General features: G+C 39.6%; 5 protein-coding genes across 5 annotated transcripts; 4 read left to right on the plus strand and 1 right to left on the minus strand.

Annotated features, from left to right (window-relative positions):
- The first annotated feature begins 3,937 nt into the window (after window positions 1–3,937).
- LOC149022077 (uncharacterized) lies at window positions 3,938–27,256 on the plus strand. The gene is given in 10 exon segments (XM_089147540.1): window positions 3,938–4,128; window positions 4,130–4,204; window positions 4,206–5,001; window positions 5,004–5,642; window positions 5,645–5,940; window positions 6,644–8,464; window positions 20,559–21,257; window positions 21,259–23,477; window positions 26,970–27,030; window positions 27,134–27,256. Coding segments are annotated over 10 exon segments (6,888 nt in total). The 5' UTR covers window positions 3,938–3,969.
- A 689-nt stretch (window positions 27,257–27,945) lies between these two features.
- Window positions 27,946–31,412, plus strand: LOC149022078 (putative disease resistance protein At1g50180). The gene has a single exon (XM_089150258.1). It carries the CDS (start codon window positions 28,100–28,102, stop codon window positions 30,965–30,967), a length of 2,868 nt encoding a protein of 955 aa, XP_089006384.1. The 5' UTR covers window positions 27,946–28,099; the 3' UTR covers window positions 30,968–31,412.
- An 18,046-nt stretch (window positions 31,413–49,458) lies between these two features.
- LOC149022079 (uncharacterized) lies at window positions 49,459–49,887 on the minus strand. The gene has a single exon (XM_089147542.1). The coding sequence runs from the start codon at window positions 49,885–49,887 to the stop codon at window positions 49,459–49,461; it is 429 nt and encodes a 142-aa protein (XP_089003668.1).
- Window positions 49,888–57,157: 7,270 nt separating this feature from the next.
- LOC149022080 (uncharacterized) lies at window positions 57,158–57,616 on the plus strand. Its single transcript, XM_089147543.1, has one exon. It carries the CDS (start codon window positions 57,158–57,160, stop codon window positions 57,614–57,616), a length of 459 nt encoding a protein of 152 aa, XP_089003669.1.
- Window positions 57,617–63,029: 5,413 nt separating this feature from the next.
- Window positions 63,030–65,879, plus strand: LOC149022081 (putative disease resistance protein At1g50180). Its single transcript, XM_089147237.1, has one exon. The coding sequence runs from the start codon at window positions 63,051–63,053 to the stop codon at window positions 65,877–65,879; it is 2,829 nt and encodes a 942-aa protein (XP_089003363.1). The 5' UTR covers window positions 63,030–63,050.
- Window positions 65,880–72,089: the final 6,210 nt, after the last annotated feature.

Genomic DNA, 72,089 nt, shown 5'->3' on the forward strand with positions numbered 1-72,089 from the left:
AGTTTGTTTTATCCATAACACTTGTGCACTAAACTTCCAAGTCTCTATGCATTCCACCTTGATCATGGAAAGTGCCACACAATTTTGCTTCTTACTAACTACGAGACTTGGAATGACCCAAGCAAGTGACATGTTCTACTTTTTCTTTTCCATTTAAGATGACATTTGACAAAATTGGTATCGAAAAAACTTAATAAGTCAAATTCTTGACCTTTAGTTTTGATGTGTCTTTCAAAAGTTTGAAAATTCCTTTTATGACACAAGCGTGGAATTGTTTAGGATCGGCTTAGTATCTTGCACAAACAGAATTACTAAACATACTCTCCAATCTACTAGCCATCAAGTATAGGAGGCTTCCGACCATACCCCTATACTTTATGGCATCAAAAGGCTTTGTATCCTCATCCTTGATAATTTTGAAAAAGTACTCTAGACTTTTGACTTTTTGAGATGATACATTAAACTTTTTTATGAGTTCTTTTATGTACTTAGTTTGACCTTAGGAGAAGTGCAATGCAACAATTGTGAGAGGAGTTCTCGCCTTTCTTGCTATGGAAGATTTGCAAAGAGATTTTTCTAAAAAAGGTACGAATGACTACAAGGTGAGAAACCGAGTAAATGAACGATGGGCCCATCCATACTCATAAGTAAAGAAGAAACTCTTTGGCCCCCCAAATATAGGGGAAAATTTTAAAGGTAATGATGATGGGTATACACGTTATCCTCAATATTATCCAATGGTTACAATTGTACCCCTATTTCATGAAAGAAAAAGTAAAATCTAATTAAAAACTAATTCATAATCCCTAAAATTTCTTCCTATTTATTCTCTCATTCCTATTTATCTCTCCTCTCTCTTCTTTCTTCACACGTGGTTTAGGAAAAATTTGAAAAAATTAAGGGTAATTTTCATATGGACCCCCTGAGGTTTGGTCTATGTCATTTTTAGTCAAAAAAAAATTGAAACTTTGCGTATGCCTCCCCTGTGTTATAGAAAAAGTCAATTTAAGGACAAATTATCGTTTCTATGACCAATTTGCCCTTTTTTTTTTTTTTTTTGGAAAATTTCATTTAAACCCCCTGAGGTTTGGTTTATGTCATTTATAATCCAAAAAAATGAGACTTTGCATTTGCCTTCCCTTGTACTATAGAAAAGGTCAATTTAAGGACAAATTATCACTTTTATGACTAATTTGCCCTTATTCTTTTTTTTAATTTAAATTTTTTACATATACATCTTACTTGCCATGAAAATTGTGACTCTCCTTTTAGTACAAAAATAGGGTTTAAGCTAAGGGGTACTTGAGTGATTTTAACATATAAAGGTATTTTGGCCATATTTTAAAATTTTATTTAAATTTTAAGATTTTTCTATAATTTTTGGACTAAGAGGGAGTCACGAGTTTTATGACAGGTAGGATGCATATGTAAAAAAATTAAATTAAAAAAAAAAAAGGAGTAAAGGCAAATTGGTCATAAAAGTGATTTTTATGATAATTTATCTAAATTGACCTTTTCTATAGTACAGGGGAGGCAAATGCAAAATCTCAGACTTTTTGGACTAAAAATGATATAAACCAAACCTCAGGGGGTTCAAATGAAAGTTGTCCCAAAAAAAAAAAAAGAATAAGGACAAATTGGTCATAGAAATGATAATTTGTCCTTAAATTGACTTTTTCTATAGCATAGGGGAGGCATATGCAAAGTTTCAATTTTTTTGGACTAAAATGACATAGACCAAACCTCAGGGGGTCCATATGAAAATTACCCAAAAATTAAAAGCAAATAGTTTATTCGTAAATCTTCTCAACAATCAGTTATTCTCTTATTCTTTCTCTCTTTCTCTCTGTCTCTTTATTTTATGTGAATTTATATGGTCTCTTTTTCTCCATTATTTTTTTGTTATTATTTTTATTTGATTTTTTATTATGAATTGAATATTTAGAATTTGTAAAGTAACCAACTACCATGATTTTTATATTGTAAATTCGGTTAGTTGGCATGTAGCATTATACTGTTGAAATCATCATCATCTTCTTCTTCTTTTTTTTTTTTCTATAATGTTGATTTTGTAAGATTTTTTAATAAAAAAATATTAATTAAAAAAAAATATTTTATAAGATATTTATTTATTAGCTATCCTTATGTTTTAATTTACTTATATTTTTCTAAGGGTAAAAATATCATTATCAATAATTATTTATATTTTTAATATGTGAAGGTCATGTCTATACATCATAATATAATTTAAAGGTGGGATGTTTAATGGGTCTTACATTGGCTTATACAATGTGTGGTGAAAAAACTTTAAGTGTTCCCTTAATAGAGAGATGATCCAGACTCTCATTATTTGACCTCCCATGAATTTTTGAATAAACAATAAAAGACCGAATGAATGATGGGTTTATATGAACCATACAAGGAATAGTAATAGAGAAGTTTCCCAGAAAGCACTAGAGGACTCAATTATCAATGGATCCACATCATGGAATAAATGATAAGTAATGGAGAGCTACAATTCTACTATAAATTAATATCAATAAATTAGATGACACAATTGAATTTAATATTGTCTAGTGTATACAAGACCTAGAAGTCTTCTACTATTGGGAAATTGGATAACCGTTCCGGTGCAGGCTTAAGATCCATGGTTTCAATTTAAACTAAATTTGTATTTTATTTAACTCACCCTAAATTTGAATTTAATTTCAACTCTAGTTTGTTGGATAACCATTGGATTACTTAAATGCCACATGGCACAATCCTATGAGAGAATTACGGGGAATTGCAGGGAAAGGAATTACAGACGATGTGAATCCCTATTATTGCTGGTATAATTATTGTATAAAAGTTTTATAGCTTCAACGACCGTATTCACAAGCTCTGTAACTCATTTCCATACAATTCCCTACAATTCCCTCATAAGATTGTGCCATGTGGCACTTAAGTAATCCAACAGTTACCCATTTAAATTAAATTTGAATTTTATTTAAACTCTAGTTTGTTAGGTAACCGTTAGATTACTTAAATGCCATATGGCACCATCCTATGAAGAAATTGTAGAAAAAGGAATTACAGAGAATGTGGATCCCTTTTGGTCTCCCTAGGAAGTGTTGAATTCCAATTGATAATATTCTGAATCCAACAGTAACTTCCTTTCGTTTGCGTACTTTCGATATTATTTTCTGCTTCGTTCCGCGAATCTTGGCTTTGTAGCTAGTTCTTCTTCAATCTCTCTTCAATGATTAATGATCAGTCAAAATTTGCAGCCCACGAAGGAATTTTATAATATTATTTTAATTATAGGGAATTTTTTTTTTAATTTTAATTATTATTATCATCCATATGACCACAACAGCTTGGAAGAGCTGTTACAAAAAACCTTGAAGAGTCAGTGTCCTTCCTATCTCATGCATCCGGACAGACTCATTAGAACGGATTCATCAGGGAGAAACGAGTGAGGATAAGCAAGATTGGAGGGTTTACTGATTAAACTATGAGTAAACCATGAAACCATCCAATTTTTAAAACAAATGATATCCCACAATTGTGTTTTTTTTCTTCCAACAAGCAAAAGTAATGTATAAAATAGAAGCTATTTTGGGTTAGAACTCACGAAGGCAACCCTGTTCCAAAGTCAATATTTTTTTTTAATGCAAAAACAAATTTAAGAAATAGATTTTTGAAAAGTCCCAGAGATACCAAATGGCAAGAAGACAAAATAAATGGCCTTCCATGGATGTGAAAGGAAAGTCTCCAACTGGGAGCAATTGGTCCAAATAGGCAGCTGAGCTTGGTCCAAAAAATGATAGAATCCAAATTTTATTTTTTATTATTATTCTTTTGGGGGTAACGAGCTTTTATATTTAATTTTTTAGTCAACGAGTTTATATTCCTAGTACCTTGATATTTCCCTTTGCATCTTCCAACAGAAATTCAATAGTTTGTCGAGCGAGCAAATTCAAAAAAATGGCGCTGACGATCCTTTTTGTTGCAGAGAAGTTTGCTCTGATTACATGGAATGAAGCTTATTTCCTCTCTGGGGTGTTGGAACAGTTCGAATTGCTGAAGAACAAGATCAGATTGATGAGATCTGCACTCGTAGATGCCAGTGAGAGACGCAGAAATTACAAGGGAGGTGGAAGAATGGTTGAATCAGGTTAGAGATGCTGTTATGGAGGTAGAGGATGTCATCGACTTGTTTGCATGTCTTCAGAGCTCAGAGACAACGGCAGAGAGGCATTGCAACCAGGTACATCTTCTACCCCAGTCTACTAGTTAACCACCACATGTTGGGGAACAGAATTGAAATTTCAAACAAAAAGATCGAAGAGCTTTTAGCTAGAAGATCTACAGTGGGTCTTGTAACTGCAGAGGCCGGGCAGAGTTCCAATGAACAACCCGGCCTAGTGCTGCCTTTTCATCGAAGAGATGAACAAGGACTCCCCTTTTGCGGGAGAGATTCCGTGGAAGAATTCGCCGTCGTTGGATTCCAAAAGGAAGAGAAGGAAGTAGTCGCGAAGTTGATGGCTCACAGAAAGTCCACACTACCATTTCCTAGTGTTGTTTCAATAGTAGGAATGGGTGGTAGTGGTAAAACCACCCTTGCTAGAAAAGTTTTCAAAAATCCGCAGGTTGCCCAACATTTCTCGACTCGTGCCTGGGTTTCTGTCTCTCAACAGTTCGTTGTGAAAGATATCCTTCATGCCATCATCGATCAGATCCAACCCCTTAATCCGGAGGAGAAGAAGGAGCTAGATGAAAGAAGCTTAATCAGTAGGCTTTCTAGTCTCTTGAAATACAAAACCTACCTCATTGTGTTCGACGACTTGTGGAGGCCTGAACACTGGGAGAAGTTGAAACAAGCCCTTCTAGATGAAAGAAGCTTAATCAGTAGGCTTTCTAGTCTCTTGAAATACAAAACCTACCTCATTGTGTTCGACGACTTGTGGAGGCCTGAACACTGGGAGAAGTTGAAACAAGCCCTTCCAGTTCAACAACACAGTACTATCAAAGCAGCAGCAAGGTGTTGGTTACCACTCGCAATGAAGACGTAGCTAAACATGCAGACCCCTCGGCAGATATCTATTACCAGCCCCTGCTGACTGAGGATGAGAGTTGGAAGCTTTTTCTGGCAAAGGTGATGAGAGAAAGTAAGGACGATGCAGCAGCTGGAGGTCCTACTCTTCAAGATGATCTGGTGGAGCTCGGTCAGAAAATTGTGGGCAAGTGTCGTGGGTTACCATTGGCCATTGTATTGTTAGGTGGTCTCTTATCCAGAAGACCCAAGTCACATGCTGCCTGGTCCAGGCTTCTTGCTAGTGTGAATTCGGTTCTAAATGAGAATAAAGCAGGGAAAAATTGCGAACAAGTGTTGGGTCTTAGTTACACCGACTTGTCCGACCGGTTGAAGCCTTGTTTCCTCTATGTTGGTGTCTTCCCAGAAAATTATGAGATCGAATGCTCTAGGTTGATATGGCTGTGGGTCGCAGAAGGCTTCATACAACCGAGAGACCAATTGACCATGGAAGATGTGGCCGAAGAATACTTGGAAGAGCTCACCAAAAGAAGCATGATCCAAATAACATTCCGAAATTACGATGGAAGGGCCTTTTGTTGCCGCATCCATGACCTTGTTCGTGATTAGCCATTTCAGAAGCTAAGCAAGAGAGATTTCTTCAAGTTCTTGTTGCTGGGAGTAGTGATGATGATAATTTGAGATCATCTTCATCACTAGATAGATCTTGTCGTCGGCTTTCCATCACTCGAGGTGAGAGTGAGAGTGAGAGTTCAACCTCTAATGATCTAAACCAAGGTGCTAGAGAAAATTATCTCCATTCCTTCTTGTGCTTCTCTAGGACTTTCTCCACTATAAATTTGCTGATGAAGTTGAAACTACTTAGAGTCTTAGATCTATGGGGTTCATTCCATATTAGCAGGGTGACACAGCCATACAGGCCAAGGAATATCGGGACACGGGGCCACGAAACACAAGGGCACACGCATCTAGAAGGGAGGAGATCGGGAATCTCTCTATAAAGACTTGTCCTGAAATATCTCTGAAATACTAGACCCACGAATATTCCAACCATTGATTGACACGACAAATCCAACCATTGATCCACCCACCTATAAATGGGGAGGGACCATTGTACAAAGCAACAAGGAGCAAGCCGGCCTGAGCCTAAGCCTCCTCTCTAGCGGGTTAGGGACAGGCAGAAAGGCAAGGGGCACGGGGCAGCAATAACAAGGCCGGACATTTGTGGATCGAGCCGGGGGGGCAAGCGGTGGGAAAACACGATGACGAGCGAGTCCGAGACGTCAATGGGCACAAGAGGAGCAAACCGTGGGAGGGAGACCCACACCACCAAGGTAGGCGCAAGGGCAAGGAGAAGCCGTGAAGTTGGTGCACTATGGAGCCACGCAACGCGGGAGAGTTGGCGATGGCGAGGCAAAGGAACGCCCGACGTTGGGGAGCAAAGGACCGAAGAGCTCGATGGCCGGATGGACGAGCTCAAGGAGTTCCTATTGGGTGCTCTCAACACCATGGAGCACAAACACCAACAACGCGATGCTCTTCAAACCCAAGTGGTGGAAGGATCGCCGCGGGGAAGCTCGGTGCATGAGTTGAGTAGGGAGGTAGCAACGGCGGGAGAACCACGATTGGAGGGAATGGGTGGCGGAGGCACCAAGGGTGGAAGTGCCAAAGCCTAAGGTATTTGAGGGAACAAGAGATGCTCGGGAGGTTGACAACTCCATGGCACATGGAGCGGATTTCGAGGCTACGCGATGGAGGACGAGTCTACCAAGATCAAGACCGGCAACTCTACCTCACGAGACCGCAGCTCTATGGTGGAGACGAAGGTACAATGACATGCAAAGAGGTACGTGCACCATAGACACATGGGAAGACTTCAAGAAAGAGCTTAAGAAACAATTTTATCCGGAGAATGCTGCATTCTTGGCCCGAAAGAACATCAAGAGGCTAAAGCACACGGGGTCGATTCGAGACTACGTGAAGGAGTTCTCAACACTCATGTTGGAGGTCCCGAGTATGACCGAAGAGGAACTTCTCTTCGACTTCATGGATGGGCTCCAAAATTGGGCCTCGCAAGAGCTACAACGTCGAGGTGTACAAGATCTTGCTACGGCTATAGCGGCGGCGGAGTCCTTAATAGAGTTTAGAAGGGATGAGTCTAAGGCCAAGAAGAGCAATAATGGCAAAGGTGGGGGAGAGAAGGGGTCGAAGACCGACCACACAAGGGAAGGCATAAACAAGTTCTCTTCAAACAAGAAGGGTGGCAAGCAAGAAAAGAAGAAGAAATTCCAACCCAAAGACAAGTGCTTCCTTTGTGATGGACCACATTGGGCTAGGGATTGCCCAAAACGGAAGGCCCTAAGTGCACTCCTTGAAGACACGGATGAAGAGGAGGTGCACATGGGATCATTGCAGCGGCTTGGTGCTATCAAGGCCAAGGAAGACAAAGCCCCTACATCAACAAAGGGGTTGATGTACGTAGAGGTGCGTATCAACGGCAAAATGGCAAGGGCCATGGTTGATACGGGGGCAACACACAACTTTGTCTCAATGGAGGAGGCAAAGCGTTTGGGGCTCAAAACAAGCAAGGAAAGAGGGAGCCTTAAAGCAGTCAACTCGAAGGCACGCCCTATCGAGGGAGTTGCCAAGGGAGTCGAGATGACAATTGGGGCTTGGAAAGGCACCGTGGACTTGTCGGTCGTGACAATGGACGACTTCGACTTGGTGCTTGGCATGGAATTCTTGACACGGGTCAAGGTCGTACCTATGCCATTCTTAAACAAGGTGTGCATTATGGAGGAAGGAGCACCTTGTATGGTCCCAACGATACAAGGGACTAAGGAGGGGCCGAAGCTTCTTTCGGCCATGCAACTGAAGAAGGGAGCCGAAGAGGGGCAAGTCACACATTTGGCAGCACTCTTGGAAGACAAGGAGGATGTCCCCAAGGCAGCCAGACCGAAGGAGGTCAAGAGAATTCTAGAGGAGTTCAAGGACGTGATGCCCCCTGAGTTGCCCAAAAGCCTACAGCCAAGGCGAAAAAGGTTGGACGTGGCTAAGTCATACTTAGACAAAGCCACAAAGAAGATGAAGAAGTGGGCCGACAAGGATAGACGACCCACAAACTTCGAAACTGGGGATATGGTCATGGTGAAGTTACTACCCCAACAATTCAAGTCCTTGCGAAAGGTGCACAAAGGACTGGTTCGTCGGTATGAAGGCCCGTTTAAGATCATGAAGAAGGCGGGTAAGGTTTCTTACCAACTAGACCTCCCACCAAAGCTCAAGATCCATCCTGTCTTCCATGCAAGTATGTTGAAGCCTTACCAAGGAGATGCGGAGGATCCTAGTCGTGAGACTTCTACAAAGGCACCTACGAGCATAACAACATCCTATGACAAGGAGGCGGAACATATAATGGCAGATCGAGTAATGCGCAAATGTGGGGTGCCTCCGAGTCGAGAGTATTTGGTGAAGTGGAAGGGATTGCCCGAGAGCGAAGCAAGTTGGGAACCAGAAAACGCATTGTGGCAGTTCCAAGAACATATAAGGAGGTTCCACGATGAAAACACGACGAGGACGTCGACGGAATAGGTGGGGGAGAATGACACAGCCCAATTTATCATAGGCCCAATGGTAAATATTCATGGGCCACACATGGGCTGGCCCAACTAGAAATAACACAATGGGCACACTTAGCCCACATTCTAGAAGGGAGGGAGATTCTAGAGGAATCTACATCTATAAAGTATCTTGTCTCTAGAAATATCTCTAGAAATATCTAGACCCACTAGAATATTCCTAACCATTAGATTCTAGACACTTGTACAAATCACAACCATTCATTGTATCCTACCTCACCTATAAATAGGGGAGGGACTCATTTGTACAAAGCATCAAACAAGTGAGCAATACAAGTTCTCTCAAGGTTCTCTTTGAGCTCAAGCCTCACTCTCTCTAGCTGGGTTTTAGGCTGACTTAGTGCAAGAAAGTGCTAAGTGCCGGCACGGTTGGCTTAGTCAATAACTAAGGCCGTGACAAGGGGCTTGCTAAAGCCGCTGATTGGAAAACTCATCCTCCAAAAGTCGGCGGGGGGGTGGGGGGGGGGGCCCCTCTTCATTGAGAGCCACCAAAAAAAAAAAAACACCCCTTTATAAAAAAAGCCTTCCACCATCTGCCTGTGACAATGATAAACCTGCGACAGCTAAGAAATCTTCTTTTCTCAAATCTAAAATGCTATGTGAGCATCAACATTTTCTCTGATCTCCTTCATCACAATGTGAACCTACAGAAATTAATGCTATCTGGAGGCAAATGGATAGGAAAGCCCCACAAGTTGACTAATCTGAGAGAGCTAACTATATCGATTGATGACGCATTTTCTTCATACATGGAGTCATTGGTAAATGCCATCCCCAAATTGAACCGCCTTCGAAGCTTCAAACTTATACCTCTGGGAAGATGGATTGACATTGATATTACGAACTTTTCTGCTTCATTTTCTTTCCATTGGGAGCTCTATAATATGGTTTTAATGAGAGTAATTGAAATCCGAGATTTCCCTCAAAATCTCACATCCTTGTTCTTTGAGCTTCCTAGAGGACAAGAAACAAACAGAGTGCTGCAAAAGCTAAAAATGCTACCTAGTTTAAGGTGCCTCTTCTTGTGTGGCACAGAGGGATACAAAATTACTTTGTCTTTTACGGATGATGGATTTCATCAGCTTGAGGAATTGATTTTGTTTGATATACATGATTTAGAGTTCAGTGTGGAGGAAGGAGCATTACCCAACCTAAAGATTTTAAAGATCATAGGCTGCACTGGGTTGGAAAGGATTCCTCAGGGATTGAAACAAGTGGTTACTCTGCAAGAACTTGTCTTGTCAAATATCTCATGGAAGCTTCAAAATCGGGTCCAAAAAGATGCAGGAGAAGATTGGGGTATCATCAAGCACATACCCTTCCTTGACATTGAACTACATGGTGATGGTATCGCTAGTACTCGTCTCCGAGAATTGTGGTTTGAATCGGATGCTTATCCCTACCTATATTAATATTTTCAAGAAAAAAAAGTGTAGAAAAAACAGATAGGTGGAACCTACTCGTAGGGGATGGAAGAATAGAAGAAGAAAGAATAGGATTTTCCGAAAAATTTAAATGTGAAATTTTCTTTTCTACTTTCTGAGGGAACAAGGAGCATCTATATTAGATAGTATAATGGTTATATAATATTACATTCTTGTGTGTGATTTACCGGTAGCATCATTTTGAAGAATAAGAACCAAAGTTGGGGGAAGCCAACTAGGATCAAAGTGAACTTCATCTTGACGCCCATGAGGTCTACCAAGTGATCGGCAAGAAAGTTGCTCTCCCAAAATTGATGCACAAAAGCATAGTCTGTAAAGTTCTTCTTCAAGTGATATATCTCACCCAAGGTTTCTCTTGCACACCAGGGATTCGATGTTGACCCTGTATCATGATTATGGTTTGCCGTGATTCAAAATGAATATGAACGCGAAGAATGCTAAACTGCCTAGTCATTTGCAGGCCTTTTCGCTAGCTGTCAACTCCATAATCTGTCGGCGTCCAACACACCTACGATTGCAAAAATAACTTAGCTTCTAAATTTCTTGCAATAAATCCATAGCTGCCAAGACATTGCCGAATGGATCCATTGCAATTTACATGCAACCAACCTATGATCGGGAGGTTCCTACTTGATAGATTTTTGGTGGAAAGAGTAAAGTCGATGTTCCAACTTTCAAAGAACTCTCTATTGGGACAGTTATCCAACACCGAATTAGGAAGCTAGGAAAAAAAATATGTAGCATGTGTCAAATTTGACTTGTAGAACAATAAAGTTTACGCATTTTGCTCCAACTGTGCATTTAATGCGCAAGACTGGTCAGTGGACCATTGGATTGAGATTTGGTCGAGATTTTGACGAAAATCTCAATCCAACAATAAAATATTCCGCTGAACATGTCCTGCACATTAAATGCTCATGACACAAGCAAGGTCGAAAGTTTACGTGCTGTCCATGTTTTTGAAAATTCAGGTATTGTGCTCACTCCATGTCCCAATAAATAGCACAGCAGAAATAGAGAAGCACCGAACTTGGGTTTTTAAATTGTCACCTTTGAAATGGTCAACTACCCACTGCAGCTCCTCTAGCCAAGAATTCTTTGGGTGGTATAGAAACCCATTCAAGGAGAGAACCGAACTCCATATTTGCTGTGTGTGTGCATTTGACAAAAAATTGGCACTAAGACTAATTCCAAGAAGCAATTCGAGCATTGGTAGGCAGTCTTTCTAAGGCACAAAGCCAAGTAATAAAAATAGACCAAATCACCTTCGCCCATAGGAGTTTTTGGCGATATCTCACGTACGAGTGGCTTCATGGCAGATCCACGAGTGAAGCAACCTGATCAGTTGGAAGGGGCCCAAACAGCTGCATCTTTAGGAATGTTACGATAGAGTTTGGTCCTTTTAATCTCCTCCACCAATCAGAAATATCTAGATCGAACAGATCAAAGGACCAATAAAACTCCATCCTCGCCACAAAGTTGATGCATGTGATCATCATGCTTCCTTCCTATGGCCTCTACAATTCTTGTGCGAGAATTTTTCAGAATGCGTCCATCGAGCCAGGGATCGTGCCAAAGCCATATATATCTTTAACATTGCCCACTAAATATTTAATGCACTTATGGGCAAAATCACGGCATTGAAGGATGGCTCTCAATGTTGTCGAGCATCTAGGCGGAGTGTCAAGTGACCAAATGGAGTTGTTCTTCAACCACTAGTGATGAATAAATTAGACCCAACACGACGACTTACCAGAGGCAATACTGCATAAATATCTTGATAATGCAGGTTGTAGCCCTGTTCCAATCTACTAGACTCCACAAACCAAATCCACCTTTATCTTAATTCGGGGGACAAATGAACTTCGCAAGAAACCTTATGAGAGCCATTTTATTCACATTTGGGAAGGACCTGGAGAGAAACCAAGGTCATTGTCATATAACATCTTCACATTTGGGCTACAATTAGAGAAGAAAATGTTAGATTTCCCATTATTAATGGTCAGTTCGGAAAGCCTGGAGAAATATTCAAAAAGATGGTATAGTGCCTGTGCATTTTTCAAGTTGGCTTCTCCAAAAAGAAATCGATCATCAGCAACCAAACTGAGGTACTATCTCCCTCTTTGCAATGAGGATGGTAATCAAAGGATCCTGTCCTGGCAGCCACTATGAGGGAATTTGAGAATGCCTAGAGAGCTATAGTATGAAAATGGTTGGAGACATGGGGAAAGAGATAACTCCCCACTAAACGGAAACAAGCAGGAAAGTTAAGCTTATCCAAAAGGGTAAATAAATAACTCCACTGGACGTAAGATTTCCACAAATCAACCATTGCTGCAAACCGTGGAGTCCCTTTGTCCCAACGATAATCATGTAACAACTCTTCGCTAAGGAGAATGTTGCCAATGATCCGCTTGCCTTCAATGAACGCCACCTGGTTTTGACCAACAAATTTATGAATCACCAATTTAAGGCAATTATATAGCAAGTAACATGGGGATGAATCTATACAAGCACCTTGACACTGCAATGGGTCTGAAGTCCCCAAAAGAAATTTAAACTTGACCTTTCTTATCAAAGTAAATAGGGAGAGCTTAAGAGTGTCTAGCACATAGAGCGTATTTAAAAAAAAAATTTGATGGTTGTACAAACCTCATAACCAATAATAGACCAAGCTTTCTTTAAGAACAACGTTCCAAAACCATCTATACTAGGAGAGCTACCATGATCTAATGCAAAGACATCAATTGTTATTTCTTCCACCGAGAAATGACGGATCAATAATCTCCCCTCCTCCCAACTTAGAGACATGTCAATAGGGAGGTCAAAGTTAGGGCATGTCATTTGGGGCAAACCACCTCCGCTTGGATTTCATCCTCATTAGTTATAAGATTCCCCATGTTATCATGAATGGTTGACACCCAATTCTTCAATCTACAAGCAACATGTGGAAAAAGTGGTGTTTTCGTCATCCTCGTTCATCTACTTTATCTGAGATTGCTAGCGCAAAGCATTTCCCTGGCATTAAGAAGGTAGTTATAGGTTTACATAATGGACTTCTTTTGCTATATCAAAACATCAGAATCACCAAATTGCAACATGTCATTTTGAGTTTGCTTAAGGGCCCCTTCAGCTATTGCTATCTCAGCATCAAGATCATGATAGACCGTTATGATCCAACATTTCAGTCTATCTTTGAGGATTTAGAGCTCAGCCATAAGAGCAAAAGGAGGGACTCCATCTACCTACTGCTGCCAAACATCATGCACACAGGCAAGAAGTCCGGATGGTTAGCCCAATGGGAATAAATGTAAAATTGCCTACCCTCTCTTCGCGGCAAACGGATGCCAAGGTTGATGATAATAGGGCTATGATTAGAGACCCCTCTATTAGTGATGTTGGCAAATGAATATTAACTAAGGCATGATCAATTTTTGACGAAATATGTTCCTCTCTAATGCTTTGATTGCTCCAAGTAAGATGAAGTTTGATAAGTCTTAGTTCAACAAGATTTGCATAATTTATACAATAACACATGGGTTGGGAATTCTACTTGAAAGGATTGTACCACCACATTTGTCTTCCAAACTGTCCGTTAGCATTAAAATCTAGAAGTAGACACCAAGAAATAGTGATTTGATTACTCAGAGTGCAAATATTGAAAGAATGCAAAGAAAAACTCTAATTTTGATAAGTAGCTTGCTTACCTTGATGGGTAAGTCTTATGTATTTATAAATAAACATAGTTGTTGTACAAAATTCGTTTACAATATTCAAATTTGAATTCAAAATTAAAAACTTGAATTCAAATTTAAAAACTTCAATTCAAATTTTGAATTCAAAAATCAAATTCAAACCATAACAGATCCGTTATGGTCTTTCATCCCCCCTCAAACTCTGCATTGGCAAGTGCAAGAGTTTGTCTGTATGCTTGAAGAAAGCTTGTGATGTTAAGCCCTTAGTAAACACATCTGCAATTTGATCATCTAACCGAATAAAGTGCACTTTTATGGTGTTGTTCTGAACCAAGTCTCGGACAAAATGATAGTCCACAAAATGATAGTCCACTTTTATGGTGTTGCAAACACATTATCACAATAAATGTCCATTCCTCTTGGAAGTCGCACTTGCAAATCACGTAGAACATAAGAAAGCCATAGTAACTCAGATGCTATGATGGCAAGGGATTTGTACTCAGCTTCCGTACTTGATCTAGATACTGTAGGTTGTTTCTTGGAAGACCATGATAATAAATATCCCCAAGAAAAATGCAAAACCACTAGTTGATTGGCGTGTGTCTGGACATCCTGCCCAATTTGAATCAGTATAAGCAGCTATGAAAGAAAGTTGGGTTGGTTTCAAGAGAACACAAGCACCAATAGTATGCTTGACATAACGTAAAATACATTTTGCTACTTGTAGATGATCTTCTGTGGGAGATTGCATGAACTGACACACTTGATTGACTACATAGGAGATATCTGGTCTAGTGATCGTCAGATATTGTAAGGCTCCTACTAATTGTCTGTATGGTGTTGGATCAGGTAGGGGATAACTTGTTGTTGATGATAACTTTGTTCCAACTGCAATTGGGGTTGTGCATGGCTTTGAAGTCTCCATTCCTGTAGACTTTAATAAATCAATGGAGTATTTACTTTGAGTGAGTAAAAGACCATCTAAACTTCGATTAGCCTCAATTCCCAAGAAGTAATGCTAGTGTCACAAATATGTCATTGCAAATTCTTTGCTCAAGCTTTGAATAACCTCTTGAATTGCAGCGTCATTGGCTCCTGTCAATATTATATCATCTACATATAATAACAATACTGTCATTGTACCTTGGGTGTTGCGTGTAAACATGGAAGAATCTGCCACGATTTGCTTGAAACCTTCTCCTTGTAGGTATGTTTTGAATCTGTGAAACCAAGCTCGTGGAGCTTGCTTGAGACCATAAATTGCTTTTCGTAGATGACAAACATGGGTTGGTTTAAATGTGGAAACAAACCCTTGTGGTTGTTCCATGTAAACATCTTCTGCAAAGTTGCCATTCAAGAAGGCATTTTTCACATCAAGTTGATGTATTGGCCATGACTTTGATAGTGCAACGATTAATACTGTCTGAATGGTGGCTGGCTTTACAACTGGACTAAATGTTTCATGAAAGTCCACTCCTGCTTGTTGGTTGAACCCCTTGGCAACTAATCGTGCCTTATATCTCTCAATGGAACCATCACTTTTTGTCTTGATCCTGTACACCCACTTACAACCCACAATATTCATACCCTTAGAGTAAGGCACCAAGTTCCAAGTTTGATTGTCTATCAAGGCTTTGTATTCTTTTTGCATTGCATCAATCCACTTTGGGTCTTTTGAGGCTGATTTATAGGTTTTAGGTTCGGTTGGGATGTTAGAGATGGTGGTAAGAAAGGTTTGAGGCATTGGGTGTCTCATAGTGAGTAAAGAGAGAGGGGTTTTTGGTTTGGCGGAATTGGTTTTACTCCTAGTAATTATAGGATGAGATGGTTGGGGTTGTGGTTGGTCTATTGTTGGTGGGGATTGATTAACATCTTGGGTTGGATTTGCCATTGATATGGCTGGTGATGATGTTGTAGGGGCTGTTTGTGATGGTTGGTTGTTTGAAATAGGTGAAGATGAATGTGAAGTGAGTGGAGGCACATTTGGTGGGTTGTGTGGGATGAAACATGTAGAGAAATAAGTTCGACTGGTGGTTTGTTTGATGATTGGTGTAATGGGGATTTGAAAAGGGAAATTCTTTTTTTTTCAAAAATAACATGTCTAGATAAATATACCTTGCCAGTGTCCTTATCTAAGCATCTATAACCCTTGTGATAAAGACTGTAACCAAGAAAGACACAAGCCTTGGATTTTGGCAATAATTTGTCTTCTCTGTAGGGTGTCAAGTTGGGGTAACAAAGGCAGCCAAAAACTCTCAATAAACAATAATCTGGTTTTAAGCCAAACAGTGCTTCATGAGGAGATTTTCCTTGCAATACCGGTGTAGGTAACCGGTTTATTAAATAGACAGCGACAGTAAAGGCTTCTAACCAATATTCTTTGGGCATGTGAGCTTGGTATAGAAGGGATAAACCCATCTCTGTAATGTGTCTGTTTCTTTCTGAAACTCCATTTTGTTTTGGAGTATGAGGACATGAAATCCTGGATACAATGCCACATTCATCAAGATAGTTTTTGAAAGCTCCCCTTGTTAACTCTAAGGTTTCATCACTTTGAAAAAATTTAATAGAAGTAGAAAGCAAATTTTCAGCCATATTTTTAAAATGCTTGAAATAATGAATTGCATCAGATTTAAATCGCAGAGGATAAAACCAAGTAAATCGACTGAAATCATCAACAAAAATAATATATTAATTGAATCCACTAATTGACAAAGTTTTAGTGGGACCCCACAAATCACAATGAATCAGCTGTAATGGCTGAGTAGTTCGACTAACTGAAATAGAAAATGGTAATTTGTGATGTTTGCCAAGTTGGCGAACGTCACAAATTTTATTGGATCCAAGTGTTTCAAAGGAATTAAATAAGACGCTATTTCTCAAATGAGTAAGTACTACAGAAAAAGAATGACCAAGCCGGCAATGCCAAATATCAGAAGGAGCTTTATTTCCATAAAGAGCCAAAGGAGGCACAGCATTGGCCAAGAAAGAATACAATTTATCTTTGACTGGACCCTTCAGTAAAGTGATGCCTGATTCCAAATCCTTAACACAGAAACCCCATGGAAAAACTTCAACAGAACAATTATTGTCAGACGTAAGTTGAGAAATGGAAATTAAATTCTTTGACAATTGGGGAACTATTAGTATGTCATTAAGAGATAAATGATTTGAATTTGTTTTCAAAATTGAGGAGCCTATATGAGTTATAGGGAGTTTCTTACCATCACCATCTGAATCCTGGTCTTCTCCTTTGTAAGTGGCAGATCGATGTAGCATGGCTAGATCAAATGATATATGGTTGGTAGCACCTGAATCCGGTATCCACTGTGCATCATTCTGTGGTGTAATGTGTTCGGTATTTTGGGTACCATGTAAGCCAGCATAAGGAATGTGAGGTGGTGGATTATGATTATTTCGGCTCTGGGCATAACGAAAATAGCATCTATTGGCCGAATGGCCTTGTTTAGCACATATTTGACATTTGAAGAAATTAGTATTAAAGGTGTTTTGGTTTGGTCGGTTATAGGAATTTTGAGATCTTAGAGGGCCATTTGATGAATTTTGGAAGTCAGATCTAGGTGGGCTTCGGTTGTTGGGTGGATAGGATTTAATACTATTATTAGGCCGATTAAATTTAGGTTGATCTGTAAGAAGTAATGTAGTAGGGGAATGTGAATCAGTTAAGATTGATTGGATGTTCCCATAGCCACGGCGTAACCGTTGCTCATGAGTAAGTAGTTTGGCTCTTAGGTCGGTAAAGGTAACGGATGGGGTAATATTTTCCACAGTGATGATGAAAGTGAGATAATCCGAACTAAGATCATTTAATGTATATGCTACTAAGTCAGAATCATTTACCTTGTCATTGATTGCCGCTAAGGAATCAGCGATGGACTTAATTTTGTGAAGATAGTCCGTAATTGTGCTCGTTCCTTTATTGATCATCTGCAATTCACTGTGAAGATAAGTCCTTCGAGCAGTGGACTGTTGTTGGAAAAGTTGTGCAAGAGAATCCCATACATCTTTCGCTGTTTGAAGGCCAAGAATATGAGAAGAAAGAGACGGTGTGAGGGTGGCATTGATGCATGCTCGAACAAAATGATCATTCTTTCTCCAGATTTGAAATGTTGGATTCGGCATTTGAGTTTGTCCAGTAGTGACAGTTTGATTTGGCATTGATCATCCAGTACCATCAAGATGATGCATAAGATCACAGGTAATAAAAATGGATTCTAACTGTTCTCTCCACATGAGATAATTTGTTCCATCAAGCTTAACAGAAACAAGGTTGGAGAGTTGGTAATAGGGAATGGAGTGTTATCAGTGGCCATTGAAAATATAGTGTTTTGGGGGAAGAAAAAAAAAATCTCAAAACCTTAGCTCTAATTCCATGAAAGAATGCAAAGAAAAACTCTAATTTTAATAAATAGATTGCTTACCTTGATGGGTAAGTCTTATGTATTTATAAATAAGCATAGCTGTTGTACAAGCTTGAATTCAAAAATTGAATTTAAAAACTTGAATTCAAAAATCAAATTCAAACCATAACAGATCCGTTATGGTCTTTCAAATATCTCCATAAAGGTTCTCTTTCATGATAAAAAAAAACCCTAAAAATAAAAGAGATCATAAAAACATTGCCACCTCTTTGAGGTATCACCAATACAAGAATCATTTGGGAAGTAGAAAAGACTGTCTGTACATCAATAGCTCAATCATTTCAGAGCACCCACATTCGGCTGTTATCACTGATAGTCATAGTTGGCAAAGCAATGCCAACATGAGCAAAATTGTTGAAAAGCATTATCAAAGTTCTCATTAACAAGCCTTTAACTTTTCACTATTTTGCATCCATTCCAATAATTGGTTACATCAATTCAAATATAATGACAAACTTGACAAACTACAAAAACAACAAAAGAATCTATCAGCAAACGAGTCTATAACAATGGATCATTAGCTTTAAGAGCTTCAGTTAAATCTCGCATAGTTTCTATATATAAGCTTCTTAGTAGAAAAGCTGGTGGAATAAAGTGGTAATTGCCTTTATGATTGGAGAATTGTAATGAGTTAACTGGATCCACATCATAGCTCAACAATTGTAGAGGAAACATAGTTGATTTGTTACCAACATATCCCTAACAGAAACAATATAATCATTTTCCATACTTTACATGCATGGAATGGTAGAGATAATATTTAAATAATAACTTCAAAAAATATAAACTATCAGGAAAGAAAATAATTGTAATAAATAGAGAAGAAAAATACATGAAATATATGAGACCGAACATGTTTTAAATCTTACCTCTAGTTTTCTCCTCAACCTTTAAATCAAATGCTATGTGACCTTGATATTGGAAGATCAAAAAGTCCCCAAAAAGAAGATGATCATCTCAAGCAAAATCAACCAAACCTTCCTTAGAAGTGGGAGTGTAAATCCAAAAGCCAAAACCCTACTGCTACCTCTCTAAACTCTCAATGCTTCTCTCAATTTCTCTTTTCTTCTAATTTGGTTAGGTGTTGGATTCTAAAAGAAAAGTTATCACGACCAAAATCCAAAAACACTAGGTATGGTTAAAAAGAAATACCAATTTTCTTTTTGGTTAAAAGAAAAGTAACAATTGGTCGGCCAATGCAAGGAATTTTATCAGATCCATTTCTCACAGGGAAATGAACCATCCATTTCCCTTTGGATGAAGGAAATTTGTCCATATATGTATTTCAAGATTATCATTTCCATATATGTATTCATCTGTCTAGCCCACTTCCTACCTTACTTCCACCTTCACAAGTCCTCCTAACCTGGGATAAGTGGTTGCTCTTCACTAGTAGAGAGGGATTATATATTGGACATATGAGAATTCATTTTGAATTATAGGGAGTTGTAGATTGAATTTGGGATCTCAAACATGTGTACACTTGATTGATAAAGATTTATACACGCACACAAATCAAAGTTAGGATTATGCGATCGATATATTCATCTCATCTTTTACTGGTTAAGTTATTCTCCTTTACAATTGTAACAAATTTTTTTTAAACCTATAATAGGAACAACGTGTGTACAATTGAGAAATTAACCATATGTGCTCCATAACCAGCTCCGTATGTGCCCTGATGGAGACTAGATTAATCTACATAGAGCCTATGATGATGTAACATTAATTTCGATGAATTGGCCTTCTTCACTTTGCAACTTTCCAATTAGAGCCTGTAATCCTCCTTAGCAGGAGAAGATGTTGCATTTCATACTAGCTTGATCATCTGAGTGCTTTTTGCTCTCAGGGGCTAGTGGGCAATCATGTATTTCATTCTGTAAACAAATCTCGACAGAATCTAGCAAGTTGAGCAAAAAGAGCCAAATTTGGATACAAGAGAAGCCAAGCAATTTCTTGTTGCATACTGGAGAGCGGGCGAAAATTTATCAAAAGATTCCATTTAGCTAAGATGTGTTTTAAAGGTGAAGTAAACACTGGATCAACATTGAAATTAGAAAAAGTAAAAGGAAAAAGAATACTATACTATACTTTTTTTCTTTTTTTCATTTTGAAGTTGGTGATCTACTGACGATTCGAATTTGAATTCTGTGTGAAAGCTAATGAATGAAAGTTTGGATCCATCCATATTCCATACCCTGGAATACAAGGAAAGCAACGAATGAGTATCGGAGAGCCATCGATTCTACTCCACTATATAAGGGCAGTTCCTAGTTGTCAACTTTGCTCAAATTCAGTAGCTTGTTGAGGGAGCAAATTCGAAAAAAATGCCGCAGACGATCCTTTCTGTTGCAGAGAAGTTAGCTCTGATTACATGGAATGAAGCTTATTTCCTCTCTGGGGTGTCGGAACAGTCCGAATCGCTGAAAAACAAGATCAGATTGATGAGATCTACCCTTGTAGATGCCAGTGAGAGACGCAGAAATATAAAGGAGGTGGAAGAATGGTTGAATCAGGTTAGAGATGCTGTTATGGAGGCAGAGGATGTCATCGACTTGTTCACCTTCAGAGCTCAGAGACAACGACAGAGAGGCACCGCAACCAGGTATATCTGCTACCCCAGTCTACTATTTAACCACCACATGTTGGGGAAGAGAATTGAAATTTCAAACAAAAAGATCGAGCAGCTTTCAGCTATGAGATCTACGTTGGGTCTTGTAACTACAGAGGCTGGGCAGAGTTCTAATGAACAACCCGATCTACTGCTGCCTTTTCATCGAAGAGATGAACAAGGACTCCCCTTTCGCGGGAGAGATTCTGTGGAAGAATTCGCCGTCATCCGATTCCAAAAGGAAGAGAAGGAAGTAATCACGAAGTTGACGGCTCACAGAAAGTCCACACCACCATTTCCTAGTGTCGTCTCAATAGTAGGAATGGGTGGTAGTGGTAAAACCACCCTTGCTAGAAAAGTTTTCAAAAATCCGCAGGTTGTCCAAAATTTTTTCAACTCGTGCCTGGGTTTCTGTCTCTCAACAGTTCGTTGTGAAAGATATCCTTCATGTTATCATGGATCAGATCCAACCCCTTAATCCGGAGGAGAAGAAGGAGCTAGATGAAGGAAGCCTAATCAGTAGGCTTTCTAGTTTCTTGAAAGACAAAACCTACCTTATTGTGTTCGACGATTTGTGGAGGCCTGAACACTGGGAAAAGTTGAAACAAGCCGTTCCAGTTCAACAACACTATCAAAGCAGTAAGGTGTTGTTTACCACTCGCAATGAAGACGTTGCTACATATGCAGACCTCTCCGCAGATATCTATCAACTGCACCAGCTGACTGAGGATGATAGTTGGGAACTTTTTCTAGCAAAGGTGATGCTGGAGAGTAAGGACGATGCAGGTGGAGGTCCTACTCTTCAACATGATCTGGTGGAGCTCGGTCGGAAAATTGTGCGCAAGTGTCGTGGGTTACCATTGGCCATTGTATTGTTGGGTGGTCTCTTATCCAGAAGACCCAAGTCACATGCTGCCTGGTCCATTGTTCATGCTAGTGTGAATTCGGTTCTAAATGAAAAAGAAGTGGGGAAAAGTTGCCAACAAGTGTTGGGTCTTAGTTACACTGACTTACCCGACCGGTTGAAGCCTTGTTTCCTCTATGTTGGTGTCTTCCCAGAAGATTATGAGATCGAATGCTCTAGGTTGATATGGTTGTGGGTTGCAGAAGGCTTCATACAACCGAGAGACCAACTGACGATGGAAGATGTGGCCGAAAAATACTTGGAGGAGCTCGCCAAAAGAAGCATGATCCAAATAACATTCCGAAATTATGATGGAAGGGGCATTTGTTGCCGCATCCATGATCTTGTTCGTGATCTAGCCGTTTCAGAAGCTAAGCAAGAGAGATTTCTTCAAGTCCTTGTTAATAGAAGTAGTGATGATGATAATTTGAGATTATCTTCATCACTAGATAGATCTTGTCGTCGGCTTTCCATCATTGGAGGTGGGAGTGAGAGTTCAACCTCTAATGCTCTAAACCAAGGTACTAGAGAAAATTATCTCCATTCCTTCTTGTTCTTCTTTGGGACTTTCTCCACTATAAATTTGTCGATGAAGTTGAAACTACTTAGAGTCTTAGATCTACAGGGTCTCCATCTTCCCATGAGCTTTCTAAAACAGTTGATTGGAAAACTCATCCTCCTCAAGTACTTGAGTCTACGTAAGACTTGTATACTTGAACTTCCATCTTCAATTGGAGACCTACAAAATCTACAAACCCTAGATTTACGAGAAACTGACGTCAAACATCTGCCTATGACAATGATAAACCTGCGACAGCTAAGAAATCTTCTTTTGTCGGAGGCATATCACTTTTCGTTCCTGGGCTTCGACATTCACCTTGATCTCCTTCATCACAATGTGAACCTGCAAAAGTTAATGCTACCTAGCGGCAGATGGATAGGTAAGCTCGACAAGTTGACTAATCTGAGAGAGCTAACTATATTCATTGATGACACATTTTCTTCATACATAGACTCATTGTTAAATGTCATCCCCAAATTGAACCGCCTTCAAAGCTTCAAACTTATTGGCATAATAGGCAGATTGCGGGACATTGATACCACGAACCTTCCTGCTTCATTTTCTTGCCATCAGGAGCTCTATAATATGGTTTTAATGAGAGTAATTGAAATCCGAGATTTCCCCCCAAATCTCACAACCTTGTTCCTGCAGCTTAGTGAGGGACAAGCAACAAATAGAGAGCTGCAAAAGCTAAAGATGCTACCTAGTCTAAGATGCCTCTTCTTGTGTGGCGCAGACAATTCCCAAAATGCTTTGTCTTTTACGAAAGATGGATTTCGTCAGCTTGAGGAATTGATTTTGTACTACATGGAGGATTTAGAGGTCAGTGTGGAGGAAGAAGCATTACCAAACTTGAAGGTTTTAAGGATCATAGACTGCACTGGGTTGAAAAGGATTCCACAGGGATTGAAACAAGTGGTTACTCTGCAAAAACTTGTCTTGTCAGGTATATCAATGAATCTTGAAGACCGGGTCCAGAAAGATGTAGGAGAAGATTGGGGTATCGTCAAGCACATACCCTTTCTTGACGTTGAATCACATCATAATTTTATCGCTGCTACTCGTCTTCTAGAATTGTGGTTAGAAACAGATGTTTTAGTGTCATCTCTGTCAACAAAAAGATTTTTTGAAAATTTGAAAATGTGAAATTTTCTTTTGTTTTTTTCTGAGGGAACAAGGAGCATCTATTAGATAGAATAATAGATTAATAGTTATATAATATTACATTCTTGTGTGTTATTTACCAATAGCATCATTTTTAAGAATAAGAACCAAAGTTGGGGAAGTCAATTGGGATCCAAAGTGAACTTCATCTTGACGACCACGAGGTCAATTGATTGGCAAGAAAATTGCTTTTTCAGAATTGATGCACAAAAACCTAGTCTTGTAAAGCTCCTCTTCAAGTGATCAATTTCGCCCAAGGTTTCTCTTGCACACCAGAGATTCGATTTTGACCCTAAATCATGAGTATGGCTTACCGTGAATTAGAACGAATCTGAAGGCGAAGAATGCAAAACTGCCTAGTCATTTGTAGGCCTTTTAGCCGGCCGTCAACTCCATAATTAATATCTGGTCGGCATCCATCGTATCTACAACTACAAAAATAACTTAGCTTCTAAAATTTCTTCCAATAAATCCATAGCTGCCAATACATTGCCGAATGGACCCATTGCAATTTACACGCAACCAATTGATGTCAGGAGGTTCCTACTTGATAGATTTTGGATTGGAGAGAGTGAAGTCGATCCTCCAACTTTCAAAGAACTCTCTATTGGGACGGTTATACAACACCGAATTAGGAAGCTAGGAAAAAATATGTACCATGTGACAATGAAGTTTACACATTTTGCTTCACTACCGTGCATTTATTGAGCAAGACTGTTCAACGAATCACTGGATCCAGATCTAGTCGAGATTTTGACCAAAGTCTCGATCCAACGATCGAGTGTTCTGCTGAACATGTCATGCACATTTAATGCGCAGAAGACAAGCAAGGTCCAAAATTTATGCTCACTACAAGAAAAAGGAGAATTAATGTCACTATTTGAATTGTGGTCTGAAACCAATGCTATACGCCTATACCCTTCTAGTTTGTAAGGTAAAAAGCATAGAAAAAAAAAAAAAAGGTAGAACCCACTAGTAGTGAGGTGGGAGAAAAAAAAAAAAAAAAAAAAAAAAGGAAAGGATTTTATGAAAAATTGAAAATGTGGATTTTCATAATAAGAAGAAAAGCAAATTAAATTTACACCCCTATATTTATGGACAATTACATTTACACCTCCTGAAATTCATCCTATTATTATATTTATATTTTTCGAATTATATAACAACCGTACCCCTATCAACTAGGGCTGCAACTGGGCCGGGTTGGGCCGGGCTTTTGTAATCCCAAGCCCAGCCCTATATGGTATAATTTGATCCCATTCCCGCCCTGGCCCTAGTTCAGGGCCAATAATTATTGTCCCTGGCCCTAAGCCCTACAGGGCCAAGCCAAGCCCATTCCCGCCCTAATTGGCCCTAATTGGGCCGGGTCGGGATGGGTTGGCCCTGATTGGCCCTGATTAGCCCTGATTGGCCCTGATTGGCCCTGATTGGCCCTGATTAGCCCTGATTGGCCCTGGCCTTGATTGGCCCTGTCCTTGGCCCTAATTGGCCATGTCCCTGGCCCTGACCCTGATTGGCCCTATCCCTGGCCCTGATTGGCCCTGTCCCTGGCCCTGATTGGCCCTGTCCCTGACCCTGATTGGCCCAGGCCCTAATTGGCCTTGTCCCTAGCTTTAATTGGCCATATCTTTGGTCGTAAATATCAAATGTAAGACATGTAGGAATTAAAATACATATTAAAGTAATAAAATACTTAAATTCCAAACTCAATTCTGGAAAATAAAATATTAAAGATGTCAACAAATAATCCAAAACTTAGATTCAATATGTATTTAACTATTTATACCCATTTAGATTTTAGAGAAATCCAAATTTCTAGGGTTTTTTAATTTGCTCTCTCTCTCTCTCTCTCTCTCTCTCTCTCTCTCTCTCTCTCTTTTTATTCTGTTTTTTCCTTTGGTTTTTCTCTAGCAGCAAAGAGTTCATGAAATAGAATAAGTAGAGAGAAGAATTGTAATTAAATTTAGGCATATTTGAAAGTCAAGTCAATTATAGAGAATGTCACACAAACTCTTTTTGTAAACTTAGAAACATTAGAGATTCAAAATTCAAAAGGAATCTGATAAATGAAAATTTTATCTTCAAAGTCAAGAATTTAAGCCATAGGTAGGTATGTTTTCATTCACAACTGTTCAATAAATTGATATCTTTATTCAATACAAAAAAAATCATATTCAAAACCTTGTTAACAAGTAAATCGACAATAATTTAGTATTCAACAAAAAAAAAGTATTTTTTTTCATAGTTAAAGAAAATGATGTTTTAGTTACAAACATAGCTATATGTTTTTAATAATTTTTTTTGAAATATCACAGTAGATTGGTTAGATATTCATGATGAGAAGTTAGGGTATAGATTTGTTAGATATTAATTCTTTATGTAATAGTTTTTATTATTTATAATATATTATCTCGCCTTAGTCAAAAAACAAAATTCATATTTTACTGAACTAAAAATGACTTTGTTGGAAAAATAAAAATTACCTTACAAATAATATAAAAAGTGAATTTATAGTCTAATATGATCAAAGTGACTAAATATCAAAATCAAGACTCATATCAATGTTAGTATGAAGATAGGGTAAAAATCTAGTACTGTAGTACATGATCATCGTCAAATTAATATTAAGATTAGAGCCAAAATTAGGGTCAGGATCAGGGCCAAAATCAAATAGATGCTTATTACATTGGTAATGATGTTATAATTTATTTTTATTAATTTTCTACAAAACATGATCATGTTTTTAAAATTTGACACGTGTCAAGTATCCACCTATATGTATTACAATTAATTCATCTCCATATGGGTGGAGGGTCCAGAGTCTTTAGACTCAAATCAGGGTCAGGATCAGGGTCAGGGCTAATATCAGGGCCTAGATCAGGGCCAGGATCAGGCCAGGATCGGGGCCAAAATCGGGGCCAAAATCGGGGCTAGGATCGGGGCCCGGGTCAGGGCCAAAATCAGGGACGGGCTTGGATGGGCTGGGCGGGCCAGAGAGTAATCCCAGGCCCGCCCTTGGCCCTAGTTCAGGGCCAGAATATTTTGACCCTAACCCGCCCTTAGGGCCAAAATCTTTAGCCCAAGCCCTATTCGGGCTCAGGGGCGGGCTTAGGGCGGGTCGGGCCGCCAGGGCCAAACTTGCACCCCTACTATCAACAATAAAATAACCAGGTTAAGTGATGAGTTAGCCTGTGTTATATTTTTAAAATTCCAATATTACTCTTCTTATTTCAAACCCTTTAAAAAAAAAAAAAGAGAAAAAACAATAAAAAACTACCGAAGCCACTGCAACTGTGTGAACTGGGAAGAGTTCATCCTTCTCCCTGCAAGGCTGCAACAACCTCGTCTTTCTCCCTCAACTTCATTCTCTTGTTTGCAACTTAGGTAATCACCGGCCACTTTTCTGTGTTTTTAAATAAGGTTGTTGCAAGTCTTTTTTCGTTATTACTTGCATTCTTCCGATTCCACAGAGTTGCAGGAGATCTCTGTGCGTTGGGATCCACTACAGGGGCTGCTGAATTGCCTCCAGTGGTATTTTGATTTCAATTTTTATGGACTAAAGCTCTGAAGTGTATATTTCTCTCTTTCCCTCTCCCTGTTGCTTTTATACCCTTGAATTCAATTTTCCCCACAGTTTGGATATGATTATCTGTTACGACTTTTTATCCAGCAAGAGGCCCAAAAATATCAATTGGGAAAGATGGAATTGATTATGATGCATTGTTCTCAATTTGACATGTCCTCAAGTGGAGGTTAGGGAATTCAGAATGAAACAGAAAACCACTGGTTGCCTCTGCATCATTCATATTTTAGATTTAAACCATTGAAGCATATCAACATGGCACCTCCAAAGATACATAGATTTGTGGTTTTTCAAAAATTCACAGAACCCACATTATCAATTAATTAACAGAACTTAACGGCAAGGACATCAATAATTTTAAATATAAGAAAATTATTAAACTATAGTTTAAGGGAGCTAACAATCCCTTCAAATCATCTACTTTAAAATTAGTTAGCTCCTATCTTTCTTTTCCAGATTCTGTCTAAATAGCATTGGAGATTCACAAAAGAACTTCAGGGGTGAATCATTCATGAAAACAACAAACAGAGAGGGTGGGGGAAGAGGAACCGCACCTAGGGTAACTGATTCTTTTGAGCTGCTGTCGCCTTTACAACTTTAGCCTAACACTACCCTCTTTGAGCGGGCGAAAAATTATGAAAAGATTCCATTTAGCTAAGATGTGTTTTAAAGGTAAAGTAAACACTCAACATTGAAATTAGAAAAAGTTAAAAGAAAAAAAAAGTATGCTATACTTTTTCTTTTTTGATTTTGAAGTGAAGGAAAAAGAAAAGTGATCTGGTGATAGTGATTGATTCGAATTTAGAATTCTGTGGTGGGTCTATACCACCCTGGATTATAAGGACAAGCAAGGGAGCATTTTCTCAAAAGACAACATTATTGGATTCACCGAGAAAACAAGGAAATCTTTTAAGTATTGGAGAGCCATCATCAATTCTACTCCACTATGTAAGGGCAGTTCCTTTTTGATAACTTTGCTCAAATTCAGTAGCTTGTTGAGGGAGCAAATCCGAAAAAATGGCGCAGACGATCCTTTCTGTTGCAGAGAAGTTAGTTCTCATTACATGGAATGAAGCTTATTTCCTCTCTGGGGTGTCGGAACAGTCCGAATCGCTGAAGAACAAGATCAGATTGATGAGATCTGCACTTGTAGATGCCAGTGAGAAACGCAGAAATAATAAGGAGGCCGAGGAATGGTTGAATCAAGTTAGAGATGCTGTTATGGAGGCAGAGGATGTCATCGACTTGTTCATCTTCAGAGCTCAGAGACAACGGCAGAGAGGCATTGCAACCAGGTACATCTGCTACCCCAGTCTACTATTTAACCGCCACATGTTGGGGAACCGAATTGAAATTTCAAACAAAAAGATTGAGCATCTTTCAGACAAGAGATCTACGTTGGGTCTTGTAACTGCAGAGGCTGGGCAGAGTTCTAATGAACAACCCGGCCTAGTGCTGCCTTTTCATCGAAGGGACGAACAAGGACTCCCCTTTCGTGGGAGAGATTCTGTGGAAGAATTCGCCGTCATCGGATTCCAAAAGGAGGAGAAGGAAGTAATCGCGAAGTTGATGGCTCACAAAAAGTCCACACCACCATTTCCTAGTGTTGTTTCAATAGTAGGAATGGGTGGTAGTGGTAAAACCACCCTTGCTAGAAAAGTTTTCAAAAATCCGCATGTTGTCCAACATTTCTCGACTCGTGCCTGGGTTTCTGTCTCTCAACAGTTCGTTGCGAAAGAAATCCTTCGTGCCATCACGGATCAGATCCATCCCCTTAGTTCAGATGAGAAGAAGAAGGTGGAGGAGGAGAAGAAGGAGCTAGATGAAGGAAGCCTAATCAGTAGGCTTTCTAGTTTCTTGAAAGACAAAACCTACCTTATCGTGTTCGACGACTTGTGGAGGCCTGAACACTGGGAGAAGTTGAAACAAACCCTTCCAGTTCAACAACAGAACTATCAAAGCAGCAAGGTGTTGTTTACCACTCGCAATGAAGACGTTGCTACATATGCAGACCCCTTTGCAGATATCTATTACCAGCCCCTGCTGACTGAGGATGAGAGTTGGAAGCTTTTTCTGGCAAAGGTGATGCTGGAGAGTAAGGATGATGCAGCCGGAGGTCCTACTCTGCAACATGATCTGGTGGAGCTCGGTCGGAAAATTGTGGGCAAGTGTCGTGGGTTACCGTTGGCCATTGTATTGTTAGGTGGTCTCTTATCCAGAAGACCCAAGTCACATGCTGCCTGGTCCAAGGTTCATGCTAGTGTAAATTCGGCGCTAAATGCGAATGAAGCAGGGATAAGTTGCAAACAAGTGTTGGGCCTTAGTTACACCGACTTACCCGACCAGTTGAAGCCTTGTTTCCTCTATGTTGGTGTCTTCCCAGAAGATTATGAGATCGAATGCTCTAGGTTGATATGGTTGTGGGTCGCAGAAGGCTTCATACAACCGAGAGACCAATTGACCATGGAAGATGTGGCCGAAGAATATTTGGAGGAACTTGCCAAAAGAAGCATGATCCAAATAACGTGGCGAAATTACGATGGAAGGGGCATTTTTTGCCGCATCCATGATCTTGTTCGTGATCTAGCCATTTCAGAAGCTAAGCAAGAGAGATTTCTTCAAGTTCTTGTTGTTGGGAGTAGTGATGATGATACTTTGAGATCATCTTCATCACTAAATAAATCTTGTCGTCGGCTTTCCATCACTAGAGGTGAGAGTTCAACCTCTAATGCTCTAAACCAAGGTACTAGAGAAAATTATCTTCATTCCTTCTTGTGCTTCTCTGGGACTTTCTCCACTATAAATCTGCGGATGAAGTTGAAACTACTTAGAGTCTTAGATCTACAAGGTGTAAGGAATATTAGCAGGGGCTTGGTAGAACAGCTGATTGGAAAGCTCATCCTCCTAAAGTACTTGAGTCTACGTAACACTCTGATATGTGGACTTCCATCTTCAATTGGAGACCTACAAAATCTACAAACCCTGGATTTACGAGAAATTGGCCTCCACCATCTGCCTGTGACAATGATAAACCTGCGACAGCTAAGAAATCTTCTTTTCTCAATTGAAGTTGACACTGACATTTTCCCTGATCTCCTTCATCACAATGTGAACCTGCAGAAATTAATGCTACCTGGAGGCAAATGGATTGGTAAGCTCGACAAGTTGACTAATCTGAGAGAGCTAACTATATTCATTGATGACAAATTTTCTTCATGCACAGAGTCATTGTTAAATGCCATCCCCAAATTGAACCGCCTCCGAAGCTTCAAACTTACAGTTCCGCACGTATTGATTGGCATTGATACCACGGACCTTCCTGCTTCATTTTCTTGCCACTGGGAGCTCTATAATATGGTTTTAAAGAGAGTAGTTAGAATCCGAGATTTCCCCCCAAATCTCACAACCTTGGTCTTGCATCTTTGCGAAGGACAAGAAACAAACAGGGTGCTGCAAAAGCTAAAAATGCTACCTAGTCTAAGGTGCCTCTTCTTGTGTGGCCCAGAGAAATCCAAAATTACTTTGTCTTTTACGGATGATGGATTTCATCAGCTTAAGGAATTGACTTTGTTTGATATACATGATTTAGAGTTCAATGTGGAGGAAGGAGCATTACCCAACCTAAAGGTTTTAAAGATCATAGGCTGCACTGGGTTGGAAAGGATTCCTCAAGGATTGAAACAAGTGGTTACTCTGCAAGAACTTCTCTTGTTAGATATCTCATTGAAGCTTCAAGATCAGGTCCGAAAATATGCAGGAGAAGATTGGGGTATCATCAAGCACATACCCTACCTTTACATTGAATTACATGGTGATGCCAGTATCGCTAGTACTCATCTTCGAGAATTGTGGTTTGAATCGGATGCTTATCCCTACCTATTTTAATATTTTCAAGAAGAAAAAAAAAGAGTAGAAAAATAGATAGGTGGAACCTACTCATAGGGGATGGAAGAATAGAACAAGAAAGAATAGGATTTTTTGAAAAATTGAAATGTGAATTTTTCTTTTCTACTTTCTGAGGGAACAAGGAGCATCTATTAGATAGTATAATGGTTATATAATATTACATTCTTGTGTTTGATTTACCAGTAGCATCATTTTGAAGAATAAGAACCAAAGTTGGGGGGAAGCCAACTAGGTTCAAAGTGAATTCATCTTGACGCCCATGAGGTCTACCAAGTGATCGGCAAGAAAGTTGCTCTCCCAGAATTGATGCACAAAAGCATAGTCTGTAAAGTTCTTCTTCAAGTGATATATCTCACCCAAGGTTTCTCTTGCACACCAGGGATTCGATGTTGACCCTGTATCATGAGTATGGTTTGCCGTGAATCAGAATGAATCTGAACGCGAAGAATGCTAAACTGCCTAGTCATTTGCAGGGGTTTTCGCTAGCTGTCAACTCCATAATCTGTCGGCGTCCAACACACCTACGATTGCAAAAATAACTTAGCTTCTAAATTTCTTGCAATAAATCCATAGCTGCCAAGACGTTGCCGAATGGATCCATTGCAATTTACAAGCAACCAACCTATGTCGGGAGGTTCCTACTTGATAGATTTTGGATTGGAGAGAGTGAAGTGGATCCTCCAACTCTCAAAGAACTCTCTATTGGGACAGTTATCCAACACTAAATTAGGAAGCTGGGGAAAAATATGTACCATGTGTCAGATTTGACTCGTCGAACAATGCAGTTTACACATTTTGCTTTTCAGTACCATGCATTTAATGTGCAAGACCGTTCAGTGGACCATTGGATTGAGTTCTGGTTGAGATTTTGACCAAAATCTCGATCCAACAATCAAATGTTCCGCTGAACATGTCATGCACATTAAATGTGCATGACACAAGCAAGGTCCAAAGTTTACGCTGCTGCATGCCATGTTTTTGAAAATTCATGTACTGCGCTCACTCCATATCCAATAAATTGTCACCTTCGAAATGGTCATCCACCCATTGCAGCTCCTCCTCTTCCAAGAATTCTTTGGGTGGTATAGAAACCCATTCAAGGAGAGAACCGAACCCCATATTTGCTGTGTGTAACTGCATTTGACAAAAAGATGGCACTAGGACTAATTCCAAGAAGCAATTCGAGCATTGGTCGGCAGCCTTTCTAAGGCACAAAGCCAAGTAATAAAAATAGACCAAATCACCTTCGCCCATAGGAGTTTTTGGCGATATCTCACGTACGAGTGGCTTCATGGAAGATCCACGAGTGAAGCAACCTGATCAGTTGGAAGGGGCCCAGACAGCTGCATCTTTAAGAATGTTACGATAGAGTTTGGTCCTTTTAATCTCCTCCACCAATCAGAAATATCTAGATCGAACAAATCAAGGGACCAATTAAATTCCATCATCGCCACAAAGTCGATGCATGCGATCATCATGCTTCCTTCCTATGGTCCCTACAATTCTGGTGCGAGAATTTTTCAGAATGCCTACATTGAGCCAGGGATCATGCCAAAGCCATATATATCTTTAACATATTTTACTAAACATTTATTAATGCACTTATGGGCAAAATCACGGCATTGAAGGATGGTTCTAAATGTTGTTGAGCATCTAGGCGGAGTGTCAAGTGACCAAATGGAGTTGTTCTTCAACCACTAGTGATGAATAAACGAGACCCATGCCAACACTACGACTTACTAGAGGCAATACTCCATAAACATCTTGATAATGCAGGCTGCAGCCCTGTTTCAATCTACCAGACTCCGCAAACCAAATCCACCTTCAGCTTAATTTCGGGCGACAAATGAGCTCCCAAGAAACCTTATGAGAGCCATTTTATTCACATTCGGGAAGGACCCGTGAGAGAAACCAAGGTCATTGTCAAATACCATCTTCACATTCGGGCTACAATTAGAGAAGAAAATCTTAGATTTCTCATTATTAATGGTCAGTCCGGAAAGCCTGGAGAAATATTAAAAAAGATGGTATAGTGCGTGTTCATTTTTCAAGTTGGCCTCTCCAAAAAGAAATTGATCATCAGCTAGCAAACTGAGGTAATATCTCGCTCTTTGCAATGAGGATGGTAATCAAAGGATCTGTCCTGGCAGCCACTATGAGGGAATTTGAGAACACCTGGAGAGCTATATATGTATGAAAATAGTTGGAGACATGGGTAAAAGAGATAACTCCCCCTGGACAGAAACGAGCGGGAAAGTTAAGCTTACTCAAAATGGTAAAGAAATAACTCAACTAAACGGAGTCATAAGATTTCCACATATCATGCATCCATTGTTGCAAACCATGGAGTCCCTTTGTCCCACTGATAATCATGTAACAACTCTTCGCCACGGAGAATGTTGCCAATGATATGCTTGCCTTCAATGAACACCACCTGGTTTTGACCAACAAATTTATGAATCACCAATTTAAGGCAATTATATAGCAAGTAACTTGGCAATGAACCTTTATAAGCACCTTGAGACTGCAATGGGTCTGAAGTCCCCAAAAGAAATTTGAAACTTGACCATTCTTATCAAAGTCAACCGGGAGAGCTTAAGAGTGTCTAGCACATAGAGCGTATTGGAAAAAAAAAAAAATTCGATGGTTGTACACACCTCATAACCAATACTTGACCAAGCTTTCTTTAAGAACAACGATCCAAAACCGTCTATACTAGGAGAGCTACCATGATCTACTGCAAAGACATCAATTGTTATTTCTTCCACCGAGAATAGACGGATCAATAATCTCCCCTCCTCCCAACTTAGAGACTAGTCAATAGGGAGGTGAAAGTTAGGGCATGTCATTTGGGGCAAACCACAAAAGTTCTGGGAGATGTTACCACCTCCGCTTAGATTTCATCCTCATTAGTTATAAGATTCCCCATGTTATCATGAATGGCTGATACCCAATTCTTCAATTACAAGCAACAAGTGGAAAAAGTGGTTTTTCCGTCACCCTTGTTCATCTACATTATCTTAGATTGTTGGCGCAAAGCACTTACCCTAGCATTAAGAAGGTAGTTAAAGGTTTGCATAATGGACTTCTCCCTGCTATATCGAACATCAGAATCACCAAATTGCAACATGTCATTTTGAGTTTGCTTTAGGGCCCCTTCAGCTATTTCTATCTGAGCATCAAGATCATGATAGATCGTTCTGATCCAGCATTTCAGTCTTTCTTTCAGGATTCAAAGCTCAGCCATAAGAGCAAAAAGAGGGACTCGATCTACCTATTGTTGCCAAACATCATGCACCCAGGCAAGAAGTCTGGATGGTTAGCCCAATGGGAATAAAAGTAAAATTGCCTACCCTATCTTCGTGGCGGAAAAAGGATGCCAAGGTTGATGATAATAGGGCTATGATCACAGACCCCTCTATTAGTGATGTTGGAAAATGAAGTAGGATAGGAGTTGATCCATGCATGTCAAATTAACTTAGGCATGATCAATTTTTGACGAAATATCTTCCACTTTGATGCTTTGATTGCTCCAAGTAAGATGAAGTCTGATTAGTCTTAGTTCAACAATTTGCATCATTTATATAATAACACATGGGTTGGTAATTCTACTTGAAAGGATTGTACCACCACATTTGTCTTCCGGACTTCCTTAACCATTAAAATCTAGAAGTAGACACCAAGGAATAGTGATTTGATTACTCAGAGTGCAAATATGTTTCCATAAAGGTTCTCTTTCATGATAAAAAGAAGCCCCAAAAATAAAAGAGATCATAAAAACATTGCCAGCTCTTAGAGGAATCACCAATACAAGAATCATTAATTTGGAAAGTGAAAAAGACTGCCTGGACATCAATATAGCTGAATCATTTCAGAGCACCCAAATTCGGCTATTATCACTGATAGTCATAGTTGGCAAAGCAATGCCAATGTGAGCAAAACTGTTGAAAAGCATTATCAAAGTTCTCAATAACAAGCCTTCTATTTTTCACTATTTTGCATCCATTCCAATAATTGTTACATCAATTCAAATATAATGACAAACTTGACGAACTACAAAAACAACAAATTAATCTGTCAGCAAACAAGTCTATAACAATAGATCATTAACTTTAAGAGGTTCAGTTAAATCTCACACAGTTTCTATATATAAGCTTCTTAGTAGTAAAACTGGTGGAATAAAGTGGTAATTGCCTTTATGATTAGAGAACAGTAATGAGTTAATTGGATCCACATCGTAGCCCAACAATTGTGGAGGAAACATAGTTGATTTGTTACCAACATATCCCTAACAAAAACAACATAATCATTATCCATACCAATAACACATACGTGGAATGGTTAGAGATAATATTCAAATAATAACTCCAAAAAATATAAACTATCAGGAAAGAAAATAATTGTAATAAATAGAGGAGGAGAATGAGACTGAACGTGTTTTAAATCTTACCTTTAGTTTTCTCCTCAACCTTCAAATCAAATGCTATGTGACCTTGATGTTGGAAGATCAAAAAGTCCCCAAAAAGAAGATGATGATCTCAAGCAAAATCAACCAAACCTTCCTTAGAAGTGGGAGTGTAAATCCGAAAGCCAAAACCCCACGACTACTACCTCTCTAAACTCTCAATGCTTCTCTCAATTTCTTGTTTCTTCTAATTTGGTTAGACGTTGGAGATGATAAGATTGAATCCCTACATTTCTCACAAGGAAATGAACCAATGTAGGGAATTTTATTAGATACATTTCTCACAAGGAAATGAACCATCCATTTCCCTTTGGATGAAGGAAATTTGTCCATATATGTATTTCAATCTTATCATCTCCATATATGTATTCATCCATCTAGCCCACTTCCTACCTTACTTCCACCTTCACAAGTCCTCCTAACCTGAGATAAGTGGTTGCTCTTCATTAGTAGAGAGAGGGATGTGATACGGAGAAAATATAATCGAACCGGGTTCATCCTTGGTTCGACCCTCGACCCCGGTAGGGACGAAAGGAATCGACTCGCTTCGGAGCAGGCCGGTTTCAAAAGGTAGCTTGTTGAGGAAGTAAACTACCTCAATCACAAGCACGCCCTAATCCGCTATAATCGAAGTGGACTAATTGTCAAGGAGACGGTTAGCAGCATTTGCAGAAGATACTTATTGTTATTATATGGATAATCACCATATAGCGATCATATTATCAAAGGAGTAATCTATTAGCCAAACCTCAAACGGATCTATTCGTTAAGATCTAACGGCTATCCGAAGAAGGCTCAAATACATCCAACGAAGAAGATTCAAAGGTACACACTATATAAGACATCACCTGCCCACAAGGTAGGGGAAGGGAGACATACAATCTGAATCATATTCTCATTATTCATTCTTTAGCTCTATGATCAAGCAGAGCCGTTTATGATCAGTTCATCAAATGACTTAGCCTTCGGAGGTGGACTCCCGACCCCAGCGGTCGGGCCACTCTGATGTTCGTTTTTGCAGGTCATCCACAGGAGATCTAAGGGCTGAGCAGATTTTGGACGCATCAGGATGATAGACTAGACATATAAGAATTGATTTTGAATTATAGGGAGCTGTAGGTTGAATTTGGAATCTCAAATGTGTATATACTTGATTGATAAAGATTTACACACGCACGCAAATCAAAGTTTGGATTATGTGATCGATATATTCATCTCATCTTTTATTGGTTAAGTTATTCTCCTTTACAATTGTAAATTACTTTCTTGGGACAAACAACTTATTTATTTATTTTATTTATATATTTATATATATATTCTCATTAGCTTTATAAGTAGTTCTTTACTTAAAAAAAGGGGACAATTGTGTCCAATAAAAGATTTGCCATGTTTGAAAGTACGTACTTTTAGATAATAGTATGATTTACCAACAACATCATTTTGAAGAATAACAACCAACATGGTGGGAAGCTAACCGGGATCAAAGTGAACTGCATCCATGATGACCATGAGGTCGGCCAGGTGATTGGTGACAAAATTGCTCTCCCCGTATTAATGGACAAAAACACAGTTTGTAAAGCTCCCCTTCGAGTGATCAATCTCGCACAAGATGTCTCTTGCACAACATGGAGATCGATGCAAACCCTATATCATGAAAATGGCCTCCCACCAATTGGAATGAATTTGAACGCGAAGAACGCCAAACTGCCTGGTCATTTGCAAGCCTGATTGTCAACTCCATAATTAATATTTGGCCCGCATCGACTGCAAAAGTAAATTGACTTCTAAATTTTCTTACAATAAATCAGTAGCCACCAAGACCTTGTTGAATGGATCCATTGCAATTTACACACAACCAACCAACTGGGAGGCTTCCACTTGATAGATTTTAGGTTGGGTTGTTGGGGAGAGTGAAATCAATGTTAATCCTCCAACTTTCAAAGAACTCTCTATTAAGATGATTATCCAACGAAGAATTAAAAAGCTTAGAAAAATCTATGCATAAGACGCACGTTAAGTTGGCATCCTAATTCCGAAGAAGGAATCGGAACCTTGGTCGACAGTCTTTCTAAAGCACAAGACCAAGAGTGAACCTTGGTCGCCCAAGGGAGTTTTGGCAACATCTCACCAATGGCTTCATATGCAAATCCAAGAGTGAACCAACCTCAGTTCTATTCAAAGGGGACCAAATTGCTGCATCTTTAGAAATGTTACGATAGATTTTGGTCCTTTTAATCTCCTCCACCAATCAGAAATGTCTGGATCGAACCGATTGTTGTGAATAAATTACCCCAACTCCGGTTCACACTGAACCAACCAGATTCAACCGGAATCACAAGTCATACTATGGGTCCGCCCGAAAATTAGACAAGGATCAAATCATAACCATCCAATCCAAACTTATCATCCGACGGTTATCAACAATAGAGAGATGAGCGGGAAATCTATAAATAGGGATGAAGCACACGCAGAAGGTAAGACATTCAAATTCTCAAGAACACTCTCAACTAGGACTTTATTCAAATCAGATTGCTGCTCAATTTGAAAGCATGCAAGTGCCGATTCTAGAAACATAGAATTTGATGAGGTGGTACATAAAACATATCAGAATTTCGGAGGGAAGGAGAATTCCAGTCTCACCAGTCGTTAGATCTTGTACTCTTTCCAGAGTTGAGGCGGTCTTTGACCATAATCCTCAGATGCAAGAGTTGAGACAGAACTAAAAGAAATCAGATCTCAGAGAAGGTGGAGGAGAAAGTACGGATCCAGATATCGATCCGATAGAATTTGATTATCAATTTTCAAGTGGAAAGGATTGGTCAAGCCAAAGCAGGAAAAGAAAAACTTCTGGAAGTCGTAGAGATCGTAAGGAGAGGGAGCTGTCAGTGAGCAACCAATCTAAAGTTCATGGATCTAAAATCAATAAAAGATTTCGTATCCTAAATGATCAGATTTAGAGATTAACAAATAAAGACAGTGGAGAAAATGTAGAAGAGACTATGGATTGAAATCCATTTTCAAGAGAAATAATGACGGCACCACTGCCGCATAATTTCAAACTTCTAGTGTTTACTATGTATGACGGGAGCACAGATCCACTGGAGCATCTAGCTCAGTTCAATTCTGTCATGATGCTGGTAGGGAATTTAGATGTGATGAAGGGTCAGTCGTTTTCATCATCCTTAAAAGGCCCTGCAATGACTTGGTTCTTTAGCCTGCAACCAAACTCAATTTGAAACTTTAGAGATCTAACAAGAATTTTTCTGTCAAGATTTCAAAGCAACATGAAGAGTAGTAAGACAGCAGATAATCTGGCAGCAATTCATCAAAAGCCAGGAGAGTCGGTGCGAATTACATGAAGAGATTCAATCAAGAATCAATTCAAATTAAGAATCTCGATGAGGCAGTAGTCTATGATGCAATGTTCAGAGGATTAACTGATGATCATCTACTGGATTTCTTAATCATGAACAAGCCAGCAAATATCGCAGAGTTGACCTCACGGTGCAACCAGTATGCAAACATGAAGGATATTTTATAGGCAAGAAAGGAAATTGATGGTGACAATAGCAAAAGAAAGGAAAGTGGAACACTACGATCTGATCAAAGGGATCGAAGGAACAACAGGAGTTATCCAAAAACTGATCGCTAGTTCAGAATAGATATTCCACGACCATTTCCAGAAAATTACACACCTTTGAACTCCAGGAGATCGAAAATTCTGATCCAGATTCAGAATCAAAGATTTATGAAATGGCCAACACCAATGATTGCAAAGGCAGAAAATTGGAATCCAAACAAATATTGCGGATTCCATAGAGATCATGGCCATGACATAGATGAGTGCAGAATCCTGAAGAATGAAATTGAATGACAGATCAGTCAAGGATGACTGGATCGGTACTTTTAAAGAAGAAATGGAGGACAACAGAGAAACGTTATTGATCAGCCTCGGAGATGGAATAATAAAGGACCAGAAAGAGAGGACCGGGAGAGGAAAGACTCTCAATCTGATTCTCCAGTAGAAGATCTTGGGGACCAGAATAATCAAAGAGTCCAGCAGAAGCAGTCTCCGATTATGACCATACTGGGGTGCCTAGACTTGAATTCAGTTTTGAAATCCAGAGCTCACGCCAGGTTTGTCCATTCTGTTGAATCTCACGTCGTTCCAAAAAGAATAAAAAAGATGAAGGAAATAATTTTCATTGAAGAGGAGATGACTGGGATTCAAAAACTGCATGATGATGCTATTGGGGTCATCATTGAGGTGGCAAATAGGGATGTTCACATTGTCTTAATTGATACGGGAACTTCAATAGAGATCATGTCTTTTGAAGCTTTCCTACGCCTAAAGTTGGATTCTGTGAAGATAACGCCATGCGGGACTAGGCTGTTCGGATTTTTTGGAGAATCCACCCTTGTGGAGGGAACTGTTGAACTAACAATAATGTTGGGGTGTCATCCACGAACGGTAACTACAGTAACCAAGTTCCTACTAGTAAGGAATCTCTCAGCATACAACGTGATCCTGGAAAGACCAACCTTGAACTCAGTTGGTGCTGTTGTCTCAACAAGGCATTTAAAGATGAAATTTCCAACAAAAGCAGGCATTGGAGAGTGTAGATCAGATCAAAAATTTTCCAGACAATGCTATACGACATTCTTGAAAGACTTGAAGTCCCAAGTTAAAGCTCTAGCCCTAACTGTTGAAATTATGGATAATAGAGATGAGGAGAAAATCCAGAGAGGAGAACCAGTAGAAAAATTGGAAAATTTCTCCTTAAAACTCAAAAATCCTGAGAAGGGAACCATGATTGGAGCTGATTAGATTGATCAGGATAAACTGAAAGAGTTCCTTCAAAAGAATGCGGACGTATTTGCCTGGTCAACCCAAGATATGCCAGGGCTGAGTAGGGAAGTTGCGGAACATTGTCTCTGGATTGATAATACTGTCAAACCAGTGAAGCAAAGAAGACGAAATTTCTCATCAGAAAAGCACGAAGCAATCAAAGTTGAGGTCGAAAAGCTCAAAAAATCAGAATTTATAGAGCAAATCGAATGTCCGAAGTGGCTAGCGAATGTGGTTATGGTAAAGAAGCACAATGAAAAATGGAGAATGTGTATAAACTATACTGATCTGAACAAGGCCTGCCTAAAAGATTGTTATCCATTGCCACAAATTGATTAATACTACCTCTGGTCAGCAGATGTTAAGCTTCATGAATGCATATTCTGGTTATAACCAGATTCTTATGAAAAAAAAGGATCAACCTCATATGGCATTCATGACCAATCGTGAAAGCTATTGTTATAAAGTTATGCCCTTTAGTCTAAAAAATGTTGGAGCAACATATCAAAGGCGATGACCAAGTTATTTGCTGATCAGATTGGGCGTAATATGGAGGTGTACGTGGATGATCTCTTAGTAAAAAGTTAAATTAAAGCTAGTCACAGGAATGCTTTAATGTTCCGAGAAAGAATGGGATGAGACTCAATCCTGAAAAATGTGCATTTGGGGTCTCATCAGGAAAAATTTTAGGGTACATGGTTACCCAAAGGGGCATTGAGGCCAACCCAAAAAAAAATTAAAGCTATCTTAAACATGTCGTCCCCAAGCACTATGAGAGAAATTCAAAGTCTGACGGAGAAGATAGCAGCCCTGGGTAGATTTATATCCCGATCAGGGGATAAATCTTTCTTCAAGACGTTTGAAAAATCTGAACGCATTGAATGAATTCAGATGGTCAAAAGAATGTCAAACTTCATTTGAGGAATTGAAGAGAAGACTGACCAGTCCACCAGTATTATCTCGACCAATTTCAAGAGAAGCTTTGCAGATATATTTGTCTTCTTCAAAAGCGGCAGTAAGTGTAGTACTAATTCTAAAAGAAGGTACGATTCATAATCCAATTTATTTCGTAAGCCATACATTGCTAGATGCAGAAACTAGATATCCTGAATTTGAAAAGCAAGCTCTGGCTTTGATAGTAGCTGCCAGGAAACTTAGGCCTTATTTTCAACCTCATTCTATTATTGTTTTGACTAACTGGCCATTAAAGAAAATCCTTCACAAGCCTGACCTTGCTGGAAGAATGATGTCTTGGGAAGTAAAATTGACAGAACATGATATTGATTATAAGCCCAGAACTATAACAAAAGCATAGGTCCTTGCAGACTTTGTTGCTGAGAGTGTGTAACAACCCCCGTATTTCTAACCCAAGATCCGTATTGCAGGTCTGAGGACCCGAAGGTCTAGCCGGGTAAATTTGTGGAGTGTCCGGATAGAAGTTCATGATCCATGGATCTGGATTCTCTTGTTGAAGAGCCTGCCTTGCTTGGTAGTTGGACCTATGGAAGGCAAGTGGTGTCTGGAGATGTCCAGAATGAAGGTAATACCTCCCCCATGTGTTGATTAGGGTTAGGTTGTACTTGGACTTCAACCCCCTAAACAAAGCACCCTTGTATAGCAATATACTAGGGGGCGGTTGCTAGTGGCAGTTGATTGGACCAAACGACCGCCCCAAGCGACTGCCTAGTCCTGGTTGCGGGGTTTTGCCCTATTTTGCCCCCAAACTTTTATATATAGCAACCCTCGCCTCTTTTACGAATATTATATTCAAAATTGCTATTTTTGGTGGTTAGGCGGCAGTAGAGATGTTCTAGAAGGTGAGCAAAGTGTTGTTGGTGATCTAGAAGTTTTTCCCTCCTTTTCTTGCTGATCTGGTTGAGGTAAGTGACTCCTTGTTCACTCATTCTCTACCCTCGGCTATGATTAAAGTAGATTTGTTTTCCTCTTTGGTTGTTCATGATCCTCTCATCACAGTACTTACCTTTTTAATGCTCTTGATGAGATCAGGTTCGAAAATGAAACCCTGCTTTCGTGAAAAGGATCGATCTAATCAAGGGGAGGATTTTGGGTAACCAATTTGTGTTAATTGTTAGGTTTCGTGTTACCCCTTGGTTACGGGCGTGTTAGGTTCGAAATTCGGATTGAGATCATCCCAAAATTGGACTAAAAACGGATGATCAAAAGCCTGAGGTTCGGATTTGAACTCGATGTTTTTGGGGCGGTTGCTCAAGGTGGTCGCTTGAGCCAAGCGACTGGCCCAAGCGACCGGCTGGTTTCCAGTGAGCAAGTAACTTCTGGCTTTTGTCCAATTTGATTCATTTGACTTACATATTATTGTAACCCTTTTTATAGGTGTCCTCTCTTTCAAGGAAAAGTTTTATAATTGTTTCTGGTTTGCAATCTAGAGGATTTCTACTTATTTATAGGTAGACATACAATCTTATCTTTATGCAATGACTTGAACATGCTAGTCTAGTGTCTTCCAATACTGTTCTTTCATTGTATATATTGTTGTAACCATGTATAGCATGTTGATCTTATCATATGCTTGCTGTTTGTATTGTCTTTGCATATACTTTATCAATTATGAATGTAGTATGATGATGATTGATGTATTGTGGTTCTGATAGAAAGGGTATTCTATTGGGATATCTTGGCTTGATATATCAGAGGGTTGTGGTACGGGACACATGCTCGTTGATGTCTCCAGCACTGTCATAACTACTGGATGACATACCTAGGTAGAGTATAGAGTTGCATGGCTAGGTACCCCACATACTAATACCCTTTCGGTAGGGGAATTAAAGCCGGATGACCTGTGACGATGGTGATGTGACTCTGTTTCATCCTACAGCGGTAACCAGTCCTGTGTGGAGATTCAGTGGTCCACTATTGGTCATACAATGGGAGGGTTGCATATGCTAGGGTTGGGCTCATGGACGTCCAAGGAGCGGACCGGGTGTCATGAGGAGTCATGAGAGCTTTCCACCCCAACAATGTGGATGACCATAGGGTTATGGAATGGAGTCCAATAGCGGTAGCCAGTCCGTGAGGGTTCTCATTCCTAGGTTGTGAAAGATACTGAACCGAGTTGGTTGGTGCCATAGGGGATGTATCTGGACTTCATGTAGTATGTCACCATTATGACTTGCATTGGATTAGAAACCCCGACATGTGCTAGTATTCATGCCAATGGTCGTGGTGAGAGAGTGTTGACTTAACCCCAGCCATGGTTTGATAGCCAGGTGTGGACTTACCCCTTTACCCAGGATCCTTACAGAGGTAGCCAGTCCTTGCTGGATCAGAGTGACTAGACCTACCCAGAGAAGGGCTGGTGTATATCTTAAAGCATGTCCACTGTTAGAGACTGGCATAGTTAGATCTTAGTAGCATTCATACTTTACACTTCATACATATCATATATTCATTTCTGATGGTGTTGACATACGGATGAGAATTATTGTTGTTCTTATTGAGTTCGTCAGAACTCATTCCTTTATTTTCTATGTTGTATTAGCCTGTACAGATGGAGGATATACGCCGGAAGATGGATTGGTTTCCCATGAAGGAGCCTTCTCGTATGAAGAGGATGTGGCATCGGCAATGGGAAATGGAGATAACCTGTGCGGGAGCTCGCATGGAGTGCGCTTATAGCACCCATTGATGGACGTAGGAGACAAGTTACCAAACAATTTTCCCGTCGTCTTGAGAAGAATTGGAGAACCCCTCACCTTGATAAACTTGAGTCCAAGTTCTTAACTTTAGAGAAAGAAACTGGAAAGAAGATTATTTAATTCTTTTTGACTATTTCCGCTAAACTTATATTCTTTTTGATCGTTTATTCTTTCCTTGATTATTTTATTGGAGTGTTTGGACTCCTATAATCCTTTTATTTAATTATTGAACTTATTCTTGCTCATGATTATCTTTACTTGCATTTATTATTATTGATGGGTAAGACCGTGGATCCTGTGACGAATCACTCCCACGGGTTGTCAGGTGGGTAACCGAGACCGACGGGTGGGGTGTGACAGAGTGTCTCGCCACCCATGGATCGAGGAAATCCTATTGAAATCCCTGGTAGATGGATTCTCCATGTTGACGGCTCGAGTCACTCTCAGGGGTCTGGAGTAGGTCTAATACTACAAAGTTCAGTTGGCTTTGTAATTCAAAAGTGCATTCGTTTCGGGTTTCATGCTTCTAATAATGAAGTAGAGTATGAAGCTCTCATAGCAGGACTTCGCTTGGCAAAATCTCTATGTGTACAAAATGTTGAAGTCAAGAGTGATTCTGAGTTGGTGGTTAGTCAAGTAACTAGAATATATGAAGCAAAGGATACCAGAATGATTAGCTACCTCAAGAAGGTGCTAGAATGTAAAACATGGTTTTTACATTTCCTTATCATAAGAATTCCAATAAATCAAAACATTATGGCATACTCTTTGGCGAATCTAGCTTCAGCGAAATTTGCTTCTTTACCACAAGTACTGTATATTGAGGAGCTGAACACTCTTGCATATTCAGAATAAAAAATAATGGAAATTGATGCAGAGGCATCCTGGATGGATCCCATAATTGAGTGTCTTAAAAACGATATTTTTCCTGTTGATAAAGAGAAGGCCAAAACCTTGAAAAGAAGATCAGCAAAGTTCATTTTGAAAAATGGGCTACTTTATAAGAGAACAGTTTTTGGGCCACTTCTAAAATGCTTGGGTCCATCGATGTACCAGTATGCACTAGCAGAGGTCCATGAAGGAATTTGTGGAAGTCATTTGGGAGGAAGAGCATTAGCCTATAAAGTTCTGAGGCAAGGATTCTATTGGCCACGAATGTAATCTGAGGCAATAGACTATGCGAGAAGGTGCCATCAATGTCAGATTCATGCTCCAATTCAAAAGCAATCTGCAAATCAATTAACTTCCATTCTGAATCCCATCCCATTTGCCATGTGGGGAATGTATATAGTTGGTCCATTTCCTATTGTATCTGGAGGAAGATAGTATGTGGTGGCATTAATTGACTACTTTACAAAGTCGGTAGAAGTAGAAGCTTTGGCAACCACTACCACAAGTCAGATGGAGAAATTCTTCAAGAACAAAGTCATTTTTAGATTTGGCTTACCTAAGGTTTTACTGACGGATCATGGTACGCAATTTGATAATGAAAAATTCAAAGAGTTTTGTGCTCACTATCACATTGAGTATAAGAATTCTTCTGTCGCCTATCCACAATGAAAAGGCAAATCAAAGTAACTAATAGAACTCTGCTGCAAGGAATCAAAAGAAGGTTGGATGAGGCGAATAGTTCATGGGTGGATGAATTTCCTTACGTACTCTGGGCATACCGAACCACTGTTAGAACTCCAACAGGAGAGACACCTTTTAATTTGGCTTACGGTTCAAAAGCTTTGGCCCTTGTGGAAGTAATGGCAGGATGAGAGATCATAAGAATTTGATCCAACAACAAATGAAGAAGAATGCATTGTACCGGAATATAGACTACCAAAGAAGAACAGCAACGTACTACAATGCTCGTATCAGGCCCATATTCTTTAGGGTTGGTGATCTGGTTTTAAGAAAGAAACTAGTGTCAAATCCAAGAAATTGCGGAAAGCTATCTGCGAATTGGGAAGGACCATAAGTGGTGATTAAGGTTGTTAGTTAAACACATATTGGCTCAAGGATTTGCATGGAAATTGTTTAAGGCAACCATGGAATGTAATCCACTTCAAAAAATATTATCAATAGTAAATGCAGAAGTTCATATTATTCTTGAAGGATCACTCTCATCAATTTTTATCTCAAAAAGATTTTTCATCACCACGAAAGAAGTTCTTCATAAGCCAAGGCTTCTGAGGATGATCACGCTTTTAGAAGCTGATCAAGGGTCATGCCTTCCGAGGATGATCAAGACTTTCCGTAAGTTAGGCTTTCCGTAAGCCAAGCCTTCCAAGGCTGATCACACTTTTCGAAGCTGATCAAGGGTCATGCCTTCCGAGAATGATCAAGACTTTCCGTAAGCCAAGCCTTCTGAGGTTGATCAAGCTCTTCAAGGCGGATCATGCCTTCTGAGGATGATCAAGACTTTCCGTAAGTCAGGTTTTCCGTAAGCCAAGCCTTCCGAGGCTGATCATGCTTTTCGAAGCTGATCAAGGATCATGCCTTTCAAGGATGATCAAGACTTTCTGTAAGTCAGGCTTTCCGTAAGCCAAGCCTTCCGAAGCTGATCAAGGATCATGCCTTCCGAGGATGATCAAGACTTTCCGTAAGTCAGACTTTCCGTAAGCCAAGCCTTCCAATGCTGATCATGCTTTCGGAAGTTGACCAAGGGTCATGCCTTCCGAAGATGATCATGACTTTCCGTAAGTCATGCTTTCAAAAGTTGATCAAAGATTTCTGACAACTAAGGCTACATAAAGCTTTCTGATCAAATTACTAAGGTACTTGTTGGTGCAACCTTAGAGGGGGGGTGATTAGGTTGCAACTAGTGGATTGTCCCAATTTTTCGGTTTGTGCGGAAATACAAGGTAAATTGACAATTCAAATGAAATTAAACAATACAATCAACCACAAGACAAGTATTTTATACTGGTTCGACTTTGCAAGTCTACGTCCACTCCTCTCTTGGCCTCAAGAGAGTATTCCACTATTGATTCTCTTTCAATACAATGGGTAGAGATCAAACCCTTACAATAATCTTTGTTACGGGGCAAGAGAACCCTTTACAACCTTTGTTTAGCAAGTAGGGCAAGAGCACCCCTTAACAATCTTTGTTTACGGGCAAGAGCACCCAAACAATCTTTGTTCACGGGCAAGAGCACTCAATGACCAATTCTAATCTACCAACCTAGACTAGGATTGAAATAGTTACAAAGGAAGGATGTTACCTTACAAGAGGTGTGACACTTTACCTCTTGTGTGAATGTGATGCAATGTGAGTTGTATGCTCAAATGGAAATGTATGCACCACCGACGCCTTTAATCTTCTCAAGCTTGGCTTCCACAAGCTTGCTTAATACCTTGGAATGTTCTTCAAGGTTGGGGAGAAGGTGAAAGGCAAAGCACAAGGCTTTCTTGCAATTTGAGAGCTTAGAATCACTTGGGGAGTGGGTGATCAAGTGTGTGTGTTCTTGCTCTCAAATGAGGAGAATTGGGTTTATATAGAGCACCTTTGAGTGCCAAAACCTAATCCCCAATGGATAGAAAACGGACACATTTTTGTCCTGTTTTTCAGCCCACACGGACGTCCGTCTGATCAGACGGTCATCCGTCTCAAAAGTATCCGTTGCAAACAGCTATAGAGGATATTCTCTTTAAACTAGCCGTTATAGTCAAATCTGGGCCAGACAGACGTCCGTCTGCCCAGACGGTCATCCGTCTGGCCTGGACTGGCTCAGACGGACATCCGTCTGCCAAACGGAAATTCCGTCTGGCCTTCAGTTGTTTTCTGAGAAACAGAGTTATCAGTACAGACGGACATCCGTCTGCTCAGACGGCTGCCCGTCTGAACTCTGTTTTGCTGACTTAAGTTGAGGCTGGGACATGGCTTGGGTTTTTGGACTTTTTGGTCAACCCTAAGCATTGTACACCTCACTAACATGTCCTAGGTCACTCTAGTAATATGAATTACATATAATTGATGCATTTACATGAATGTGTATGCGAGAGTATCTTAAGCCCTAATTCAACCTAAGTCTTGATCTTCGACTTGATTTTGTGCAACGGTCTTCATGTCCATCTTGGAATGGTCATCTTGACTTAGACTTCATGTCTACCTTGGCATGATCTTGGCTTTGACTTGAGCATATGGCTTTGACTTGGAGTTGGTCCACTTGTTCTCATCTTAAACTAAAACATCATAACTCAATATAGCCATCAGTAATTCATGCTTATTATTATCAAAACCAATAGAGGCTGATGTGGCAAATGCTGACATGGCATTTCCCAACAATCTCCCCCCTTTTTGATGATGATAAACACATGAATGATTGGAAGATATGAATGATAATTAACAGCAAATAAACACTCATTCATATGCATGTTATTTACATGTTTTTCCATGGTGATTTCTAATTTATGTTTGTTATCATCAAAACATGGTGAATTCAAGTTTCATGTTTGTTATCATCAAAACCAATGAAAACCGATGTGGCAAAATGCTGACATGGCATTTTCCAACAATCTCCACCTTTTTGATGATGACAAACACATGAATGAGGGAAAATATGAATGATCATTAATAGCAGTCGATGCTCATTCATATGCATGTTATGACATGTTTTCCCTATGAATTATTATCTAATTCATTCATGCGGTTTTCTCCCCCTTTTGTCATCAACAAACAATATAGGAGCTAATGAATTATCTAATTCAAAATTATATAATTTATAGAATTTTCTCCCCCTTTTGTTATTAACAAAATATAGGAGATGCTTCTCCGCAAATAACTCTCCCCCTTTGTTATCAACAAAAATAATGCATGAAATGCTCTCCCTCAATTAAGCCTCCCTTTGTCATTGACAAAAGTGGGAAAAGCATGATGTGCTCCCCCTCAAATAATTCTCCCTTCTTAACTTATGTTCCCCCTAAATTAATGCATAAGTTAACAACTTCTCTCCCTCACATATGCACTCTCCCCCTACATGAATGCATAAAAGGAAAGAGAATGACATACTCTTTCTTAATACCCTTTTTCAGGGTCCTTAATAACTTTGAACAATACTCCAAATGAGTTGTCCCTATCAATGTCATCAATTAATCATTTATCATTATTGATAATGGAATTAGGATTATGGGAAGAATTTACCTCAAGGTCTTCTTGTTCTTCCATGGACTTTGCCATTAAAGCCAAGTTGATTCTTTCTTCCTTGGACTCCTCCTCTTCTTCCTCCTCACTTGTGTTGTAGGATATGTTAGCCATATACGGGCACTCGGACTTGATGTGGCCCGGTTTCCTACACTTGTTACAAGTGACATTAGAAACATAACCTTTTTTTTTAGAAGGATCTTTACCTTTGTGCTCCTTAGAGGATTCTCCTTTGTGAAGATGCTTCCCTCTTTTCTTTTTGAGAAGTCTCTTGAACTCTTTGGCGATTTGGTAGAGCTCACTTTCTTCTTCTTCCTTTGTGGCACTCTTTAGAGCTATGGACCTCTTCCTTCAATCCTGCTGCACGTTTGCTTGCTTGTCTTCTTCAAGCTCCGCTTCATGAGCTAGCAAAGATCCCATTAGCTCATCAATGGTAATTTTAGACAGATTCCCCGCTTCTTGAATTGCTGTCCTTTTGGGTCTCCATGAGGGTGGAAGAGCTCTCAGAATTCTTCTAGTTATGTCCTCATTTGCCAATTCTTTTCCAAGGCTATACAACTTGTTCACAATGTTAGTAAATCTACTGAATAAAGAAGTAATATACTCATAATCTAACATTTTAAACTCTTCATATTGAAGCATGTAGATGTCTAGGTTCATCCTTTTGATATGATCAGTCCCTTCATATGTGACTACCAACTTATCAAAAATTTCTTTGGCACTTTTGCAAATGCCACATCTATTGTAGACTTTTTCACTTAACGCACATTGCAAAAACATTTTTTGCTTTGTGGTTTAATTGAATTTTGACCTTGTTGATCGAAGTCCACTCGGTTCTAAGTTTGGGTACCTTATAGCCATGTTCATCTGTTTTGAGAACCTCATTTGGTCCACATGTTATAACGTTCCACACATCGATATCATATCCACACACAAAGTCTTCAAACCTATTTTTCCAATAGGCAAAGTCTTCTCCATCAAAGTATGGAGGTCTACCGGTGTTAAGACCTTCGGTTCTTGAAGGAACTTCATAAAAAGGAAAGGCCATGATCTTTGACTCTTTTAAAAATTGATTTCAATCTTAATTTGAACTCCCGCTCTGATACCAATTGTAGATGGAACCTAGAGGGGGGTGATTAGGTTGCAACTAGTAGATTGTCCCAATTTTTCGGTTTGTGCGAAAATACAAGGTAAATTGAAAAGTCAAATGAAATTAAACAATACAATCAACCATAAGACAAGTATTTTATAGTGGTTCGACTTTACAAGTCTACGTCCACTCCTCTCTTGGCCTCAAAAGAGTATTCCAATATTGATTCTCTTTCAATACAATGGGTAGAGATCAAACCCTTACAATAATCTTTGTTACGGGGCAAGAGAACCCTTTACAATCTTTGTTTACCAAGCAGGGCAAGAGCACCCCTTAACAATCTTTGTTTACGGGCAAGAGCACCCAAACAATCTTTGTTCACGGGCAAGAGCACCCAATGACCAATTCTAATCTACCAACCTAGTCTAGAATTGAAACAGTTACGAAGGAAGGATGTTACCTTACAAGAGGTGTGACACTTTACCTCTTGTGTGAATGTGATGCAATGTGAGTTGTATGCTCAAATGGAAATGTATGCACCACCGACGCCTTTAATCTTCTCAAACTTGGCTTCCACAAGCTTGCTTAATACCTTGGAATGTTCTTCAAGGTTGGGGAGAAGGTGAAAGGCAAAGCACAAGGCTTTCTTGCAATTTGAGAGCTTAGAATCACTTGGGGAGTGGGTGATCAAGTGTGTGTGTTCTTGCTCTCAAATGAGGAGAATTGGGTTTATATAGAGCACCTTTGAGTGCCAAAACCCAATCCCCAACGGATAGAAAACGGACACATTTTTGTCCTGTTTTTCAGCCCAGACGGACGTCCGTCTAGTCAGATGGTCATCCGTCTCAAAAGTATCCGTTGCAAACAGCTGTAGAGGATATTCTCTTTAAACTAGCCGTTATAGTCAAATCTGAGCCAGACGGACGTCTGTCTGCCCAGACAGTCATCCATCTAGCCTGGACTGGCTCAGATGGACATCTGTCTGCCAGACAGAAATTCCGTCTGGCCTTCTGTTGTTTTCTGAGAAACAGAGTTATCAGTACAGACGGACATCCGTCTGCTCAGACGGCTGCCCGTCTGAACTCTGTTTTGCTGACTTAAGTTGGGGTTGGGACATGGCTCGGGTTTTTGGACTTTTTGGTCAACCCTAAGCATTGTACACCTCACTAACATGTCCTAGGTCACTCTAGTAATATGAATTACATATAATTGATGCATTTACATGAATGTGTATGCGAGAGTGTCCTAAGCCTTAATTCAACCTAAGTCTTGATCTTCGACTTGATCTTCGACTTGATTTTGTGCAACGGTCTTCATGTCCATCTTGGCATGGTCATCTTGACTTAGACTTCATGTCTATCTTGGCATGATCTTGGCTTTGACTTGAGCATATGGCTTTGACTTGGAGTTGGTCCACTTGTTCTCATCTTGAACTAAAACATCATAACTCAATATAGCCATTAGTAATTCATGCTTATTATCATCAAAACCAATAGAGGCTGATGTGGCAAATGCTGACATGGCATTTCCCAACAATCTCCCCCTTTTTGATGATGATAAACACATGAATGATTGAAAGATATGAATGATAATTAATAGCAAATAAACATTCATTCATATACATGTTATTTACATGTTTTTCCATGGTGAATTCTAATTCATGTTTGTTATCATCAAAACATGGTGAATTCAAGTTGCATGTTTGTTATCATCAAAATCAATGGAAGCCGATGTGGCAAATGCTGACATGTCATTTTCCAACAATGAGCAACTTGCCAATTCCAATTGGCAATGTGATTCTCTTTTAAGTTTCAGACAGGGTTAAAGTGATCCCCAGAATCAGCAACGCTTTAAGTATCTTCAAACTGGCCAGGATCAACTGGGGGAGGTGTAGCTACTTCAACCATTTCATCCAAATTGGGATTTATAGCGGCATCATTAGAGGCAACTTGAAAGTCAACCACTTCAGCTGATATATTGTCTTGGCTTATGAAAGCCAGGAAGATCAACCTGCATGTTAAGAACTAGAAGAGCAACATCTAGAACATCATCTGGATTCACATTTGGGGCATTGTCTCCAACAACATCAGGAACAACATTATCAAAAACAAGGGCAGGAGGAATAACATCTAGTATGGGTGGAGCAACAGCAGGAGCATTTTCAATGGAAGCATTGTCAATGGGAGCAATATTTTCTTCAGGAACATTTTCCTCAAGCACATTTTTAGAAGGGGAACATAATCATTTTCATCAAGTAGCTGATCAGCTATATGTTCAATAACTTCACCTGTAGCATGAGTAACAATCTCTTCAGCCATTCTCTTCAGTTGATCAAGAAAATGGTTAGAAAATTCCTCACCTTGATTACCAGATTCAGCCATTTTCTCAGAAGGAATTTTACCATCATCAGAAGGAGGGGTACTAGTGGAGTAGAAACTTCATGATCAGGAGACTGAATAGGTTCAATTATCTCCTCTGCATGTTTTTCTTTTTCAACATTTTCTTGAGCAAGAGGACGACGTAAGAGTTTTCTTTCCTCTACTTTTCTTGGTTGCGGTCAGTTCTTGACTTGAAGTGGGACCCATGGAACGAAGTTTGCTCCTCAAGGTTCTTGTCTTTCCAACAGGATTTTCACTAACCACAACTTTGATAACTCTCACGTCAGAACCTTCTACATCAACATTTTCCTAATCAACTTCTTCTTGATTAGTCTGATCTTTCTTCTCAACAAACTTCTTCTTGGTACTTCTGGATTTCTTCTTTGGGGACTCATCAGAACCCTGATCATCTAACGAATGCATGGACGAATGCTTTCTTTTTCTCTTTTGTTTCATGGACTTGAGCTTAGCCTCCTTTTTCTCATGAATAGCCTTTCGAAGCTCAGAAATGTTAGGAGCTTGCCAAACTCCAATTCCTAAAGAAGAAGTCAGTTCAAACAGAGGAGCATGTACACACAAAAAAATAATAAAACAAAATAAAAATGTACCTAGCAGAAGGCTATGACTGGCAAGACCTTTGTCAGTTCTAAGATCACTCACATCAATCGGTTTTCCAGCAAGAATCAAGCCCCAGGTATGCTGATCATATTCATTAAGGATAGGACGTAGATACAGAGAGACGAAAAGTCTTGTGTATGCAGACTCCACCGAGAGCGATAATTGGGAGTACGAATGGCACAAAAGAAATAGTTTTCTCTCCATTTCTTGTTATCATAAGGGATAGAAGAATCAGTAAAGATGGAACAATTGCCTAACTCACTAACAATGCAGGTTCTCTTGGAAAAATGGATGTAACCATGCTCACTGGAAACTTTAAGGGTGTGATAATTTCTGAAAAGATTGACGAGGGGGGTGCGACCCATCTTTTGGAGCAAAGCAAAAAAACATTAAATGAGTCTCAAATTGTTTGGAGTAAGTTGGCAGGGACAAATACGATAGTAATCAAGCAAAGACTGAACTATGGGAATCATAGGGACTCTTAATCCAGACTCAAGATGATTAAGGTAAATGGCAATGACTCCAGGGTTAGTGGAGTAGGGTCGATTAGAGGGTCCTGGAGCCCAAACTCTAGCTTCAGGAGGGAAGCAATAATCTTGCAAATAAGAAGACAACTTGGATTTCTTAACCTTGGAGGGATACCATTCTGGTCCAGCATACTTTGGGTTCTTCTTCTCCTTAGTGATGTCCAAAGGCTGATAAGGAACAATTACTTCATCATGAGTGTAGGGAGCAGGTTTCCAATCTAATGGAGTTTGATCAGAGTGAAGAACACTTAGGGTTTTCTCTTTGCCAACATTCAAAGGAACTTCTGCTTGACTAGAAGAGCTGGGAACTGAAGGGTTGGTAGGATGATCCATAAGAGATGAAAAAGAAAAGAATAAGGACTCAAAAAGAAAAACGATGTTTAGCTGAAACAATGAAGTAAGTTGCAGACAACTGAAGCTTTTGCTTAAGAAAGATTGAAGGAAGGTTATGGAAGAAGAGAGGTGATGGAGAGAAAAATAAATATAGGGGTGAAATGACGTGATTGGAACTCTTGAAATTTGGAGGGAAGGTGTACGATGATTCAGATCAACGGCTATAACTGCTCAGAATTGACGTCTAAAATTAATCGTTTAATTGGGGAATAGTGCAACAGGACATGTGGATGGCATTGGGAAGTTATGAAAAACATTTGTAATCGTGCGTCAGAAAAAGGATAACGTCTGAAAAACTGAAAGGTTGTATTTGTGAAGGGATGAAAAAGCTGACGGATGAAGATTCTGAAGCTAATTCTCAAGATGGCTTGGGGGCTGAGCACAGTTGTTTGATGACTACAATGGCTGACTACTTTCCCAAGAGGATTAAAAACCCATTTTCTTAATGAAGGTCAGATCATAAACCAATATTTTGGATTTACGATGATTTGGAAATAAAAAATTACAGTTTCGAAAATTAATTTCGACGGTGTTGGAAGTTCAAACATTGATGAGTCAAAACTTCGCCATGTGGAGGATAAGATCGAAACTCAGTATCGTGGATCAAGCATTTAAAAGAAGGCAGTTGACTTCAAAAGCCAGATGCGAAAGGAATGGCTCGATTGAATCCCAGTATCCATTGATTGATCTCTCCAACTGAGTTGAATTGAATGATACCCGATGAATTCCCAAGATCAAATGATGAGCTTAGGATTCTGATGAGCTCTACAAAGCTATAGATTGATCTCAAAATCTATGATGAACTCGTTTGATCGAAGGATGAGCTTGAAAGTTTCTAATGAGCTCCACAGGTTGACAGATGAGCTCAAAATTCTGATGAGCTCTACGAAGCTATATATTGATCTCAAAATTTTTGATGAACTCTCTTAACTGAAGGATGAACTCAACATTCAATAATCCCTCATAACTAGAGATAAGCTCAAGTACTGAAGAATTCTCACAGCTCATGTTAGATCGAGAAATAAATTAGAGACGACTAAACAAAGAAATGATTTGGCTGATTAGAAGAAAGGCTTAAACCTCCTTATCAGAGTTTCAATTCGATTTCAACCTGATCAGCAGGCTTAGGGGCTCGTGTTGTGAATAAATTACCCCAACTCCGGTTCATGTTGAACTAATTGGATTCAACCGGAGTCACAAGTCATACTATGGGTCCACCCGAAAATTAGACAAGGATCAAATCATAACCATCCAATCCAAACTTATCATCTGACGGTTATCAGCCATAGAGAGATGAGCAGGAAATCTATAAATAGGGACGAAGTGCACACGCAGAAGGTAAGACATTCAAATTCTCAAGAACACTCACACTCATCCCGCTATTTTCCATTAAAGCTCCACAGAGGCTCTCATTGAGCTATGAGGCATTTACTTCAAATCAGTTACTGACTAGATCGTCGGAGATAGAACTCCAATCCAGCTGATCAGCTCTGTTTCTAACTGATTTGCTTGTTTTACAGGAGCTGTGAGTTTAAACCAGATCGATCCATATCTGAGTGATTGGTGTGAGATTCTCAGTTCACTGATCCAGGCGAAATCTGCACCAACACCGATCAAGGGACCAAAGTCGATGCACGCAATCATCATGCTTCCTTCCTAGGGCCTCTATAATTCTTAGAATGCCTCTATCGAGCCAAGGATCATGCCAAAGCCATATATCTTTGCCAACTTTCACTTAATATTTAATGCACTTGCGGGCAAAATCAATGGCTCTAAATGTTGGGATTGAGCTTCAATGCTGCACAATTAATACGTAGCACTAAACTGTGTATGGTGAGGATGTGAAATGAATCTCGACCACTTGTTTCATTTTTTTATTTATTTATTTATTTATACTTTTTCAACCATACTTACCTATAACAAAAAAAAAAAAAAAAAAAAAAAGATTTGCAAAATGAATGGTCATTTTTACCTCGACCACTCATTTGATCGTGACCATATGCAGCTTAGTGCTGATCTAGAATAACTTGCACCACAACGGCTTGGAAGAACTACCATAGATGACCTTTAAGACTCACTGTCCTTCCCATCTCAACAACATCCAGACAGTCCCCATTAGTGGGGATTCATCGAGAGAGGTGAGAAACGAGAGAGTACAGGCAGATTAAACCATGAAACCTGTTATCAGATATTAGTCTTTCAGTGTAACATAAAGACTAATAGTCCCACTCATTGTAAAGTTCCCTTACTTGTAGAACTCTACTCATTGTAAAATACCACATCATGTACACTACCATCTCTATTTAAAGATAATGAAAGCTCTCTCCAGAACATAGTTGATTGGGGATTTTACCATGGACGTAAACCTTCTCATTGAAGATCGAACCACGTTAAAATTGTGTATTCATTCTGAACATGGTATCAGAGCCCACCTGGATTTGTTCGGTGCGCGCTCATTCTTGAAGCGAATATTTTAATTCGTTTTCACCTGATCAGATCATTGGATCCCTACTGCAAATCTACAAGACCACGAACGACGAGAAGATTTCCCTCGCAGGAGGATTCATATTCGTTGGCGTTGCTAGCTTTATTGTCGCTGTCGTTAGATGAACAAGGCCGATAACGGCACCATCTGCCGCTAGGGCCACTTGCACCAAAACTGCCGCAGCGGCTCCGTCGTGAGAGGACATCCCGTCCTTGCCTCATCACATCCGTATTTCTCAAATAATTCTGAAGTCCAACGCACCATTACATTGATTCACGTTCTTCTTCTACGGCAAGATAAGTACCCTCGTTTTGTGTTTTTTTTTTTTTTCTATTTTAGAAAAAAAAAAGTCCAAAAAGTGCTTTGGGTTTCACGTGGGTTTGTTGAAGTTTTGTCCTTTACTTTACTTTGTTGGAGTTTTTTGTTTACCAAAAAAAAAAAAGAGCTTGAAAGGTGGGAAACCAAATAGAAGAAGTTGAGTTTCCTGTATTGGGTTTCACGTGCTTTGATTAAAATAAAAATAAAAAAAAGGAGAGGGGAAGAAGAAAGAAAGGCTGAGATGACTGATCCAAAGGTTTCATACGAATCCACTGGTCGTCTTACCTCCACTTTACTTAATGAAAGAAATTTTTTGATCTGGTCTTGTGCAATAACCGTTGCCTTAGGTGGACGTTCTAAGATTGGGCATGTTAATGGACAGACCAAAGCTCCTGAGATTGCTGATCTCAAATATGATGAATGGCTTGCTAATGATAACCAAGTTATGATTTGGCTTTTTAATTCCATGGAACCTCAAATATATGAGATTTTTGCTTACTCTGAAACGGCTAAATCTTTGTGGGATGCCTTGAGACTCATGTATGGTCAAGCTGATAATTCCTCTAGAATCTATGAACTGCAACAAGAGATTGCCCATGTTGAGCAAGGCTCTTCTCAGTCTTTTTCTGACCATCTTGGAAACCTTAAAAAAAAAATGGGACGAACTTCGTCAGTATCGTCCCCAAGCCCAAACTATTGATGAATATATGAAGAGAGATGAGCATGACCGTGTCTTTCAACTGTTAGCCAGTATTCGTCCTGAATATGAAGACTTAAAAAGACAGATACTTATGAATTCAGATATTCCCACATTCACTATTGTTTGTGCAATTATTCAGAGGGAAGAAACTAGAAGACGTATTATGCAATCTGAATCTAAAACAAGGACTGGTCAAAGTGAGACTATTGCCCATGTTGCAAAAACAAATATTTTTCCTAATTCTGGCTCTGGAAATCTAATCTCTTACAGTCGTCATCGTGGGAAAGGTCGTGGAAGACCCACTTATCATTGTGATCATTGTAATCGTGATGGTCATTCTAAAGAACGATGCTGGCAGTTGCACTCTCACTTGCGTCCTTCTAAAGATCAAACCACCACTAAAACATCAAATCCAAAAATTGTTGTGCAAGCAGGCTCTTCAGATTTTCAGGGTTCTTTTGAACAGATTGCATCTCAACTACAACAGTTCCTTTAGTCAAATAGTTATGTTCGCTCAGTAGTTGAATCAAGCAATGTTGCTCACTCCACTGGTACTCCCCTTGCCCTTTCCACTTTATCTCAGAATTATTTTATAGTGGATTCTGGTGCAACTGACAATATGTGTCGTTCTTCATATTATTTATCTGATTTGAGTACTGATAAAGTGGACTCATTCCCTCCTATTACGGTTGCTAATGGCACCACTGTTCCTATTCAAGGACATGGGAAATTGAATTTATTTTCAACTGAAGCAAATGCATTGTTTGTGCCATCTTTGTCTATGAATTTACTATCAGTTAGCAAGATCACTAAAAGTTTGAATTGTCATGTGATATTTTTCAAGGACAAAGTAATATTTTAGGACAGCAGAACCGGAATGACGATTGGTGAAGGTCGCCTGCAAGATGGTCTCTATGTGTTGGACTCTCCAAACAATGCTTTGGTTTCTTTGAGAAAACCTGAGAAATCCCAACTTTGGCATTGGCGTATGGGCCATCCTTCTGATAGGATTCTAAATTTTTTGAATTTATCTTTCTCTTTTGATTCCAGTTGTTGTGATGCTTGTCATTTTGCTAAACAACATAGGTTGCCTTTTCCAAACAGTACTCATGTTTCCAGTACGTTTTTTGAGATTGTGCATTCTGATGTTTGGCACTCTCCTGTGGATTCAAGAGATGGTTTTAAATTATTCATTAGTTTTATTGATGATAAATCACGAGCCACGTGGTTATATTTATTGCGATCCAAGAATGAAGTTCTGCAGATATTTCAAGATTTTTGCAAAATGGTTCACACTCAATTTCAGACGAGTATTAAAATCTTGCAGACAAATAATGGCACAGAGTATACAAATACTCCTTTCCAGTCCTATCTTAGAAACATGGGAATCTTGCATCAAACATCCTGTGTTGGCACACCTCAACAAAATGGAGTTGCTGAACGTAAGAATAGGCATTTGCTGGAAGTGACCCGTTCTTTACTTTTTCATGGAAATCTTCCTAAAACTTATTGGTCTGATGCTGTTCTTACAAGTTGTTATTTGATTAATCGTCTTCCAAGTAGTGTGTTACGATTCAAGATTCCACTGGAAGTTCTCTATAATCGTCGAATTACAATGACTCTTCTTAGAGTCTTTGGTTATGTTGCTTATGTTCACTCGCAACATGGTAGCAAACTTGATCCTCGCTCTCAGAAGTGTGTATTTTTGGGGTACTCGACATCACAAAAAGGCTATAAATGTTATAATCCTTCCACCAAGAAAGTTTTTATTTCTCGTTATGTTTCCTTTAATGAAACTCACATGTTTTATCCTGGCAGGAGTCAAATTCAGGGGGAGAATATGGATAATTATAATGAACTTGTTGTGCAAGAATTTGCTCCTACCCCATTACCAAGTATGCCAGATAGCTCATCAATCGACATTGAACAACAAAATCTTGATACTCAAGAAGAACCACAAATATTGGTTCCACCTGAGAATGAGCAGACATCATCTATACAAGTTCGAAGGTCAACTCAAATCTCTAAACCTTCCATCAAATTGCATGACTTTTCAACATATCATGCTGTAAAATATCCCATTCAATCTCATATTTGTTATGATCGTATTTCTTCTTAATTTGTTACATTTTTAACTGTCATTGATGATCATAAGGAAACAATTAATTACCTTGAAGCCAAGAATTCATCAGTATGGATGAAGGCTATGGAAGACGAACTAAAGGCCCTTGATAAGAATCATACTTGGGATATTGTTCCACTTCCAAATGGTGTACACCCAGTTGGTTGTCGATGGGTCTATAAAACCAAATACAACAGTGATGGTACAATTGAAATATACAAAGCTAGGCTTGTTGCCAAAGGATATACCCAAACATATGGGGTTGACTATAAGGAAACTTTTGCACCAGTAGTGAAGATGAACATTGTAAGAGTGTTAATGTCAATAGCCGTCAACTGTGAATGGCCTCTCTTTCAAATGGATGTTAAGAATGCATTCTTACAAGGAGATTTGCTAGAAGAAGTATACATGGAAGTTCCTCCAGGTCATCCATTAAAAAATCAAGATAGTATTGCCTGTAGATTGAAAAAGGCAATATGCGGTCTTAAGCAATCACCACAAGCATGGTATGAGAAGTTAAGTACAGCCCTTATAGTTTTTGGATTCAAAAGAAGTGGATCAGACTCTTCAATGTTTGTCAAGAAAACTACTGGCGGTACAGTTGTCGTCTTAGTCTACGTTGATGACATAGTTATCACTGGAGATAATCATCAGGAAATTACTACTATTAAACAATATTTGGATAAAACTTTTGACATCAAGGATCTGGGAAAACTTCGATATTTTCTTGGTATTGAAGTTGCAAGCTCTAGTAAGGGATTGTTCATTTGTCAAAGGACGTATACTCTTGATCTTCTAAAAGAAACTGGAAAAATGGGTGTGAAACCAGCTAATTCTCTTGTGGACTATAATAGCAAAGTGGTCAGTGATTCTACTCCTCTGCAAGATATTGGTTGTTTCCAACGATTAGTAGGACGACTAATTTATCTTACTATTATTAGACCTGATATTGCATATTCAGTGAGTTATGTGAGCCAATTCATGCATGCTCCTACCAAAGGACATATGGAGTTGGTAGACTGTATTCTATGTTACTTGAAGTCATCTCCAAGACGAGGTATATGGGTGAAGAACAATGAGAACACTATTATTGAAGGATTCTCTGATGCTGACTAGGTAGGTAATCCTATTGATCGAAAATCAACTACTGGTTTCTACGTATTTGTTGGAGGAAATCTAGTCACTTGGAAAAGTAAAAAACAAAGTGTGGGTGCACGTTCCAGTGCTGAAGCTGAGTATAGAGCAATGGCATCTGCAACTAGTGAATTGGTATGGATTAAATCTCTTCTTCAAGAATTAGGATTTGATAGTTTTAGTCAACCTATGAAGCTCTTCTGTGATAATCAAGCAGCTACTCACATTGCTTCCAACCTAGTATTTCATGAAAGAACCAAACACATTGAGATTGATTGTCATTTTATTCGTGAGAAAGTCTAAGATGGAACTATTGAAACTCCATTCATAAGAAGTGAAGAGCAGCTTGCAGATATTTTCACAAAAGCTTTATCCAATGAAACATTCCAAAAACTATTGTCCAAGTTGACCTCATATGTTATCTTTGATCCAACTTGAGGGGGAGTGTTATCGGATATTAGTCTTTCAGTGTAACATAAAGACTAATAGTCCCACTCATTGTAAAGTTCCCTTACTTGTAGAACTCTACTCATTGTAAAATATCACATCATGTACACTACCATCTCTATTTAAAGATAATGAAAGCTCTCCCCAGAACATAGTTGATTGGAGATTTTACCGTGGATGTAGACCTTCTCATTGAAGATCGAACCACGTTAAAATTGTGTATTCATTCTGAACAAAACCATTCAATTTTTTAAAACAAATGATATCCCACAAGTTCAGTTAGTTATTGTTTCATTTTATTTTTTTGGAAAAAAAAGAATGATACGAAAGAGAAGCTATTTCGGGTTAGAACTCGGCATGCAAGCCTCTGGCTCGACCAACCGTGAGATGGTAAGCAACCACGTACCCCTTTACCGAAGAAAAAGAAGGGGTGAGCAACCGGTTACCTCCAAATATCCACAGGTTAAACCATAGAAAGGTTGAAGCGAGCATGCAGTTGTTAACTTGGCGTGGCGGAGTAGAATCTGATTCATAGTCTCCAAATGTAATAGTAAGTGAGCATTGAATAACAATGATATCCCCCGAGAGAGAAAGAGATAAAACTTCAAGCACAAATAAGGAACCGATGTTGTCATTGCGTGTTCGCTCCTAAAACTAAAACCCAGGGCCAAGGGCCCTACAACCCAAAATGTTCTTAGACCAAAACAAGCAAAGAAAAGATGCTGATGATCATGTATCCGATTTACCCCCATTCCAGTGTAACCGGTAGCTTTGAGCCAATCAAGATGCTTGGGGGTTCTACCCATATACCCAAAAGGCAAAAGCACGGGAAACACAGAATATGGAGCTAGAGGAAGTTTGCCATAATTTTATGGGAAGTCAATACTAAGTAAACATGAAAGATGCTATCATGGGAAGAATGTGTGTGCAATTGAGAAACCATATGTGCTCCATAACCAGCTCCGTATGTGCCCTGATCAAGACCAGATTAATCTATATAGAGCCTATGATGATGTAACATTAATTTCAATGAATTCGATCGTCTTCTTCACTTTGCAACTTTTCAATTTGGAGCCTGTAATCCACCTTAGCAGGAGAAGATATTGCATTAATTCATACTAGCTTGATCATCTGATCGAGTGCTTTTTGCTCTCAGGGGCTAGTCGGCAATTATGTATTTCATTTTGTAAACAAATCTCTAACAGAATCCAGCTAGTTAAGACAAAAAGCCAGATTTGGATACATGATAGAAGCCAAGCAATTTCTTGTTGCATACTCTAACCAGGTAAGATTCCATTTAGCTAAGATGTGTTTTATAGGTGAAGTAAGCACTCGAGCAACATTGAAATTAGAAAAAGTACTTACGAAAAAACAAAAAAAATAAAATAAAATAAAATTAGAAAAAGTAAAAGGAAAAAGAAAAGTATACTATTTTCATTTTTCATTTTGAAGTTGGTGATCTACCATTTCTGTGTCAAAGCTAATGAATGAAAGTTGGGTCCACCCATATTCCATACCCTGGAATACAAGGAAAGCAACGAATGAATGGTGGGTCCATACCACCCTGGATTATAAAGACAAGCAAGGTAGCATTTTCTTAGAAGACAACCGGAAAAACAAGGACAAGTATCGGAGAGCCATCAATTCTACTCCACTATATAAGGGCATCAGTTCCTAGTTGTCAACTTTGCTCAAATTCAGTAGCTTGTCGAGGGAGCAAATTCGAAAAAAATGGCGCAGACGATCCTTTCTGTTGCAGAGAAGTTAGCTCTGATTACATGGAATGAAGCTTATTTCCTCTCTGGGGTGTCGGAACAGTCCGAATCGCTGAAGAACAAGATCAGATTGATGAGATCTGCACTTGTAGATGCCAGTGAGAAACGCAGAAATAATAAGGAGGCCGAAGAATGGTTAATTCAGGTTAGAGATGCTGTTATGGAGGCAGAGGATGTCATCGACTTGTTCATCTTCAGAGCTCAGAGACAACGGCAGAGAGGCATTGCAACCAGGTATATCTGCTACCCCAGTCTACTATTTAACCACCACATGTTGGGGAACAGAATTGAAACTTCAAACAAAAAGATCGAGCGGCTTTCAGCTATGAGATCTACGTTGGGTCTTGTAACTGCAGAGGCTGGGCAGAGTTCTAATGAACAACCCCGTTACGGTGGAAGAGATGAACAAAGACTCCCCTTTCGTGGGAGAGATTCTGTGGAAGAATTCGCCGTCATCGGATTCCAAAAGGAAGAGAAGGAAGTAGTCGCGAAGTTGATGGCTCACAGAAAGTTCACACTACCATTTCCCACTGTTGTTTCAATAGTAGGAATGGGTGGTAGTGGTAAAACTACCCTTGCTAGAAAAGTTTTCAAAAACCCGCAAGTTGTTCAACATTTCTCGACTCGTGCGTGGGTTTCTGTGTCTCAACAGTTCATTGTGAAAGATATCCTTCGTGTCATCATCGATCAGATCCAACCCCTTAATCCAGAGGAGAAGAAGATGCTAGATGAAGGAAGCTTAATCAGTAGGCTTTCTAGTTTCTTGAAAGACAAAGCCTACCTCATTGTGTTCGACGACATGTGGAGGCCTGAACACTGGGAGAAGTTGAAACAAGCCCTTCCAGTTCAACAACAGTACTATCAAAGCAGCAGCAAGGTGTTGGTTACCACTCGCAACGAAGCCGTTGCTAGACATGCGGACCCCTCCACGGATATCTATTACCAGCCCCTATTGACTGAGGATGAGAGTTGGAAGCTTTTTCTAGCAAAGGTGATGCTAGAGAGTAAGGACGATGCAGGTGGAGGTCCTACTCTTCAACATGATCTGGTGGAGCTCGGTCGGAAAATTGTGGGCAAGTGCAGTGGGTTACCACTGGCCATTGTATTGTTAGGAGGTCTCTTATACACAAGACCCAAGTCACATGCTGCCTGGTCCAAGGTTCACGCTAGTGTAAATTCGGCGCTAAATGAGAATGAAGCAGGGATAAGTTGCAAACAAGTGTTGGGTCTTAGTTATACTGACTTACCTGACCGGTTGAAGCCTTGTTTCCTCTATGTTGGTGTCTTCCCAGAAGATTATGAGATCGAATGCTCGAGGTTGATATGGCTATGGGTCGCAGAAGGCTTCATACAATCGAGAGACCAATTGACCATGGAAGATGTGGCCGAAGAATACTTGGAGGAGCTCGCCAAAAGAAGCATGATCCAAATAACGTTCCGAAATTACGATGGAAGGGGCATTTGTTGCCGCATCCATGATCTTGTTCGTGATCTGGCCATTTCGGAAGCTAAGCAAGAGAGATTTCTTCAAGTTCTTGTTGCTGGGAGTTGTGATGATGATAATTTGAGATCATCTTCATCACTAGATAGATCTTGTCGTCGGCTTACCATCACTGGAGGTGAGAGCGAGCGTTTTTCAACCTCTAATGCTCTAAACGAAGGTACTAGAGAAAATTATCTCCATTCCTTCTTGAGCTTCTCTAGTACTTTCTCCACTATAAATTTGCAGATGAAGTTGAAACTACTTAGAGTCTTAGATCTACAGGGTTTAAGTCCTTGCAGCAGGGGTTTGGTAAAGCAGCTGATTGGAAAACTCATCCTCCTGAAGTACTTGAGTCTGCGTAACATTTGGATGCAAGAACTTCCATCTTCAATTGGAGACCTACAAAATCTACAAACCCTAGATTTACGAGAAACTGGCCTCCTATATCTGCCTATGACAATGATAAACCTGCGACAGCTAAGAAATCTTCTTTTCTCAAGTCTACGTCTTTTTAGGAGCTTCTACTTTTTCCGTGATCTCCTTCATCACAGTGTGAACCTACAGAAATTAATGCTACCTGGAGGCAATTGGATATGTAAGCTCGACAGGTTGACTAATCTGAGAGAGCTAACTATATTCCTTGATGACAAATTTTCTCCATGCATAGAGTCATTGTTAAATGCCATCCCCAAATTGAACCGCCTCCGAAGCTTCAAACTTATTATTCCATGGACTGACATTGATACCATGGAACTTCCTACTTCATTTTCTTGCCACTTGGAGCTCTATAATATGGTTTTAATGAGAGTAATTGAAATCCAAGATTTCCCCCCAAATCTCACAACCTTGTTCTTGCAGCTTTGTGAAGGACAAGAAAAAAACAGAGAGCTGCAAAAGCTAAAGATGCTACCTAGTCTAAGGTGCCTCTTCTTGCATGGCACAAAGGGATACAAAATTACTTTGTCTTTTACGGATGATGGATTTCATCAGCTTGAGGAATTGATTTTGTATGATATAGAGCATTTAGAGTTCAATGTGGAGGAAGGAGCATTACCCAGCCTGAAGGTTTTGAAGATCTTAGGTTGCACTGGGTTGGAAAGGATTCCACAGGGATTGGAACAAGTGGTTACTCTACAAGAACTTATCTTGTCAGGTATCTCAAGGAAGCTTCAAGACCGGGTCCGAAAAGATGCAGGAGAAGATTGGGGTATCATCAAGCACATACCCTTCCTTTGCATTGAATCACATGGTAATATCGCTAGCACTCCTCTCCGAGATTTGTGGTTAGAAATGGATGAATAATCCCCAATATTAATATTTTCAAGAAAAAATAAATAGGTGGAACCTACTCGTAGGGGATGGGAGAATAGAAGAAACAATAGGATTTTTTGAAAAGTTGAAATGTGATTTTTTTTTTTTTTTTTTTTTTTTTTTTTTGAGGGAACAAGGAGCATCTATTAGACAGTATAATAGTTATGATTTACCAATAGCATCATTTTGAAGAATAAGAACCAAAGTTGGGGGAAGTCAACTGGGATCAAAGTAAACTTCATCTCGACGGCCATGAGGTCTACCAAGTGATCGGCAAGAAAGTTGGCCCCAGTTTAAGCACAAAACATAGTCTGTAAAGCTCGTCTTCAAGTGATATATCTCGCCCAAGGTTTCTCTTACACACCAGGGATTCGATGTTGACCCTGTATCATGAGTATGGTTTACCATGAATCAGAATCTGAATGAAGAATGCTAAACGGCCTAGTTATTTGCAGGCCTTTTAGCTAGCTATCAACTCCATAAGTAATATCTGTCGGCGTCCAATGCACCTGTGACTGCAAAAATAACTTAGCTTCTAAATTTCTTGCAATAAATCCATAGCCGCCAAGACATTGCCGAATGGATCCATTGCAATTTTCTTGCAACCAACCTATGTTAGGAGGTTCCTACTTGATAGATTTTTGGTTGGACAGAGTAAAGTCGATGTTCCAACTTTCAAAGAACTCTCTATTTGGACGGTTATCCAACACCGAATTAGGAAGCTGGGGAAAAATATGTAGCATGTGTAAGATTTGACTCGTCGAACAATTAAGTTTACGCATTTTGCATCAAGTGTGTATTTAAAGTGCAGGACTGGTCAGTGGACCATTGGATTGAGATCTGGTCGAGATTTTGACCAAAATCTCTATCCAATGATCGAATGTTCCGCTAAACATGGCATGCACATTACACAAGCAAGGTCCAAAGTTTACACTGTGATGAGGATCGATAAAATAATACCAAACCAAGTTTAACCATGGTCGGGACTGGTTCAGAGTTTGAACCAGTGAGTAACGTAAAGGCAAAGAAACCTTAATGGTTGCAAGATATGTGATCCCGAAGAATTCGGGATACACAATCATGACACAGAAGGTAACCCACACTAATACGGCAGGAGCAATCGTGCTAGAGAAGGAAACTAACACTACCTTCAAAAGAAGGGTAAAACCTTAAGATGGGCGGCTACAAAGGAAGATCATAGATTGATCCATCAGTCAAGGATTGGAGGTAACCCTATATAAACTAAAGGTATGCACGCATTAAAGGCATCTTAATCATTTTCCCTCCATTATCGTTTTCAATTAAAGCTCTGTAACTAGCTAGCCAGAGCTCTGTGGTGATCCATTACTGACTTAGCCTTTAGAGGTGGTCACTCGACCATGCAGCCGGGCCACATCTAACCAAGTTTTGCAAGTAATTCTTTAAGGATTTAGAGGATAAATTTTTGGACGCATCATTTGGCACCATCTGTGGAAAACGCTTCAAAAAGCCATGGTGGATGCCATATCTACAGTTCTAAGGAATCAAAATCAAAACCTCCATCCTCCTCCAGGAGAGAACCCTCCTGAGGGAAATCATGTTCATGATGGAGAAATCCGTGAAGAAGAAGAAGTTGCCAAAGGAGTTCACCTGAATGATCCGAATGACGAAGTCCATATGGTTCCAGTCATTCAGGAGCAGATAATGAAGCTTCAAACTTCTAGCTGTGCGCACATGGAGAGACCCAATTACAATGGACCTTCCTATTTCATTTTCTTGCCACCCGGAGCTCTATAATATGGTTTTAATGAGAGCAATTGAAATCCAAGATTTCCCCCCAAGTCTCAACCTTGTTCTTGCAACTTTGTGATGGACAAGAAACAAACAGAGTGCTGCAAAAGCTAAAGATGCTACCTAGTCTAAGGTGCCTCCACTTGTGTGGCCCAAGCGGAAGTATTACTTTGTCTTTTACGGATGATGGGTTTCATCAGCTTGAGGAATTGATTTTGAACCGCATAATGTTGTCAGAGTTCAATGTGGAGGAAGGAGCCTTACCCAAACTGAAGGTTTTAAAGATGATATGCTGCTATGGGTTAAAAAGGATTCCAGAGGGATTGAAACAAGTGGTTATTCAGCAAGAAAGGGGTGACCCTACTGCTCATTTTGAAGGATTGTGGTTCGAAGTGGATTACTCTTTTTAATTTAAAAAGGGTGAAAAAAATAAATAGGTAAAACCTATCGATAATGAGATGGGAGAATAGAAGAAGAAACAATAGAATTTTTGAAAAATTGAAAATGTGATTTTTTTATTTTTTTTATTTTTTATTTTTCCTGAGGAAACAAGATCTGTTAGGTAGTATAGTTATATAATATTACATTATTGTGTGTGATTTACATGTAGCATCATTTTGAAGAATAAGAACTAAAGTTGGTGGAAGCCAACTGGGATCAAAGTGAACTTCATCTTGACAGCCATGAGGTCTACCAAGTGATCGGCAAGAAAATTGCTCTTCCATAATTGATGCACAAAAACATAGTCTGTTAAGCTCCTCTTCAAGTGATCAATTTCGCTGAAGGTGTTTTTTTGGTACACCAGGGATCAGTGTTGACCCTGTATCATGAGTATGGCTTCCCGTGAATCATAACAAATCTGAATGCAAAGAACGCTAAACTGCCTAGTCATTTGCAGGTCTCTTAGTTGGCCATCAACTCCATAATTAATATCTGGTCGGCATCCAATGCACTCGCAACTGCAAAAATAAGTTAGCTTCTAAAATGTCTTGCAATAAATCCATAGCCGGCAACACATTGCCGAAAGAATTTTGGCAACCAACATATTTCGGGAGGTTCCTACTTGATAGATTTTGGGTTGGAGAGAGTGAAGTCGATTGTCCAACTTTCAAAGAACTTTCTATTGGGACGGTTATCCAACACCGAATTAATAAGCTGGGAAAGAATATGTACCATGAGTCAGATTTGAGTCGTCGAACAATGAACTTTACGCATTTTGCTTTTCAGTATCGTACATTTAATGGCAGTCCATTGGATTGAGTTATGGTTAAGATTTTGACCGAAATCTCTGCTGAACGTGTCATGCACATTAAATACTCATGATCCAAGTAAGGTCCAAAGTTTACGCTGCCCACTGCAGCTCCTCTTTCCAAGAATTCTTTGGGAGGTATAGAAACCCATTCAAGGAGAGAACCGAACTCCATATTTGCAGTGTGTAACTGCATTTGACAGAAAGGTGGCACTAAGCCTCATCTTTAGCACCACATAAGACACATGTAAAGTTGGTATCCTGATTCCCAGAAGCAATTCGAGCCTTGGTCGGCAGCCTTTCTAAGGTACAAAGCCAAGTAATAAAATTGGCCAAATCACCTTCGCCCAAGGGAGTTTTTGGCGATATCCATCGCGTGAAGCAACTTGAGTTGGAAGGGCAGACTGCTGCATCTTTAGGAATGTTACCATAGATTTTGGTCTTTTTAATCTCCTCCACCGATCGAAATGTTCTGGATCAGACAAATCAAGGGACCAATTAAAATTCCATCATCGCCACAAAGTCGATGCATGCGAACATCATGCTTCCTTCCTATGGCCTCTATAATTCTGGTGTGAGAATTTTTCAGAATGCCTCCATCGAGCCAAGGATCATGCCAAAGCCGTATCTTTAACATCTTTTACTAAATATTTGATGCACTTGTAGGCAAAATCACAACATTGAAGGATGGCTCTATATGCTGTCGAGCATCTAGGCGGAGTGTCTAGTGACCAAATGGAGTTGTTCTTCAACCAATAGTGATGCATAAATGAGCCCCAACACGAAGACTTACCAGGGGCAATACTCCATAAATGTCTTGATAATGCAGGCTGCAGCCTTGTTCCAATTTACCAGACTCCGCAAACAAAATCCACCTTCAGCTTAATTCAGGGCGACAAATGAGCTCCCAAGAAACCTTATGAGAGCCATTTTCACTTATAAGAAAGGAATCTTGCCATGCTACTCTCAAGGTGATTGATGATGACCACTTTAGGGATGGAGAAAACATTCAACCAACAGCTTACCGTACTCATCAACACAGACTTGATCAAGGTCAACCTTCGCGCATAAGATAAGACTTTGTTTTTCCAAGAATTAAGTTTTTGTTCCACCTTGTTCAAGAGAGGGGTAAAATCTTGACTGCTAAGAGATTTGCAAGAAAGAGGGATTCCCAAATATTTCACTGGGAAGGATCCGTGAGAGAAACCAAGGTCATTCGCAAATACCATCTTCACATTCATGCCTCAATTAGAGAAGATAATATTAGATTTCTCATTATTAATGGTAAGTCTGGAAAGCCTGGAGAAATATTCAAAAGGATGGTATAGTGCCTCCACATTTTTCAGTTGGCCTCTCCAAAAAGAGATCGATCATTAGCAAAGCAAACTGAGGTAATATCTCGCTCTTTGCAATGAGGATGTTAATCAAAGGATCCTGTCCTGGCAGCCACTATGGGGGAATTTGAGAACACCTGGAGAGCTATGTACGAAAATGGTTGGAGACATGGGGTAAAGAGATAACTCCACTGGACGGAAACGAGCAGGAAAGTTATGCTTACTCAAAAGGGTAAATAGATAACTCCACTGGAGAGAGTCATAAGATTTCCACAGATCAATCGTTGCCGCGAACCATGGAGTCCCTTTGTCCAATTGATTATCATGTAACAACTCTTTGCCAAGGAGAATGTTGCCAATGATCTGCTTGCCTTCAATGAACGTCACCTAGTTTTGACCACCAATTTAAGGCAATTATATAGGAAGTAACTTGGCGACGAACCTCTATAAGCACCTTGACACTAAAATAGGTCTGAAGTCCCCAAAAGAAATTTGAACTTGACCTTTCGGTATCAAAGTCAACCAGGAGAGCTTAAGAGTGTCTAGCACGTACACACCTCATAACCAATAATAGACCAAGCTTTTTTTAAGAACAATGCTCCAAAATCGTCTATACTAGGAGAGAGCTACCATGATCTATTGCAAAGACAGCAACTGTTATTTCTTGCATTGAGAGTGGATGGATCAGTAATCTCCCCTTGTTGGCATTTACTAATATGCCCGAACAGAAGTAGAAGTTCACTTATTGGGCGGTTACAAAATCTAGGGATATATTTTTGTAACCGCCGCATCACTCCATGCATAATTTTGAGTTATGGCATTCAGTTTTGGAAACTATTCTCGCCCTTTCTCTCTCTCCAAGAAATCCATAAACAGAAGGAAAGAGCTTCGTGAAAGGTTTTCCTCTGCCTGGTTTGATCTCAGTTTTCATCCATCCACAACAGCATTTGGGTTGTAGACTTTCTTCCCTTTCCTTGAGATTGTGGAGGAACGAGGATGTGGATTCGAGTTTTCTTCAGCTACAAATCTCTATAATTTGGGATAAGCGAATCCAAGTAAGGATCTATCTCTCATCTATTTATAGAATAGAAAGATAACCGACATTTGCATCATAGCCAGGTTCCCACGGTTCTTAGTTCCTCCCAATTGTTTGTTGCTCCTTGGATTGAAAGAGCAGGACATGCTGGAAACCATAAACTAGACCGTGCCCCCACCTAAAGAAAGTACCATTGCACAGCATCGCAGGGACCTTGAGATTTACAATGCATGGAAGAGGAAGGACATGGTAACTAGGATTACCATTCTGATCTCTATGAGGGATGATTTGATGCTTTGATTTGAGAAGCATAGGACTGCAAAGTCTTTGTGGGAGGTTGTGAAGCTCCATGGAGGGACTTCCACCACCAAAGGCCACCCTGTCAGACTCATTTTTTATGGTTACAAGATGCACCAGGGTTACACCATAAGGCAACACATAACCATAATGTCCAACATGATAAGTCCAACATGAGAAATGAGTTGAGTGCATGTGGGCGCCAAAATATTGATGAGGAACAAGTCTCTGCAGTCATCAGGTCACTGCCAAAGACTTGGGAGCGCATGAAGATCTTCTTGATTCATGCTGATGATGTCAAGACTTTTGATCAAGCTGCCAAGCACCTTGAGCTGGAGGAGGATAGGATGTTGGCTGATGCCCCTCCCACTAAAGTGTTCGTTGTTGATGCAAGCACCAGTAAGGGTGCAGGCTCTAAGCGCAAGAGAGAAAAAGCTCAACCTCAGCGTCCTAAGCAAAGTAACAAGGGTGGGAACCGAAATAATAATGGCCCCAAGCGTTCAAGGGGGACTAGT

The sequence above is a fragment of the Hakea prostrata genome, chromosome 3, assembly GCF_041222555.1.
Source record: "Hakea prostrata isolate BN-2017 chromosome 3, UWA_Hpros_2, whole genome shotgun sequence".
Taxonomy (NCBI): domain Eukaryota; kingdom Viridiplantae; phylum Streptophyta; class Magnoliopsida; order Proteales; family Proteaceae; genus Hakea; species Hakea prostrata.

Coding starts and splice junctions, on each gene's coding strand:
- LOC149022080 (XM_089147543.1), top strand. CDS start 57,158: ATGACTGATCCAAAGGTTTCATACGAATCCACTGGTCGTCTTACCTCC.
- LOC149022079 (XM_089147542.1), bottom strand. CDS start 49,887: ATGTTTTTGCAATGTGCGTTAAGTGAAAAAGTCTACAATAGATGTGGC.
- LOC149022081 (XM_089147237.1), top strand. CDS start 63,051: ATGGCGCAGACGATCCTTTCTGTTGCAGAGAAGTTAGCTCTGATTACA.
- LOC149022078 (XM_089150258.1), top strand. CDS start 28,100: ATGGCGCAGACGATCCTTTCTGTTGCAGAGAAGTTAGTTCTCATTACA.